The 72,089-nt window shown below is 31.2% G+C and overlaps 6 protein-coding genes and 1 pseudogene across 8 annotated transcripts in view; 3 read left to right on the forward strand and 4 right to left on the reverse strand.

The window, feature by feature from the left end:
• Positions 1-5,494, reverse strand: part of LOC125844995 (receptor protein kinase TMK1) — a 16,894-nt gene extending 11,400 nt beyond the window's left edge. The window contains exons 1-2 of one of the 2 annotated variants that reach the window (XR_007444210.1): positions 2,461-5,494; positions 927-1,780 (exon numbers count right to left, since the gene is read on the reverse strand). Coding sequence is in view for 1 of the 2 variants with exons in the window: in XM_049524365.1 (XP_049380322.1) it covers positions 1,251-1,780; positions 2,461-4,747 (2,817 nt within the window). In the remaining variant the exon portion in view is untranslated. Of the gene's footprint in view, positions 1-818; positions 1,781-2,460 lie in introns of those variants that run through there. The other variant, XM_049524365.1, reaches the window with a different exon arrangement.
• A 14,596-nt stretch (positions 5,495-20,090) lies between these two features.
• Positions 20,091-20,699, reverse strand: LOC125843811 (ethylene-response factor C3-like). Its single transcript, XM_049523014.1, has one exon. The coding sequence runs from the start codon at positions 20,697-20,699 to the stop codon at positions 20,091-20,093; it is 609 nt and encodes a 202-aa protein (XP_049378971.1).
• Positions 20,700-28,152: 7,453 nt separating this feature from the next.
• LOC125843810 (rubisco accumulation factor 1.1, chloroplastic-like) lies at positions 28,153-29,750 on the forward strand. The gene has a single exon (XM_049523012.1). The coding sequence runs from the start codon at positions 28,199-28,201 to the stop codon at positions 29,552-29,554; it is 1,356 nt and encodes a 451-aa protein (XP_049378969.1). The 5' UTR covers positions 28,153-28,198; the 3' UTR covers positions 29,555-29,750.
• A 203-nt stretch (positions 29,751-29,953) lies between these two features.
• Positions 29,954-31,496, reverse strand: LOC125843812 (peptidyl-prolyl cis-trans isomerase CYP19-3-like). The gene is made up of 2 exons (XM_049523015.1): positions 31,383-31,496; positions 29,954-30,604 (listed from the first exon to the last, which is right to left on the reverse strand). The coding sequence occupies exon 2, from the start codon at positions 30,588-30,590 to the stop codon at positions 30,063-30,065; it is 528 nt and encodes a 175-aa protein (XP_049378972.1). The 5' UTR covers positions 30,591-30,604; positions 31,383-31,496; the 3' UTR covers positions 29,954-30,062.
• Positions 31,497-34,498: 3,002 nt separating this feature from the next.
• On the reverse strand, positions 34,499-41,000 carry LOC125844791 (uncharacterized). 2 transcript variants are annotated; one of them, XM_049524124.1, is made up of 5 exons: positions 40,747-41,000; positions 39,383-39,672; positions 39,208-39,297; positions 35,148-35,488; positions 34,499-35,038 (listed from the first exon to the last, which is right to left on the reverse strand). In XM_049524124.1, exons 1-5 carry the CDS (start codon positions 40,931-40,933, stop codon positions 34,774-34,776), a joined length of 1,173 nt encoding a protein of 390 aa, XP_049380081.1. In that variant the 5' UTR covers positions 40,934-41,000; the 3' UTR covers positions 34,499-34,773. The 2 variants fall into 2 exon arrangements, with proteins under 2 accessions (XP_049380081.1, XP_049380082.1); XM_049524125.1 differs by having other exon boundaries at positions 35,143-35,488; positions 40,747-40,978.
• A 15,031-nt stretch (positions 41,001-56,031) lies between these two features.
• Positions 56,032-57,654, forward strand: LOC125845610 (AT-hook motif nuclear-localized protein 20-like). Its single transcript, XM_049525164.1, has 2 exons — positions 56,032-56,736; positions 57,152-57,654. The coding sequence occupies exons 1-2, from the start codon at positions 56,229-56,231 to the stop codon at positions 57,526-57,528; spliced, it is 885 nt and encodes a 294-aa protein (XP_049381121.1). The 5' UTR covers positions 56,032-56,228; the 3' UTR covers positions 57,529-57,654.
• A 13,294-nt stretch (positions 57,655-70,948) lies between these two features.
• The window catches only part of LOC125845310 (UDP-glycosyltransferase 86A1-like), a 1,839-nt pseudogene continuing 698 nt past the window's right edge, over positions 70,949-72,089 (forward strand).

Here is a 72,089-nt window from a genome sequence, read left to right on the forward strand (position 1 = left end):
TTTTCAAAATTAACAAAAAATCTTACATTATGGTGGGATGACAGTAGAACATGCTTTTTGTTTTTATCCTCTCCAAATTGGAGGAAAAAGTTTATAATATTCCACTTCTTTTTTTTTTTGGCCTTTTTTTGTTTTGTTTGTATCACTGATTTTGGTGATGAAAATGACTTTCTACTTATCTTATATACCAAACTAGCTGTTATATTGTGGTATGTGTTATTTTTGAAATAAATTATCAATTCTAGATATGAGAGAAGTATTGTCTTGAATTAGGTAAGACATCCATCCCCTACCACTCTTTGTTTCTTGATAAAAATAGTTTCTTCGTTAAACTTGCACATACCTCAATTATTTCATTTTGATACTTACTATACTTGTCATCTAACACCAGATAACTTTGTATGTTTTGTATGTTACCTCGATGAAGAAGAAAAAAATAGTGCTATTTAGTTTTAATGAAATTTAGACGCTAGTCTAACATGTTTTTCACTCACTTCATTAACACTTCTAGATCAAATCAAGGACCACATTCTCTTTTTTTTTTTTCTTTCAGAAAGACAATTGAGACTTGTCTTTCTAATATCATATGATTACAAAGAGTAAAGACAACTTCCTTTTGTGGATCTCAGACATTTGGTTACTTGTGAAAATTACTGTTTGACATGATTGAATATTACATGCACCCTAAATTATTTCTTAAGATTTTGCCACTAGGCTATTCCCTTTGAATCGAGGGTCTATCGAAAACAGTAGGTTATTGTTATACTAAATTTTATTGGCTATTTGCAATGATAAAGACTGCCAACAGTTGATCTGTAATCATAACAAAAAACTTAACATTTTGCTTGAAAAAGCATCATAAGCAAAAAGCTATCTTTATGATTTGCACACTTCAAAGCCACTTTACATTTCAATACAGCTTGCACCTACAAAGTTTTCTAACAAAAAAACAATTGAAGAATACATAAGTACAATGATCTACTGGTAATTGATGGCATCCCTTTCATTTCCCAAACCACAATGTATTCACATGGAAAAGAGAGAGTATCATCATACAATAAGAGTCAAAAGACAACAAAAATCTTAAAAAGAATCCCTATTCACCACAGTGCCAAAACTAACAATGAGTTAAGGTAAAAGCATCAGAGTTAAAAGCAAAAAAAAAGAAGAAAAAAATTATGTGTGACTCGCGATGAGGAAGAAAACGGAGAGAATGAACAACCAAACCTAGATCAAAGAGTGTCAACTTCTCACCTACCATCAGAAGATGTAAATGACTCGGCAAATCCGTAGGGGCGAGTAGGTATGCTTGTTTGAGTGTTATCCAAGCTTGGAAGGTAAGAAGAAGAGGATGAATCCATGTGACTTGTACCTTCATAAGCCTGCCACTTTTTGAGTGCTTGGGGCAATGACATATCGAGATCAATGCCGTATATGTCCTCTGAGCACTCGTCGGATGGTTTCCAGAGCTCCACAAGAGATGAAAGAACATTGACAGCATGGCCCATGTCAGGCCTTTGATATGGCTCCCTTGCAGAACAGTGGCCAGCTAGCTCAGCTACAGTGCTGACACTGGCGAGTGTTTCCTCACTAAGGTCAATTGCGGGGTCAATTGCCTTTCTGAATGTATCCTTATTCAGATGCATTCTTCGGAACCATGTTACTAGATGCATGCTCTCCTCAGGCTGGCTTTCATCAAGAGCCTTTCTTCCTGTGATGAGCTCCATCAAAATCACACCGAAACTGAACACGTCCACCTTGGTTGTCACTCTCCCTGTTACTGGCAGACGAAACAAGATAAAATACAAGTTAAGATAATGATGTATCTACATTCCAAAAACTCCTATGCACCTATCACGATCAGGAAAGTGAGCAAATAACGAATTTGGCTATCCTTGAATTCCAATTTCCACCAAGAGGAAAAGAAAAAAAGCGGATCTTCTGTCATAAGATTAATAACATGTTTAAAGTGTGCGATTAGGCCAAAGTAGACACCGGTGGCATTAAGCAAATGCATCAGGAAAAAGTGTTTCCAGTAGGATGGGTATATCCACTTTTAGAAACTAAGTAATCATAGCATTAAAGGGGATTACAGAATCAATAAGGATATTTGATATATGACAATATGTATGAATGACACGTTCTTAACCATGAGCACAAGTATAATTGACTTAGAAAAAAGACAAAACATTAATATTTACTGTTATAAACCTATTATAGGACAAAAGTTGATTAATGTAAAACAGGCTAAGTTTCTTGGAGTACAGTTAGTATCATCTGACTCTTATCAGTCAAATGAATGCTAATTCTATGGAAGCATCCTGAGATCAAACCCCCAAGGTTCACACAATTCATACTTTAGAGGTATTGGACTTAAGACCAAGTTTATCTAGGCACAAATTGCACACAAGTATTATATCAGCAAGTTAGCATACACATATAAGTAAGCAATGAGCATACCTGCATATTCCGGTGCTAAATATCCAAATGTCCCAGCAATCCTTGTCTCTATAGAACCTTTCCCTTCTGGGGCAAGTCTGACAAGGCCAAAATCTGCAACTTTAGCCCTCATATCATCCCCTAGAAGAATATTTGAAGGCTTCAGATCCCTGTGAATGAAACTCTGGTGGGCTAAACTATGGAGGTACTCTACACCCCTAGCAACATCTAATGCAATGGTCAATCGTTTTGTCCATTCCAGGGGTTTAAGCCCTTCTTCTGCCCAGTTGAAGAGATGACTGCTTAATGTTCCTTGAGGCATGTATTCATAGACTAGAAGTTTCTCATTTCCATCAAGACAGTACCCAAGTAGTCCAACAAGATGCCTATGTCTGACCTTAGTCAATACAGCAATCTCGGATTTGAATTCAGCTAGTCCCTTCCCAGTGATGATTCCATTTTCCATTCTTTTGACTGCAATTTTAGTCCCATCATGCAATTCACCTTTGTAGACAGTGCCAAAGCCTCCCCGGCCTAGTATGTTGTCTTCACTAAAATTGTTGGTCACATTCTTCAGTACTTGGATGGAAATCACCATATTTCCTGCTTCAACCATTTGAACATCACCGGCTTCACTAGCAGAAACAGTATGAGTTTCAGTAACTGCACCAACACTGACACTAGATCCTGCAACTGTGATTTTCACACTATCATTGTCAGAACCAGAATGACGTGGATGCAACACCATGGTATTTGGACTTTGCACTCGGCTAAAACGCTTTTGTTTGCTTTTGTACAGACAGAAAGCTGCCACTCCAATCAAACAAAGCATAAATACACCTCCAATTACAGAAAACACCACAATTCCAACCCGGCGATTGGACTTCTTACGAGCTGCTTGGGCATTTCCATCATCAGAGCCTGTTGAACCACCTGGAGAACTGCCTTGGGAAGGTGCATCACTCTTATCCTTTCCAATATCAGGGTTACCACTAAATTTCAGAATCAAATTTTTCCTAAAAGCTGGTACCTTTCCATAAATTTGATTGTTTGACACATCTAACTCTGTAAGGCCTGTCAATGTGGTTAGCTCTTCTGGAATTGTACCAGTCAGATTATTATCTGCAAGAACTATTTTTTGTAGCAACTTCAGTGAAGCAAATTCAGGAGAAATTGTTCCTGAAAGCCCCATTTTCTGGAAATTTATGACAGTAATGTTACCATTACTGCAAGTAAGACCAAACCAATCAGCACAGGGATCATTTCCCTTCCAGTTCTTCGCAAAATTTGTTGGATAATCCATTGCTTTTGCAATTGAAAGCAATGTATTTACTCTAGGATCACAATCACCTGGTTGTGACGAGCAAAAGCTATTTGTACCTTTTGCCGAATCAACAACAACAGAACCTTTGAACACCGGCATTGGTCCTTGAAAGAAATTATTCGTCAAATTAACGAACTTCAAAGACTCAAGATTCATCAAAGAACTTGGCACGGGACCAGTAAAGGCATTATCTCTAAGACTCAATGCCTCCAAAGCCTTTAATCCTGAAAAGTCCGGCAACGGCCCCGAAAAGTTATTGGAATGCAACCAAACCTCCTTCAGGAATGTCATGTTTGTTAGAACATCAATTCCTCCATTAAGCTTCTGTCCATTTAACCATAAAGACTCAAGCAGCAAGCCAGAAAAACTGGAGGGCAATTCACCTTCCAAGTTATTGCCAGCCAAATGTAAATTTACCAATCCAGGAAACTCATCAGGACTAAAAAAGTTAGGAATTCTCCCAATTACATTTGCTGAATTTGCTGAAAAGTTTTTAAGTGAAGAAGCATTCCTAAGGCTTTCAGGGATCTCCCAACCAACAAAAGGGTTCTTATCCATATCAACAGATAGTAATGAAGACATATCAGTAAAGAAATCAGCAGGAATTGAACTAAACTGATTTTCACCAAGCAGTAACACTTGCAATGAACTCAAACCACTCAAACTAGGCAAAGGGCCAGAAATATTGTTCCCTTGAAGCTCTAAACGTTCAAGTTCAGTAAGTTTAGAGATTTCTGGAGGGAGAGTACCTTGAATGTTCTGCCGCCCAATTTGGATCCGGGTCACCCGTTTATCTGAACAACCCACATGGTTCCATTTGCATGGATCCGGGTCTGACCATCCAACTTCTTGAGGTGGGTTTAAGCTCTTTTTCAAAGCTAACATCACTGAAACATCATCATCTTGAGACTCAACACCCAAAAAAAATGCAGAAATACCAAGAACAAGTAAAGATACAAGCTTTAAACCAAGAAGGGTGTTCATTTCTTTTGTAAAGATTGAAACTTTTTGACAAGACAATGAAAAAAACACAAGAACCCGAGTGTTCTTTATAGAACAAGTAAAGCTACAAGCTTTAAACCAAGAAGGGTGTTCATTTCTTTTGTAAAGATTGAAACTTTTTGATAAGACAATGAAAAACACACAAGAACCCAAGTGTTCTTTATAGAACAAGTAAAGCTGCAAGCTTTAAACCAAGATGGGTGTTTTCTTTTGTAAAGATTGAAACTTTTTGACAACACAATGAAATAAAAAACAAGAACCCAAGTGTTCTTTACAGAACAAGTAAAGATACAAGCTTTAACACAAGAAGGGTGTTCATTTCTTTTGTAAAGATTGAAACTTTTTGACAAAACAAGAACCCAAGTGTTCTTTATAGAACAAGTAAAGATACAAGCTTTAAACCAAGAAGGGTGTTCATTTCTTTTGCAAAGAGTGAAACTTTTTGACACACAATGAAGAAAAACAAGAAACCAACTGTTCTTTATAGCAAAAATTCAATCTTTTTTCAAGATTAGAAGAGAAACATTGTGCAATGTGGTAGGGTTTTTTGCAGAGTTGAGAGTAGGAAGAAGAAGGAAGCACATGAGGAAACGGGCCCACAGAAAACTGGAAAGCTAAGAATGAGGAGAGTTTGTATAGAGAAGCAAAATGACAGTAATAAAAAAGCTGGATGATTCTAGGGAACATGGCCTAAATAAAGGACAAGTTGGCAGTTTGTTTTGATTTTGTGTTTGTCAATTGTTTCTTTTTTTCTGGTTATATTTCAAAGTTAAATAACTACTCTACAAGTATTTCTCTAGTTGTCATGTCATAATTTTACTTCCATGTTTTAATTTACGTGATATTTTATGAATTATAATTCATACTAATATTTTTCTGTATAAGTTTTAAATATTTAAAATTTTATTTTTAATAAATTAAGTTAATTTTAAAAATTAGTTAGATCAATTCTCGAAAAATAAAGATATCACATAAATTAAGATGAATGAAGTAATGTAATTTTACTCCTTCTGTCTCAGAATAATAGTCATGTTTCATTTCTCGACAATTAATTTAGGTAAATAAGTTAAAATACACGTAACTTACCATATTTTTACTAATTTCATCTAAACTATCTAGTTTTCTCATTACATACCTAAGCTATTACACCATATATATTAAAAAACACATTCCGATGACTAATTGGCCAAATATTTCAAATTATTTGAAAATAGGCGCATAGGGACTTGAAAATCCATTAAAATGAATCCACCTACTATCTATTTGACTATTAAGGCTAATTGAGCTATCAATTTTAAAAAGATAAATCCTTTTTTCCAGTCCCTTATATTTCTTTTAAATCTTTGTTTTCTTTCCTTTTCTTCTTCTTCTTCTTCATTTTCCATTAAAAAGTGCTTGATAATAAAGGTGAACAAAACCAATAATAACAATTTAGTGCAATTCACCGAATAAAATTTGAGAGGATAGAATATACACGAACATTACTTCCTATATATATATATATATTGGAGAGATTCTTTTCAATAGACTTTCAATTCAAAATAAAAAAAAAAAAAGGTTGAAGTACAATTATAAAAAATAAGACAACAAAAAAGAGATACAAAACAAATGAAGAAAATATAGTAATAAATACTGAAGAACAAAAAAATTATGTGATTTCTAAAAAATATTAGTACTAATAAGGAGAAATTGTGAAGAGGCAAGGCACCTTAATCTACCACATGAAGCCACAAGAACAAGTAAAAATTGAAATGTATATTTTTAAAATATTAATCAAATTTCAGATAATTTGATTCTTAAAATAGACTAACAATATAAGTAGTTCAACCAATCATAAATCAATTATTTAGCTCAATCATTGGAGACAAAATAAGCACATTAATTTTGTTTTTTAATTCAGTGCATTTTAAGCTAACTAACAGGTCACATACTATGTTAGATGATATAATGTGGCTGAAAATAGCCCATAATCTTTATAATTATACTCCCTTTATTTATAGAAAAAGTATATAAAATGACCACACACAAAAAAAAAATCAATATACTTTTTATTTTCAATAGAATATAACAGTAAAACAAACTTAAATACTAAGAATACCATTACACATATTTCAATCTTTTTTATTTTGTTTTAGTAATGATGAAGTTGATAAACAAAACAAATAAGTATATAAGTTTTTGTTGTTAGTTTTATAGAAATTTGGTGTGGTTACTGTGATCAAACATATCAAGTCTTTTATTTTGCTATTCAAATGAGTTAATATCAAACTTTTGCCTTAAAAACAAACTTCTTTAAAGATGCGGGACATTATTTATGAGATATTATGATACAAAATATAAATTTATATCCCAATTCACATAGAACAATTATTCAAAAGACAAAAAATTAAAGATCAACTAAAAACTGAAAAAAAGAAGAAGGGGCAAAATAACCCTAGAATTAATGGAACGACTAACAATGCAATAATAATCCATTTAAATAGAATCATAAAAATCAGATACATTCTAAATACAGAGGCGAGCAAGAGAGGAGAGAAGCGAGCAAGAGAGTCAGTCTTGGATATAGTGTAAACTACACGTAATTCGATCCGTATGTATGTCTTCGAGATACATGTATCTATGAGACAAATATACAAGCAAGAGAGTCAGTCTTGGATACAGTGTAAACTACATCTAATTTGATCCGTATATATCTGAGATACATGTATCTGAATGGGCCAAATATATGTATCTGGCGAAAAAAAGCGAAACGAATGATAAGTTTCAAAATTAATATGAGGACACGCAACTAAAATCTAAATTAGTGAGGTTTGTGTTGTTTGCTCTTATCCGAATGGAGAGCTGTAAATGGGTCCATGTTATGGAGTTGTAAAGGGCCCAAGGCCCATAAGTGTTTGCTTATCTGCCCACTTTCCAGTTCAAAAGAAGAAGAGTGTGATGTTCCTAGGGCCCAATTCAAACTTTAATTGTTCTTTTGCCCATGTTTCTTTATATTTTTTTTATCTTGTCAAAAATACTCTTGAACTATAGGGAAAAGTTTAAAAAATATCATTCATCCAACTTGGTATAAAAATACCCCTTTACTTATCTTTTTGGTCTAAAATTGGATTTATACAAGTAACATATTATATACAATTATTTGTATTGTATACAATCTATTAATATAGGCAAATAAGCAATTCTATATAACTATTGAAATTATACAATTGATACGTTTACAAATACAAAAATATATACAAAGGGTTTATACAAATATTTGAGATTCTTCATAGCAAATTTCATTAAATTGTAGTCATGAATCATAATTTATGAAACTATAGTTCTATTATTAAATAATACACTAATAATGTTTGTAAATTTCCGTAAATCATAGCACCTTGTGGCCTCTCATGATCGAGACAAATTCGGAAGCGGATTCATGATTTATATTTAATATTAAATTTATTATATTATTAAAGTTATGATTTGAAATTTAATAATTGTTAAGCTTATAATAATTTCTTACTTATATAACTATACCAAATGTGGGAAATTATGAGTTTAAGTGAATATGTAGTCCAAAGGTTATATTTGCAATTGCGACAATTGGTTGTGAAAGATTGAACATTCAATCCAAAACTCACGATAAATAGCTCATAATTATTGTTGTGAGAAAAGCGTAATTTCAGTTTCTATTTAATTGTATATCATTTCTATTTTGATATTTGTGTTTATGGACTTAGCATATTAATCTAAAATTAAATAAGATTGGTGAATTAAAGCAATTAACATCCTAAAAAAAAATTGACTCTTGTTGTTGGACTGTATGTTTGCGACTTTTTATCGCTTTTGTCCAAGTCTCACATGTTGTGTTGGTTACTAGTTACTACTAATTTAATCTACTTGCTTTACATGTGTGTCTCGCGTCAATCAATAAATTATACAATTCTAGACACTAATATATGCAAAAATTTCACCTCTACTGACTCAAACTTCTATACGGTTGAAATTGATAAGAGCAAAACTTTTTGAAAAGTTTTGACGTTTGACATATATATCTTTTATTGTTAATTATATATAAAGATTTTGTCATATATTCGTAACTTGAATGTATTGAACTATTAAAAGAATTCACATAGCCTATTGGAAGAATTAAATTTATTATAACCTACTATGAATTTGTTGATTTTATAAAGATTTTGAAATATATTCTCGAAGATGCATCTAATGTGTACTTTGTATAAATAAGATTTTTTATAATGAATTGAGGTTCAATACCTCTTTTTTGGTCTCCTGGAACTTCATATTTGAATACTATGTTTGAAGAAAGACTTAAAATTTGAAGCCATAAAATTTATTTCAAGAGTCTTGTGAAGAAATTTAAATTACAATTGTAATATTGAATTTTGTTAGAATTAAGTAATTAGCAAAGACAATACACAATCAGTGATAGTCAGTTGAAGTTAGTTAAGAGTCATTTAGGTTTGCTGCAGTGCAGTAGTTAGTTATTTTCATAACTTTCATACTTGTATATATACACAGTAATGTAAAGCTTGTACAGTTAGTTTTGGTAAAATACAATTCATATGATTTTACTTTTCATCTTCTCTCTAGAATGTTCCTTTTCTCTTCACCAAACTCAAACTCCATTAAATGGAGGATTTTAGCTTTACTGCTCCAAGTTTCGACATGATATCAGAGCCCAGGACTGTGAGAATCTCATTCCGCATCTAATTCTGTTTTTGTGAGTGTTGTATTGATCTTCGTTTTCATTGCATTCACTTGTTTCTCGTTTATATTTTTTTTGTGAATTGCATTGAGATTTTTTCTTCGATTGATCTAGTTTTCATTGCATTCACTTGTCTCTGTTTCGATCTGCTTTCTTCTCTTCTTGCTGCAATGGACGTTGTTAGTCCATTTTACCTGCATCCATCAGAAAGTGCAGGATCTACATTGTTGCCTGCCATTCTTTATGGAACTGACTACGGATCCTGGAGACGAGCTGTGCTTAGGGCATTATCAGTAAAGAGCAAAACATGCTTCATTAATAGGAAACTTGTAAAGCCAACTTCTACAGATTTAACTTTTGCACAGTGAGAAAGATGTGATGATATGGTAACTTCTTGGATGCTTAATTCTCTTTCACCAGATTTAAGAGATGGACTCCAATATGTGAATAATGCTAAAGAGCTTTGGGAAGAACTAGAGGATCATTATGATCAAACAAATGGTTGTAAATTATACCAAATTCAGAAAGAGATCAATGACCAGGTACAAGGGAACCTGGACATCACTGGATACTATACAAATATGAAAAAATTGTGGGAAGAAATGAACACCATTGATGTCACCTCACAATGTTCTTGTGTGTGCACTTGTGGTGGAAAGACCAAGATGTACAAGGCTGAACAAGACAGAAGACTCATACATTTCTTAATGGGACTGAATGAGGTGTACACTGCTGTAAGGGGGAATATTTTAATGATGGTTGTTCTACCTACCATGGCACATGTTTTGCTATCTTGTACCAAGAGGAGAGTCAAAGAGAGATGAAGCCTCATAATTCCACTGTTCTAGATCCCACATCCCTTGTTGCGTCCACTTCAACACACAGTGGGAAAGGTTATAAGACCAACTACAATTCATCCAGATGAAGTGCAAGTAGTTCTGGTAATTCAAATAGTTTCAGAGCCAGCTCTAGCACTAGCAATGGCTACTCACAAACAAGGCCACAATTGTTTTGTGACTATTGTAAGAGGTCTGGTCACACCAAAGATAGGTGCTACAAACTTTATGGCTATCCAACAGGTTCCAAGATTTCAAAAGGAAAAGGAAAAGGTTCAGCAGCTAATGCATTCACATCTGAGGAAGGGAATAACCAAAGTGAGGAAAATGATGAGCTGAGAAGACAAGTGCCATTGAACTTGTCTAAGAATCAATATAAGCAGTTGTTGAATCTTTTGGATACTCTGCAAGTTGGAAACAATGATGCTGACAACTCAAGAAACATGTTGAGTAGAGCTGTGAACTTGATAGGTATACTTGCTTGTTATTCCTCAATGAATGAGATAGGTGACATATCATGTAGTTGTGACAAATTGACTGCTAGTTCCTGGATCATAGACTCAGGAACCTCACACCATATGACCTACAATAAACTTGCCTTAAAGAACATTAGACCAGTACCTTATCCCTTCCTAATCACCTTACCAAATGGATACAAGGTCAAAGTGAATGAGGTTGGAGATGTTTGTTTGAATCCTGTTTTAACTCTGCATAAAGTAATGTTTGTGCTTAGCTTCAAATTCAATTTAATATATGTCCACTGTTTAGCATTACAACTCAGAGGTACAGTTAGCTTTAGTAGTTCATCTTGTTCTTTGCAGGGCCCTTCTCTGAAGAGCCCTCTGGAGCTTGGTGGAGCCAAGAATGGTTTATATTTTCTGTGCAACAAGTGTCATAACTGTTCTGTTCAATCCAACGACAATAGTTCATCTCAAATTGCATGTCATTCTTCTACTTGTAAACCTGTTCCTTTTATGCCTGGTGATGACAGTCTCTCAGTTGAAAATAAATGTAAGGCCTCACCGTCATCCATTGTAAGAAATTCTTATTTGTCAAATAAAGAGTTTGATTCTACTGCTAGTCCTTGTTCTTTTACTGTTAATTCTAATTTCTTGCTGCATCTCATGATCATGCTGTTGAACTTCTATGGCATGCTAGACTAGGACACGTGCCTTTTGTAAAAATAAAGAGCATATCCACCATATCTGTAACTTTTTCTAGTAAATAACCTTTCACTTGTGCCATATGCTCTATGACAAGACAAACTAGAATTTCTTTCCCAGAAAGCACCAATACAACTAGTAAAATGTTTGAATTGTTACACATTGATTTGTGGGGACCATATCACATACCTACCCATGATGGTTATAATTATTTTCTATTTATGGTAGATGATCATAGTAGATCAACCTAGACTCATCTGCTCAAATGCAAGAGCAATGCACTGCAAGCTGTAAAAGCCTTCATATGCCTAATAGAGAATCAATTCCACACTACACTAAAAGCCATCAGGTCTGATAATGTCTTGGAATTCACAATTGGTGAGGCAGCAAAGTTTTTTCAAGAAAAAGGAATAATACACCAAAGGTCATGCCCCTACACACCCCAACAAAATGGGGTGGTAAAACGAAAACACAAACACTTTCTAGAGACAGCAAATACGCTCCTTTACCATTCAAAAATTCTCATTAGGTATTGGGGGGAATGCATACTAACTGCCACTTACCTCATTAACAGACTTCCAACCAAAATACTACAGAATAAATCTCCATATGAATAGTTATACCAAAGAAAACCCACATACTCTCATCTTAGAAGTTTTGGATGTCTATGTTTTCCCACCACTTTAAAAGCTCATAGAGATAAGTTTGAACCAAGGGCAACACCACATATTTTTGTTGGATATCCTTTCAATACTAAAGGTTACAAAGTCATAGATTTAGCAACCAAAAAGGTTCATGTATGCAGAGATGTTTCTTTTCATGAATCAGTGTTTCCATTTGTTATTGCTCTTGATGGTTCTAGTTTTACTTCTATCATAAAGTTGTTTGTTCACAACTCTGCTAAATTGCCTTGCATACCTGGTACAAATAATACTTTTATTGATGATAACTGGTTGAATTCAAACACTTTCCATAATTTCACTACTGATCAAGTGAGCAATAATGTCCCTACACACTCAGATTCACATAATACTATAACACCATTACCTAACTATGACCCCATCATTTCTAATGAGGCTCCACTAACACCAACACTCAGAAGAACAACTAGATCAATTCATCCCTCTAACTACCTTAAAGAATATAACTACACATTGCCTAAATTGCACTCACACACTCAAACACCTGATCTATAACATTCCCTCACCTCAGTGATAGCCAATCATGACCATGTATGTTTCACCACCCTATGCTCTAATAGCCAGCAGTTGATAAAAGCAATCTCACATGACTGTGAACCCTCTTGTTATGAGGAAGCAGTGGCAATAACATAAAAGTTTGAAGCACTCTATGCAAATGATACATGTGACCTAGTCCCCTTACCAGCATGGAAGAATGCATTTAGATGCAAATGGGTGTACAAAGTTAAACATAAAGCTGATGGAAGTGTAGAAAGGTTCAAATCTAGGCTGATAGTAAAAGGGTATACACAACAGGTTGGGATTGACTATATTGAGACCTTTTCACCTGTAGTAAAAATAACTACTGTGAGGACTTTAATCTACTTGGCTGTGAAAAAGGGATGAAATATGTATCAATTGGATGTGAACAATGCTTTCCTACATGGTGACCTACATGAAGAAATGTACATGAAACTGCCAAAAGGTCTTATGGTAGATGAAAACAATTTGGTGTGCAAACTCAAGAAATCTTTATATGGCTTGAAGCAGGCAAGTAGGCAATGGTATGACAAATTGGCTAGCAACCTTTGCTCAAAGGGATACACACACTCAAACAGTGATTACTCATTATTTTACAGAAGAAAAGATTGTTCTTTAGTGTTTGTTGTTGTCTATGTGGATGATGTTATCTTGACAGGAACTGACTTGGAAGAAATCAACTCTTTGAAGGCTTTCCTACATGATCAGTTTAAGATTAAAGACCTTGGGAGGCTACATTATTTCTTAGGGCTGGAAATACTGTACAGACAAGATGGTGTTCTCATTTTCCAGAGAAAGTTCACTACTGACCTTCTAAAGGAGTTTGATATTCTGGACTGCAAAATGACTAATTCACCACTTGATTCTACTGAGAAGTTTACCGCAGCTAATGGCAAACTACTGTCAAATCCTACTCACTATAAGAAACTAATTGGTAAGCTTAACTTCCTCACAAACACAAGAATGGACATAGCATTCAGTGTACAATATCTCAGCCAATTTATGCAATCACCTAGAGATACACACTTGAGGGCTGTCTATCATATACTTAGGTATCTCAAACAAGATTCCAATTTGGAAATTTTTATCTCAAATAAACCAGAATTCACTGTCAGTGCTTATTGTGATTCAGATTGGGCCTCTTGTTCTAATTCAAGGAGGTCTGTTAGTAGGTACTTGGTCCTTATGGGAGATTGCCCCATCAGTTGGAAGTCTAAGAAGCATGCCACTATGTCATTATCCTCAGGGTTGTGCGATAAGTCGTGGGGGAACTAGTGTGGCTTGAAAGACTACTTGATGAACTGATGGTACACAACACTTTGTCTATACATGTATTTTGCGACAGCCAGCAGCAGTTCACATTGCCAAAAATCCCGTTTTCCATGAAAGAACGAAACACATAGAAGTGGATTGTTATTTTGTTAGAGACAAATTTCAACAAGGGTTGATCACACTTCATCACATTTCCACAAACTCACAATTAGCAGATATATTTACCAAGGCATTGACTGGAGTTAAACACTCTACAATTCTGCACAAGTTGTCTGTGATTACCTCACCTCCAACTTGAGAGGGTGTTAGAATTAAGTAATTAGCAGAGACAATACACAGTCAGTGATAGTCAGTTGAAGTTAGTTAGAGTCGGTTAGGTTTGCTACAGTGCAGTAGTTAGTTATTTTCATAACTTTCATACTTGTATATATACACAGTAATGTAAAGCTTGTACAGTTAGTTTTGGTGAAATATAATTCATATGATTTTACTTTTCATCTTCTCTCTAGAATGTTCCTTTTTTCTTCACCAAACTCAAACTCCATTAATGGAGGATTTTAGCTTTACTGCTCCAAGTTTCAACAAATTTGATTACTACTAGGTGAGAAGAGAGCTAGAGAATCATTTTTTCGTGCAACATTTGCTTATGTTATTGAGTTTATAAATACAAATCTTTCTAAGAAGAATCAGTTGAAATTTCTTGACTACTACCTAAATAAAACTCTTAACATTTGTTTATATATAGGCCTATTTATGCAAACTAATAAAAACATTTGAGTCATTTGTAACATTTTAAGAACACTTTTTTACATTTATATTTGATTTCTCTCTTTGGATTAACTTTTATAAAATGATAGGTATTAATTTATTTGCATATGATATATTATGCATTTATGAAGTATATTTCCTAAATTATGAGTATTAATTTATTTTCATATGATATATTTTTTAGTTTTTATTCTATACATCTTCTTTAAATGAATTGATCTGGAATTGCATATTTGGATTCCATCTTAAATTACTTATTGCTTTCTTTTTTATTTTCCCCCCATATTATTGGGAATAAAAACACCCTCTAGAATTAATTTTATAGATCACTTATAATTTTTTTTTTTGAGTTTTATTGTCTTTTCTACGAGAAATTTTTATTTTAACATATAAGAGATCTTCATTTCTACATATATATATAAGATCTTTAGTTATTTGAAGAGCCTATTTTTTATTTTTTAAAAATTATTTTGTAAGTGACCAATAGATTTTAATTGTTACGGCAAACCCAACGACCGATCCTTTAGTCCCATTAGGTGCATTCAACAATATCATCAGAGGGGTTTTTAACTTTCAAAAATTATAGTTAGAGATGAAAGGGGAGGGGTAACTTTTAAAGGGGAGTATATAACAAAATCATCTAATAATTTAAGTATGAAACTCAAAAATAGCGATAGTTATTAATTTAGGAATATTTTAATTTTATTTCTCACTCAGTGTCTAGAGTTCGCATTGGAATCCTGACTAAATCTGATTATTAGAGAGTCGATTAAATTTGGATCACACACTATAAACCCGGACACCATAGAGCACAAAATTTATTCAAGGATGACGCTCTCAATAAATTTTTCTGCATGCCAAGACTAGAATTCAAGACTTCTAATTAAGGTAGAGCAATCACACCACTGCACCACGATGAAAACAGAGTTAGTTATTTTCATAACTTTCATACTTGTATATATACACAGTAATGTAAAGCTTGTACATTTAGTTTTGGTGAAATACAATTCATATGATTTTACTTTTCATCTTCTCTCTAGAATGTTCCTTTTCTCTTCACCAAACTCAAACTCCATTAATGGAGGATTTTAGCTTTACTGCTCCAAGTTTCGACAAATTGATTACTACTAGATGAGAAGAGAGCTAGAGAATCATTTTTTCGTGCAACATTTGCTTATGTTATTGAGTTTATAAATACAAATCTTTCTAAGAAGAATCAGTTGAAATTTCTTGACTACTACCTAAATAAAACTCTAACATTTGCTTATATATAGACCTATTTATGCAAACTAATAAAAACATTTTGAGTCATTTGTAACATTTTAAGCACACTTTTTTACATTTATATTTGATTTCTCTCTTTGAATTAACTTTTATAAAATGATAGGTACTAATTTATTTGCATATGATATATTATGTATTTATGAAGTATATTTCGTAAATTATGAGTATTAATTTATTTTCATATGATATATTTTTTAGTTTTTATTCTATACATCTTCTTTAAATGAATTGATCTGGAATTGCATATTTGGATTCCATCTTAAATTACTTTTCGCTTTCTTTTTTATTTTCCCCCCATATTATTGGGAATGAAAACACCCTCTGGAATTAATTTTATAGATCACTTATAAAATTTTTTTGAGTTTTACTGTCTTTTCTACGAGAAATTTTTATTTTAACATATAAGAGATCTTCATTTCTACATATATAAGATCTTTATTTGAAGAGCCTATTTTTTTTTATTATTATTATGTTGTAAGTGACCAATAGATTTTAATTGTTACGGCAAACCCAACGACCGATCCTTTAGTCCAATTAGGTGCATTCAACAATATCATCAGAGGGGTTTTTAACTTTCAAAAATTATAGTTAGGGATGAAAGGGGAGGGGTAACTTTTAAAGGGGAGTGTATAACAAAATCATCTAATAATTTAAGTATGAAACTCAAAAAAAGCGATAGTTATTAATTTAGGAATATTTTAATTTTATTTCTCACTCAGTGTCTAGAGTTCGCATTGGAATCCTGACTAAATCTGAATATTAGAGGGTCGGCTAATTTTGGATCACACAATATAAACCCGGACACCATAGGGCACAAAATTTATTCAAGGATAACGCTCTCAACAAATTTTTCTGCATGCCAAGACTAGAATTCAAGACTTCTAATTAAGGTAGAGCAATCACACCACTGCACCACAATGAAAACAAAGTTATATTTAGTATTTACCCTCTAAACCACTTAAGTGCTATGCCTATATCAATTGATTGCATTTTTTGTTTTTTTTTACAATAAACACAAAACTNCCCCCCCCCCCCCCCCCCAAGTATTTTCATGAATAAATTTTAAGTTCTACATTTTTTTTCTACTTAAAAAACACACCCTCCCTAATTCTTCAGTTTCCTTCTATGCTCTATCACATATTATTTTGATAAATTAAGTGAAAAATGGCTTTCCAATTTTAATAGTAGGTGAGTTTAGGCATATTGTTTTATTGGTTTAATTATATATGATTGTGATGAATTTTCCAGTTTTTAAAAGAAACTAATGATCAAAAGAAAAAGAAGTTTTAAGTTATTATACAGAGATATACTTGATAGGTTAACATACACATCTTTTTGAATGAAAATCTTGAAAAAAAAAGTTGATATAGTGAAAGCGTAAAAAACTTTGAAGAGTTTGAGTTATGTATATTATTAATGGTGTAAAAAATATTTAATAATTAGGCGATTTATAAGATAATACAAATAAATTTATGTAATTATAAGCATTAAGTGATAATCTGATAAAATTCACTATTAAAAACATTAATCTTCTGTTCGACTTTCCATTGGGAACCATTGGAAATATGCTTATCTCTCAAACCTTTCGGACAAAATATGTGACATATATATATCAAGTTGATAAATTAAGAATTCGAATGAACTCGTAGCTAAAAGACTATATATGCAAATGAGACAATTGTTTGTGAAAGATTGAGCAACCAATTCCAAATTTTGGGAATTAGGATAAATATCTCATAATTATTTTTATTTTTTTTGTTCAATTAATGAATAAGTATATTTCATAATACTCTTTCTCACGTGTATACCCAACTCTTTTTGCCTTTTTTTCTCTCTTTTTTTGTCTTTAATTTTCTTCAAAAAAAAAATAATCTAAAAGACAAAAGAATAGATTGAAGTAAAGAATGTTACAGATAAAAATGAGATTGAAGTAAAGAATGTTACAGATAAAAATGAGATAGGTTCAATTTAAGTAGATAAGAGAGTGTCTAGCTAAACAACTTAAATTAAAGTGAAATTGATAAGCTAAAGTAAGCATTTTACTATTTTAGGTTCAAATAAAATCAATTATCTCAAATAAGTATCTCGATGTATCAAGTTTAATGTAAGCACATGATCAGTAATTAGTATATATATATATAGTTATGTTCTTAAAATTGTGAAAAAACATCATTTGACTCATAATCTTAGTATTTGTTGTTGAAATATATCACAATCATAGTATGAAATATATTGAGATATCATTCACGATTATTGATATACTCTTCCCTCTCATTAGATTATAGAAAATTCACAATAATAGTAACGTAAAACATCGAGATAACACAAGCCAGTTGGAATACTTTGAATTGTTTTTATTTGGTATGGAATTATTGGTTTTGTAAAGATTTTGGGACCTTGTTACATGCTTCAAATTAAAAAAGATTGAAATTATATGTGGTCATATATTTTATGTCGTTACGAAGAACACGTTATTCCCAATTTGCTAGTGTGTTGCGATATCTATTTTGGATTATTCTAAAACTGAGAATATATACTATTAAAATGTCAAATGTATGAGAAAACACAAAAAATCTATGACTTTATTTTCAGCTATGTTTATCATATTATGCTTAGTTTTCAAAAGAATTTGGTCAATTATGACATTTGGCTCACACTTTATGTACAATGTTTGTATGGATTGAGTTCTTAATTCGAACAATTCGCTATCAACTCAAAAGTACTCTCTCAGTATATGAATTCTTTATATAGGTCACCCTTTCTTCTAGATAGAACTTGATGTTTGGATCCATCAACTAATTAATAAGTACTTTTTTTAGTCACTTTTTACATTTTAAACACAATCTTTACATTTATGTTTGATTTATTTTGTTAGATTAACTTTTATAAAATATTGAGTATTAATTTATTTTCATATGATATATTATGTATTTATGAATATATTTTATAAATTATAGCTATAAAAATGGATAGTTAATGGTTAAATCCTCCTAGACTATCACATTTTTGTAACTTGTAAGTTACATATTTAAATTATGTCTTGTTTTTGGAACTACCATGAATTATAACTTTCAAGGGTTAAATTATCGGACTTGAAAAATAACAAAGTGTTTTCTAACACTGACTTAGAGGCGCGTAGAGTAAATTAAGTTATCCACGTAATTTTTATAATAGTTGTAAACTCTCTTGAGCTATAATTATTTTGTAAGTTTAAGGGATAAGGGTCTGAAAAATACCCCAACTTTGGTCGAATTTGTTGTTGCGATACTAAACTTTCATGAGGACCTATTACCTCCTTAGACTATTTAATACCGTATTTTAAACATATATATTTGTCCACGTGGACATAAAAAATAATGCAAAATTATAAATAGTAATGTGTCCACGTGGACACATATATACCTTTAAAATACACTATTAAATAGTTCAGGTGGTAAAAAATATTGTATTAAATAGTCTAGGGAGGTAATAAGTCCTCATGAAAGTTTAGTATCGCAACAACAAATTTGACCAAAGTTGGGGTATTTTTCAAACCCTTATCCCTAAGTTTAATTCATACTTAAATTATAAGATGCTCTTATTACCGCCTTGAACTATTATTTTTCAAGATTAAAAGTCCTCCAACACATGGCAAGAAAACTTTGTAATTCCTAATTCCAACATAAAAAGAGAGAATATAATGAAAGAATCAGTTTTCTTCGACCTTAACAACAAGCTAGCCCAACACCAATCCTTTTTGTTTTTCTACTTAGGTTCTTTTTTTACTACTTTTAACTAGTTTATTTGATTTTTTCTATTAACTTTAATTTGACAGAATTTTAAAATGAGTAAAAACAGAATTATATTTACACTCTACACCACTTAATTAGTACAATGTGTAGACCAATTAATTGCAATTTTTTTAAACAATAAACACAAAAATACAAGTATGTACTACTGCCAACAAGGGTTGTGGTGGAGTGATAAGTACTCTTTCATCCTTGACTAGAGGTCTCGAGTTCGAGTCTTCCTAGGTACAAAGTCACCTTTATTACAGAGAGTTTTACCCCCAACGTGGAACTTCCCAACGCGAATCTACGTTGAAGGATCAGAACTTCCTTCAGACAACATCAAAATTTCCTCTAAATAATCAGCACCTAAATCCTCTAAAACCAACACATTTTCATAACTCATTTTTTTTTCTTCCTTCTTTTTACTATTACTCTTATTATTACCCTTTTTCATCATAGAATGCCATTTCTTCAAAGCCAAAACAGGTGAACATCCTTCTTCAAATCTACAATCCATCTCCATCAACGATCGATACACCATCTCCACTGGATAATTTAGCACCGCCATTGTCCCATGCAACGCGTATGCAGCTTGGTCATAAGCCAATGCAGCTTCTTCAGCAGTGTCAAATGTTCCTAACCAAACCCTAACACTATTTCTAGTTGAATCCCTTATTTCAGCCGCGTATTTCCCCCATGGCCTCCTTCTTACACCTCTATAACTAGTAGCCACCTCTTTTCGCGATCTTTCATTAGTTTCTTCATGATTCACATGAATATTATTAGATGATGAATCTTCTCTGGCTTCAGATAGAACATTAAGAAGAAGCATGTCCTCAGTGTCATTCTCATTGAAACCAAGATGATGATATTGTGAATATGAGTATGATGATGAGGAAGATGAAGAATCCATTAATCTCGTCACGTTGAGAATGAATTAAAATAATTATATTTCTCAATCTTTCTGATTTGCTCCTACGAATAAATTAAGGTAGATAATAAAAAATAGAATATATCAATCGTTCACAACTACTAATGAAGGATTCCTCGAAAAATTATATGGATTATTATTTGTTGGATGTGATATATTTGATAAAATTTGGTATTTGAACTTATAAGAGGAAGGTGTGATCTATATATAGAGAGAATGAATTGTCCAACTATTATATGATTTATTTATTTAAGAAAAGATGGATTGAAAGAGTCTACTAATTAATCATGTAGATATTTTATGGTTGAAAATTGATGGAGACTAGTGTGGAGTGTGGTCTTCTTAATTATATAGTAGTAAATAAATACTAGGGGCTGCATGAATTAATCCAAAATTAATAATTATGCACGTGTGGTCAAAATGTTGGTCAAATGGATTTGTGAGGTTATAAGTGGCGGCCAACTCATCATGAAACCTATATATTAATATAAGACTCATGATCTCAGCACTGAGGACTTTGGTCTTCATTTGGTCAATTTTTTTTTTGTGATTCTATGATACGTACTATGATCAAATTTCATTTATATGCTCGAATAATTAATAGATATTTATATTAATATATACTTAAAATATTTATATTAGATATTTTTAATTAAAATTTTAATTTTTTTATGTGTGTTCTCATATGTCCATTACGTAGATAATTAGTTGACCATTTAAAATATGTCATCTCCTTTAGTTATACGAATTAGTTTCAATAAGTCATAAAAATCACAAGCATGTTCGGCCACTTGAAGATGATGTGTATAATTAAAGAAGATCGATGATATATTTAGTACTTTAACTTATATATCTATGTAATAAGCATTTGAGAACAAACACAATTTTTAATTTGAACGAAAATTGTTTAATAGGAACATTTTATCATCATGATTCAGATACTCAATTGAAACTAATCGTAGTTAAAATCGCAATTTAAAACTACTAAATTGTTCGAAATTGGTCATTGTATGTCTCTAGAATATATATATCACACAATGTGACGCTCTATATCAATTCTAAATTAAACTCAATTAATACTTTCACCTCCAAAATGTGAACATAATTTTATTATTAATTTGACATTTTCACTTGAGCTTTAATTTGTCCTCGTCTTCCATTATCAAAAAATATCATGGCCTTCTAATTTTTTTTTAAGAACTCATAAACCTCAAATCTTGAATCTTGATATTATTATAATGTTTTTTTTAATCTAGTAATTGTAACATATATAATAACATGTCTTCTTGTAATAAATCCAACTTCTTATGGCCAAAATACGAGTAATTGGTGGAGTATCATTTATATATACATTATTAGTTATTTTGTATATAAAAGTTAAACTCCTTTTGTACTTGATTTTATCATGTCCATTTTAACATTCTCTCTCGTAAAACTTTGATGTTGGTGCGCGTAAGGGTGATAATTGTGTTATTTTATACTAATTTCTATTTAAAAGATTATATAACGAAAATAACATTTGTAATGGACTATAGAATAGTGCTGACTAGATATAGTCAATGTAAAGTAATCGTTCATAATATTTTGCTCCTCAAAAATAAGTGTGAAGTTACGTTTCTTTCATAATTATGGCCCTAATAACTCTAAATTAGTGGTGGTAAAACTATGATTAAGATGTCGTCAAAATAATTTTATTTAAATGCTTTAATGGATAATAAAGTGTGTAGGAGCTAGAGTCACCATTATTATTGCTAAGATAACTTATAATATGCTTATAATCTACCAAACCAATTCTTTGAGATGCAACATAAGGGAACCATAAAGTTAAAATAAAAATGTGTTCACATTACTCTCTTGGTCGTGTCCTTTTATTTTTTCACTCCATAATTATATTGAGACTCGATTAAATTTAAATACTCACATTGCAAAGCTCAATTCTTGAGATAGAGCTCCAAACATGATTTTTAAATCCTCTGAGGCTCAAATTCAAATTCTTGATTAAGGGTGAAGAAAACGTCTAAAGTTTGAACCATCCCATTATGATTCAATATTCAATATTTATATTGGAAATCGACATTGTTGAGCCCAATTCTCGAGACAAAGCTCCTATCATATTTTTTTTTTTAAGTGCTTGAATTCAAAACTCTTGATTAAGGGGAATGAATGTTCGAATCATGTTGTACAACTCATGTTAATCTCCCTTTGCTCGAGTTAATCCTTTCTAATTGAATATTCTTTTTCGTGCAATTTGTCTTGTCTTACTTTTTTTATTTATTTAATACGTTTCGGGATAAAAATTAGAATATTCTGCAAATCATTCTTCTAAGATAAAAGAAACAAATAAATAAACCTAAGCTTTTTTTTTATTGACCAATTCATATTGTTGGCCTAAATACTCAAGGAATTTTTGTGATTTTTCACGAGGATTATATTTGCATGGCTAGTGCTGCACGTGGTGAATTTTGGAATTAAAACCACAGCACGTGACACTAATTAAAAGGAAGAATTCATTGAAGATAGACATAATTTATATTCCTTAGTCACTTTAGTTTCCTAGTAGTAATATATTAATGTCTGGTCAATATAACTGTAGCCTCTTAGCTATTAAAATTGTCCATATGAAAGTTGGTGAACTTTTCGTAATGATACTCATATTAAGGTTCGATTAAATTTAAATTCAGAGTCTATTTCTAAAGACAATACTTCTAATATGGTTGTATTGTTCTTAAGGACATCTTGCCAGCACAGTGGATAAGATAACAAGACTTACTCTTCAAGATTCGACAAGTTCTTACAGTTATAAATTAAAAGTAGAGACAATAAAATTTTAAAGAGAGAACAAAGGTGTCATTAGAATCTTGTGGTCTTAAACGTTTCAAATTAGTGATTATTAGTGGTTTAGACATATTAAAATAGTTGTGTGACTATAAAAAAATAAATCATTGAAAGTATATACATATGAAGTTCTAGTTACATTATTTTCATATGTGACGAACATTCTTTTTTATAACAGATTAATAAGAAAATAATTCTATTCTTTTTGGAATAGAGAGAGTAAATAAATTTAAAAAATAATCCAACATTTTTATTTTAAAAAATTAGGGATATGCTATAAGTACCCCCTTAAACTACACCATAACTAAACTAAGGTTCTATTACCATCTGAATCCATTATTTTTTGTAATTTTGTCCACCTTTTCGGTTTACGTGACATTCAAATATCTACCACGCGACTCAACTGCATGGAGTCACGGAGTGTGATAAGCCAAAAGGTGTACAAAATTATCAAAAAAAATGAGTTTGGGGGGTGAGGGTGGATAATAGGGCATTAGTTTAATTAAGACGTATCTATGAAATTTCAGTTATAATCTAGAGGATACTTATGCCTTATCCAAAAAAAAATAGGATAATTTAGAGAATTTTTAGTGGTGGTTGGAGTGAAAATTTTTATTGATAGTGTTTTACCCATCACTATGAATAAAATTTCCTTTAAAAACTAAAATAAAAATCAAAGTGCTAATTCCTATAGACTCGTCCTTTCTTTTTATTCTTCCAGAAGTTTTTGAATGTCAAAAATAAGTTCGATAGAAGAAGTCTTTGATTTATGGTCAAAAAGTTACTTTATAAATTAAATAATGCATGAAATTCAAGTGGAATAATTTAGTATGACTCTTTTTTGGGTTCTGTGGATATAATTAAGTGGAAGATGAATCGAGCATCATGATTGGAACTTTGAATATTTTTCACAAAATAAAAAATTTAAAAAGGAAGTTTGAATATTTCTTGTTTGACTTGAATATGGAGAAGAAGAAATTTGTACAAGTTAACATCAACCAACCTAATTTTCAACAAATTAATATCCTAGTCTTGGATTTAAAATCTGTCTTAAAATAGTTAAATTGAATTTAATATTTTTTTTAAAAATGAATGTTAGAAAATTATATGAGAAATGTCATAAATTATAAATCTTCTGATCATATCAATATGAATATGATAAGAGAATAAAATAACAGATATCAGCAACATAAAAATTATACATCTATTTACTTATTTAACTTTACACTTCGTAATATAATGATAATTGATATATAACTAGACAAATATCTTATTTTTACATAAATTTAAAAAAAAAATTTAATTAAATTCTGTTACCAATCAAATATCAGGACATAAATTGAAACAAAATAAAAAAGGAATTTTGTCCTTTAGTTAAGCAGACGATGCATGCATTTGCACCAAATCCGTGCATGTTTAGGATATAAATAAAACTATGTACTTCTAAATTCTTAAGTGAAATAAACCACTTTTAAAAAATATGGGATTAGTTATGAAATTTATCGGTAATTTTAAGTTAATTTTCATAGCTACAAAATTCATAACTAATTAGATTTTCTTACCAGGCGTATCCAAGGGGAGTCACCGTGTTCACTTGAATCCATGCTCCCTTCCGAGATGATCATATATAGTAGTGCTATTTGAAATATAGATGTGTGAACCCACACTCGAAGTATCATATAATGTGATGATGACGGTGTGCACCTCTCAATGTGAGGTTAGAAATTTGAATTTTATATTTTGTTTTTATTTTTCTTCTAAAATTAGATAACACCTCTCTAAGTGGTTATTGATAGCACTATTAATTTTGGACCTATAATATTAAAATTTTAATAGTTTTCAGTAATAAAAACCTAAATGTCAAATCGATCAAAATTATATCTTAAATCAACCTTTTTGTGATAGTGCACCCATCATCTCAAAATCCTGAATATATGTCTGTTTTTTTATAAACACGAATCCACAACTAAATATGATTGACATAGAATTTTATTTGTTGTTTAGATACGAAATTTTGCCCCTCATTTATTCCTTTTTTTTTTTTTATAGTGAATGATCCACAACTTAATTAATAATGCACCTTCTGCTTCGATTAAAAACGAAATAGGAGATTTCTGAGGGGGGAAATACATTATACAATATATAGTTACATAACGTTAACCATCATTTACCAAAGTGAAATTATTTGTCAGAACCTATTTTAGATAATTATTTGTCATATTTATTTATTCATAATATACTTGTTTCCGTAGTTCTGGTATTATTAGTTCAACTTCTTATTCTTATTTGTTATCTTGTCCAATTATGAAAACAAAGACAAAAAATTTAGTAAGTAAGATTTTATTTACCAAGTGAGAAATACATTCCGAAAAAAAAAAGAGAGTGTAGTTTGGACAATTCCCAAACTTACACTAGCAACAATCAACTACTCAAAGCAAACTTCTTATGAGCTCTACTATGAACCTCTCATACTGCAAATTTTTATTAAAGGGGAAGAACACTTGATATTAGCCAAAAGGCCGAAAAAGGTATAAAAAGGGGAAGTACACAAATAGCCTTTCGAATAATCATTATTTAAAACATAGTTGAAAATTACAAAGTATTTAATATTCAATCGTTTCATATAAATTTTTAGATGTGATAGACACAAATTGAAAGTTCGAGTCTTGGTATTTCAAACTCAGGACATGGATAATAAGTTGCGGTTGCCCCGAACCTAATTTATACCCCCTTATACCTATAAAAAAAAATTGACATTTTGTTTAATTATGTGATTTGGACTTTAGACATTTACGTATAAATTAGGTTTGGTAGTTCCTCAACTCCAACAAGTTTAATTAGTTTAAACTATCAAATCTATATTGGGTGCAATTGCTACAAAGATATGAGCCTTAAGTTTTCGATATTACAATTTCTATCATATTTATGTTCTTGAGTACATGCTAAACAAATATATCTACTTATATGCATCTAAATACGAAATGTAACTAACACACATCAATTAAGAGTAAATCACGTGTCATTTCCTGAATTTATTCTAAAACATATTCAAAAATCAATTTTCTTCCCACTTTTCTCGAGCTTCAGAAATCTGTTTCAACCTGTACATATAATTAGGGGTGTCAAATGAGCGGACTGGGTTGAAATTGGAGATATTAAAATGGATTGAAATAGATGTTGGGATGGGTCTTAACCCGCCCAAGTTTACTTTGGGCTCAAATGGGTTTGGACTCATATGGGCTTAAAAGCGGGTTGGGTGGTGACCCGCTAACCTCAGTAATTATAATATATTATTATATATTTAAGTTTTATAACCACAATTTGAATTTCAATTCAAAAAAATCTATAAGAAAATAGTTACAAATGGATAGATAAATCCTAAAAGATACTCCCTCCATCCCTATTTAGTTGTCCATATTTCCTCTTTTAGTTGTCCACTTTGACAAATCAAGAAAGGACAACATTTTTATTCCTATACCCTTATTTAAACTTCTTGAAAATTTCTAGTAAGCTGTAATTCGTTCTTTTTGGAACCAGACAATACATTTATTATGCTTGGGAAGTTACACAGTCCTTTAAGTTACCCATAAAGCATTTTGTTAGTTTATGAGTAAAAATTTTGAACAATTTTTTTACTAAAAAAATGGACAAAAATAAGTTGAAGTTTCAACTAGTACTCCTATCAAAGTAGAAGGCTCACTTATATTGATTGAAGATCCACTTCAACAGAAATATTTAAATCTATTCCATTCATTGAACTTGATTTATTTTGTCTTGTATCCATTGATTGTTTGATTTCTCATTTCATTGAAGCATTTTTTTATAACAAAATATTTTGGTGGGAAATTTTTAAATGTTACAAAAAATTGTAAAAGTGTATGTTGTTTCCCTCCAATTTATTTCACTTGAATTCAAAGAAGTGGCTGTAATTTTGAAATGAAAAGTTGTCATAAATAAAGTAAATAAACTTATGAACTTTCCAACATTGATTTGTTATCTTGAGTGAATTTATTTTGAAATTGTAAATTGTACTATAAGGGTAAAATTGTAACTTCACTATGCTATTATTGTTGCCTTAATTTGTGTGCCATTTCTAAAGTGGACAACTAAATAGGGACGGAGGGAGTATAAAATAGATAGTAATTAATATTTTCAATATAGAAACATATATTACATCAATGCAAATAAAGAGTCATCAAACATGTCGAAATTAGAGATAAAATTTGGCTCAATTGAGAATTCTCTTAAAATGGGTTAAAACTTGAATGAGTTGAGACTAAATCCGATTCAAATTATCTTGAGTTCAACCCTTAATATTCTGGGTGGGTTAGCTGTAATTGGGCTCATTTTTAACACCTTTACATATAATCTTAATTCAATACATATACATTTTATCAGATACATAAATTCTTAATTAGATACATTTGTATATATTATCATATACATATTTTGACCACTGTCACTCCTACTAACTTTATTTCTGGACTCTAATAAACAAGCCTAGGCCCAACTAAAGTTATCAAAACTTGAAGGTCCATAAGAAAGCCCAACCCAAATATCAAAAATATCAAAGAAAAAAAGAAGATAAGGTGGTTCCTGTTCTTCTTCTTCCTCACTCTTCACACTTCTCCACAGAGTCTTCAGCCATGTTTTCTCTCACTGTAAACTCCCCTAAACCTTTGTCTCTCTCAACCCCATTTCTCCCTAGTCATCCCCACCCCCTACCCACCATAACCCACAAACCAAATCTCACTCCAAGACCCATATCAGCACTAATAATCCCTCCTTCAGGTCAAAGAAACCAACAATATTCAACAGAAGGACCACAACAACAACAGCTTTATCAGCCATTTAGACCACCCCCTTCTCCTCTCCCACCAAAATTCCGCAATCTTGACATCAATTCCAAGCTCGAAGTTCTCGCTAATCGTCTTGGACTTTGGTATGAATACGCCCCTTTGATACCTTCGCTAACCAGTGAAGGGTTTACGCCTTCTACACTCGAGGAAATTACTGGGATTACTGGGGTTGAACAGAATCGATTGGTGGTTGCTGCTCAAGTCCGTGACAATCTTGTTGAGTGTGGTTTGGATGAAGAAACGCTGTCGTGTTTTGAAACTGGGGGTGCTGAATTGCTGTATGAAATTCGGTTGCTTAGTGGTAAGCAACGAGTTGATGCTGCTAGATTTATGGTGAGGAATGGGTTTGATATGAAGCAAACGCAGGATTTGGCTAGGGCGATGAAGGATTTCCCGCGAAGACGAATCGATTATGGTTGGGATAAGTTTACTGGTGATTCTCCTGGTGATTGTTTGGCTTTCTGGTTCTTTAGGCTAGCTCAGGAACATGCTGCTGCAGCTGCTGAGGAATCGAGGGTTGAGGCAATGGAGAAGGCACTTGAAGTTGTGGAGACTGAAAGTGCTAGAAATGTGCTTGTAGAGGTGCTAGAAGGAAAAGGTGTTGATAAAGACAGTGTAATTGATGAGCAGGTGAAAGTGCCTTTGGTGAGGATGAAGTTAGGGGAGGTAGCAGAGTCTACGAAAGTAGTGGTTTTGCCTGTTTGCAAGGCGGAGAAGAGGGAGTTTGAGGTGGAGGCAGCGCCATGGGAATGTGATGGTGTGGGGGATTTTGGTATAGTGGAGGTGGAGAAGGATTGGAGGAGATGGGTGGTGTTGCCTGGATGGCAACCAATTGCAGGATTAGAGAGAGGCGGAGTTGCAGTATCGTTCAAGAGTGGGAAGCTTTTGCCATGGAAGGAGAAGAGGAAGTACAAGGAAGAGCCAGTTTTGGTAGTGGCTGATAGAGGAAGGAAGGAAGTGGTGGTGGATGATGGGTTTTACTTGGTGCTTAGTGGTGGCAATGGGAGCGGTGATGAGGGATTGATTGTGGAAAGAGGGTTGACGTTGAAGGAAATGGGAGTCGAAAAGAGCTTGGGAATGGTGCTATTAGTAGTTAGGCCACCAAGGTGGGAAGATGAAGAGCAACTAATCGATGAAGATTAGGATTCTGTAAAGAAGCCATTGCTGTATACTGTCAATGGCAAAATTTTTGGGTATTATGTTGTATTAGCATTTTTGCATTGCCTAGTACTGATATTTAGAAGAAACAAGAATGTACAAATTCAGAATTCACTTGTACTGCTGAAGTGAAACTGGATCATATTTGTTGAATAAGAACACCATATTTCTTTCTTGTGAATCTTGACTAGTGCATTTGTCTAAATAATTGTACAATCAATCTCGAACAAAGCAAGTAAACAGATGATATGGATGATCTCCCCATGCTCATGTATATAACATATCGAACAAATTCAATCGAGGTAAGAAGCATAGTATAATGTCATTGCGCCAGTTTATTCAATAGAACTACATAACATAGCAAAATCCTTTACAAGTACTAGCAGCTTGTTGAAAAAAAAGCATGCATATATGACTTTTGCACAGCCTAAAGAAGAAAGCTCAGTTACCCAATATGCCATGACGTGTTGCTAAACTACATTATCACCTTGGACTAGTTCTCGGTTATCTCACCACAATCTTCAATTAAAACAGGGCATGATGTTTTCCCACTATCTGAACCAACCTTTTCCATTGCCTCAACAACACTATAGCCATCTACAACCTTGCCAAATACGACATGTTTACCGTCAAGCCAAGGTGTTGCTACCGTGGTGATAAAGAATTGAGATCCATTGGTGTTTCGTCCAGAATTTGCCATTGAAAGAAGGCCGGGTATAGTATGCATCACATTGAAGTTCTCATCAGCAAATTTGGTACCATATATAGATTCTCCACCAGTTCCATTTCCTCTGGTGAAATCTCCACCCTGGCACATGAACTGTGGAATGATACGATGAAAACCCGAGCCCTTGTAATGTAATGGCTTCCCTAACTGCCCAATCCCTTTCTCCCCAGTACACAGAGCTCGAAAGTTTTCAGCAGTATTAGGAGTCTTATCTTTAAACAGTTCCATTACAACTCTCCCAGCTTTGGCCTTGCCAATCAATATGTCAAAGAAAACCTTTGGATTTTTTGCCATTGCTACTTCTAAACCTGGTTTATAACATGCACACACAAGGTAAAAGATAATTTAGTGCGACAGTTGGGGAACAAAATTTGCATAACAATTAGCAATTTTTCTGCTGCAGTCTTCATATTAAACACAGAACACAGAATTTGCATATCCCGTGAAGGTGGTGTGTACGCAGCCTTACCTCAACCTTACAAAGGTAGAGAGGTTGCTTCCGAAACACAGATACAATATTAAACACATTTCAACCAAGAAAAAACACAAAATGTACAAATTTTATCACTCTTTATAGCTGGATGATAAACAAAATAGCAACCATGCTCATTGTTTCAACAACAAAAACCACTAAATCAATCAAAAGATTACTCCCTAATGCCACTGATAACAACTAAAACATCCTACACTGGAAAAGATCCCACATTTACCACAAAAACATCATTGCTTTGTGACAAAAAAAAGAAGAAATAACACATCCACAAAGTCACTACTCGACTCACAATGGTCTAATGAGTGCATTGTTACTCAACATCCCTTGAATCAAAATCAAAAATTCAAAAAAGATAAAGACAAAATGTACATCACATAACAAATCCCTCCTGAGTAATTGCAAAAATGCAGATCAAGAGAACACCTTTATAAGGATTAATTGTTACATGAACATTTCAATATTGCACAAGTTTTGAGCTCCACAGTGGTTTCTCAAATTCTAACTGTGAAGCCTTCGATATGTGCTTATTTTTTAACTATAAAAAAGATGCTGAATGTAATGAATTTGGTGAAAAGAGAAGAACAATTACATACCTTTAGAAGCAAACGAAGAATTTTGCAGGCTTGAAGAGAAGTGGCGTAGGGTTTATCAGATTTATAGGGAAGGCGAGTGATTTGGGGGATTAGGGTTTAGGATTTAATTTTGGTCTTTTTGCTATGGCTACCCATACTAATTTAGAACTTTACACATTTTCCCCCAAATGTTGTTTTAAGTGACATTTTGCTCTATATGTTAGTACAAAACTTTTATTTTTTTCCGGAGTTGAATTCTTGAAAACAAATTCATCCATAAAATTATGATTTTTTTTAATTATGAATTTTTAGGAATTCAGAAAAATAATTTTGATTTATGTTCATGGTTAAATATACTTTTAATTTTAAGAAAATTATTTTTTTAAATACTCGCAATTTTTATGTTCAAATATGCTTTTTAAGTTTTATATTTACTTCATTTGTCCTAAAAGATTGACAGAAATTATAGTAGGATTAGGAGGTCGGTCAATCCATCTAAATTTTTTTCATTATAAACTCGAATCAATTTTCTTCATTTTATTAAATTATTTCACACTCTATTTTTTATATTTATACTAGTTCGATATCATTGTTTACACTTAGGGAAGGTTTGACTATTAAATATATTTATTTTTATTAAGATTTAACCACTTAATTAGTTTGAATATGTCTTAATGAAAAAAAATCTCAACCGTGATCCAAATAATACATTTTAAAATTAGATTTGTCGAAAAATTTGGTTGTTAGTCAAATTGGTTACTGGGGTTTGACAATGAAGTTGTAAAGTTGTAATTGAAATTTAACTTTGATTGGTACGAATTTGCTTAGTTTTTTATTGAAATTTGAGCTATTGAAAATGGGTGATAAAATGACAAATGTGGACGAAGAGCTGTGTTTGGACGAGAGCTCATGAAAATGAGTTTTGTGACTCGTTCCTATTTACCTATCGTTCTTATTTTTTATTTAATAAATATCGTTTTTACTAAATGTTCTTTTAATATTTGTTATTTTACAAAACCAATACATAAATAATACCATTCTTCCTATTTTATCCTTGAAAATTATTAGCCTTGAAATTATGAATTTGACCAACATAGGAAAATAATCTATCAGAGTAATACTCATGAACTAGAACTCATAAGGGATTAGTATTCATGCAGTATATGAAGAGGCATACACATTAATTATATTCATGCATTTTATAAAACCCCATTCCTCATAAGAAACACATATTTACAGCAAAAAACAGCAGTGGATTTTTATTTTTTTTTAAAAAAACAAGAGTTTTAATGGCGAAACAGAGAGTTTCGATTGATGTAGCTGAATTCATAACGACTATATGTGTAAATTAAGATTCTAGGAAACATAAATGCCTTTGAAATTCAAGTGAAAAGAAATGGTTCTATGTATGGTTACAAAGACAACAATAACAAAGTTGTTATACCAGTTGTTACTTGTAAGCTTTTACAGGCTTGTATTTCTATTCTGATATCGAGTTTTGAGATTCATCGAACATTACCTCCTGCAAAACTTGGTGCTAATGTGGTTAGAGCTTGTAATTTGAAAGAAGCTGGAATTGATGAACAAAATTGGGCAATTCATGCTCATTCTGGTATTGATTTTGTTGCAAGTTATCGTCATTCAATTCGAAATCTATGAGCAGTTTTCAAATGCGAAGTCAATAGCTCAAGCTACTCGAAGCAATGCAGTCCAAATTCAGTACAGAAGACTGAATTTATTGGAAATGCAGCGAGACCGGNAGATTTATAGGGAAGGCGAGTGATTTGGGGGATTAGGGTTTAGGGTTTAATTTTGGTCTTTTTGCAATGGCTACCCATACTAATTTAGAACTTTACACATTTTCCCCCAAATGTCTTTTTAGTGACATTTTGCTCTATATGTTCGTCCATAAAATTTATGAAATTTTTAGGAATTCAAAAAAGTAATTTGATTTATATTGATAGTTAAATATTATTTTAAGTTAATATGCATGTTTTAAGATACTCACAATTTTCATGTTCAGATACGCTTTTTAAGTTTTATATTTACTTCATTTGTCCTAAAAGATTGACAGAAATTATAGTAGGATTACTAGGTTGGTCAAATCCATCTAATTTTTTTCATTATAAACTCGGATCAATTTTCTTAATTCTATTAAATTATTTCACAAATAAAGAAATTAATATGAGTGAAGTTCTCACACGTTTTGTATATTAGTTAGACATCATTTGTTTGCACGTATAATCATTAAATATATTTATTTTCACTAACATTTAATTAGTTTAAATAAGTTTTAATGAACAAAGTCTCAATAGTACATATTAAAATTAGACTTGTCAAAAAAATTGGTTGTTAGTCAAATTGATTATTGGGGTTTGATAATGAAGTTGTAAGTTATAATTGAAATTTAACTTTGATTGGTACGTATTTGCTTAGTTTTTTATTGAAATTTGAGCTCTTGAAAATGGGTGATAAAATGACAAATGTGGACGAAGAAGTTGAAGCATGCAGTCCAAATTCAGTACAGAAGAATGGGGGACTGAATTTATTGGAAATGCAGCAAGACTAGCAAAAATGTTTGCTGCTGCTGCTATGTTGGAATTGGATATAGACTCTGATGGAAATTGAAGTTGGTGTACGGATTGAAATTTTATAGTTAAGGGTTTATCGGGGGTGGGGATGTGTTGCTCGATATTCTTATTGGGTAAACTATTAACCTGTTAAGAATTTTTTTGTGTACTGTATTTGGATATATATGTCAATCGGATAGTTGAATATGATTTGGTTCAAGTTCATCTAGCAAATGAACCGGCTCATGGATCATTGGATTGTGTAAATTTTATTGAATGAGTTTGGTTTAATTAGAAGTATCCTTTAGAGAAATATTATTCACCATTTGTTAGATGAATAAAGTATATATGCACCATTAGTTAAATGATGAATGTATGTATGCATTGCATCCTTTTGTTAATGCGAAATATGTCTGCTCTAAATCGCAAAATTAAGGGTTATATAATTTCCCATTTTCCTATGAAAAAATCAAAGTGGGAATAATGAGCAGCTTATTCACTTTGAATGATAGAGTTTTGCTATGTCAACGTGAAATATTCATCAGACATAAGTCATAGGAATATTTAAATAATTTCAACATTGTAATATTTCATTTAGACACAACGGGAACGAATAAAAGGTTGACAAGAAAGTTGCTCAGATGGTAAGCTCCCGCTACCTTTAAGGCTGTGTATTAGGAAAAGGTTTGGTGGGATTTCACTTTTACTCGCACTCTTGAATTCATGTACTTCTCAAATATTTAGTATTCGTTCTCAGAGTAAATACAATCATAACTAACAATGACTAATTCTGCAACCAGACGTACCTTGCTTACAAAGATTGTGTTACAAGAGTAATAAAATCAACCAAGCCATTGTTGACACTTTCGATCCCCACTGCCTCCAACAGCACGACGGATGCTGATCTTCTCATTTGCATATTTTTCCTGGAGATGCTCGAAAGCATTAACATCAAGTTTCCCAGAGACAGATTTCCCTTGCTTCCTCCGAACTTGCTGTTCACGGACAGAAGCCCAAAGTTTCTCGATAGCATCCCTCTGTCGGGAGGTGAACCTTGAAATGTTATCAAAGGCATGCTTGACTAAGATGTCAATAGAGGTTTGGCACCTGACAAATAGAAGTCACACCCTATGAGAAATTGCAAGATAATAGGGAATTCGACATTTTAATTAGCTGAAAGACATAACAAGGATTAGATTGTCAATAGATACTTGACCATGGGGTTTTGTAACGATTAGCTGCAATTTCTAAGCAGGAAATCAAGGCTTCTCGCTGTGATCTCAGGAATCTCTTGGTTTCTTCTTCTTCTTGTCCTTTTCTTGCTTTTGTCGATGTGACCCTCTTCCCCTTTGACCTGTCATCTTTCTTTGATGTGCTTGGAATCAAATCATCAAGTCCAAATGGATCACTCTCTTCCTTATTATCTGTCTGGGCGGCTTCTTCATTCACGGCTTCTGTCTTTTCTATCAAAGCAGCAGCCTCTTCTCCATCATCATCTTTAGTTGCAACGGGAAGATTTGAAATTGTTTCTTTAATTCTGCCTGTTGCTTTTGAAAACTGAAATGTATCCAAGCAGAGAAAAGAAGAAGATAAAAATTATTGTCATACTTCGAGATAAATGGAGGAAACAAATTTTAGGACAAATCACAGCATAGTAGCAAATTTTGACCCAACTCTGTGTTGCTTGGACGGTGTGGGCACCCGACACACGTGTGGATCTAGAAATTAGATTCATCAGGTGTTATGATAGGGCCAATAGATGTATATTTCAACAAGTAATTGAAATTTTAAAGTAAAGCTAGTTCAATTATATTTTTGTAAGCAATTATATTTAATTTAGAAAAATCAAGTATCCGATCAACCTATGCTTATTAAGATAGGTGTATTTAAAGCACACAAGTTAGATTGACCAAGTTCAGTGCGGCTCCCATACCCACACACACTCAAATCGTGTCGGATCGACACAAGTGCAGCAAGGATTCTGAATGATCTAAGCAACACAGACCAAAATGGTCTCTCAAATACATCATTTGATGCAATTTGGTCCATAACATCCCTCAGACTAAGCCAAAAGTGAGAACTCTTTCTCTCTAAACTAACAGACCATCAAAACTAACAGACCTTATATGAAGCCTGTCTTACTCAAGACAATCTTAACATCAGAAGAATTCAAATGGTGCATAGGTATTATATGTGTCAAATGGAATCTGAGGGTGTGAAGCATCTATTTCTGCATTGTACTGTAGCAACTAACATTTGGAGTTATGTTTTTCTCAGTTTTTGGACTTGCCTGGGTCATGCCAAACAGTATCAAGGAAGCTTATAAGAGCTGGTGTTCATGGAGAGTTGGGAAATCCATCAAAAGATAAGGTCAATGGTGCCTGGTGCTATTTTTTGGTGCATTCAGAATGACGTAGGTATTTTGATGTACTTCAACTCCTAACCATACTATTAAAGGATGCTGTTTAATTAACTTATTCAGTTGGTTCAAGCAGAGCCCTGTAACAAGTACTGATCTTTTTCTGGATTTTATTTGCTTCTTAGTTGTCTTGTAAATTTTTGTACGCAGACATCTCCCTTTTTATTGTAATGTTTTCTATGCATCTTCTTTGATGTCAATATAACGAAATTCCCTTCATCAAATTAAAAAAAAAAAACAAACCATCAAAACTAAAGGGAACTTGCACATGTGCTTGGTCATTTGACCAGATGAAGACAACCTGTCTCTATTTCCTTGCCTAAATTAGCAATGAGTATGGCACAGTCAAAAAGAAATCCCTAAATGAGTGATGGAAGACAATAAAATTGGGTTATCCGCAAAAGATCATGGACAATCTGCATTTCACATTCATTCAAATCAAGCTAACAATTCTCAGTGACGAAAATGAAAAGCAATGACAATTAAAGTGAATCACTCTGCATATAGCATTCATAGATAAAGGTTCAAATACATTAATGTCGTACTGAGTCAGAAAGTGTACTTAAATTCTCTAAGCTACTGGTCTACACAGAACAATATTATTTGCTCATGAAACAAGTCAAATTGCAAAAGTACAAAAATTGAGATAATCTGAAATCATTTCAGTTAGAAGTTTGAATATCCACTAAAATGACTGATGTGTCATGGAAATCAAAGTTATTGCAAGAAATAGGGATAGAGGACGTAGATATAAAATAGTAGAATAAAAGAAGTTAACCAGAAGATAACTCCTAAAATTGTATTTTCCTTACTTAAAAAACAACTTAAGTCAATCCACTTATAAGGATTGTCCAACATCAACCATTCTTAGCCTCATTTGGACCTGAGGGATATTATGGTGCTATTTCAACTCCTGGCAGCTCATAACTGCCCATGCTCTTTTTTGGCTTTTTTATTTTATAGATAAGTCAGTAGAAAACAAATTGCCAGAACACTCCCAAATTGCATCTGATACTGTTTCTTCCACAAAAACATGCCACATCTAAAAATATTCCTCTTCTTCAAGTCTTAACCTAGACCGTCATTAAATGTCCATTATTTGATCTTTTAACAGTTCACAAAAATCATTGGAGCATTAAGAGTTTTACATGCTAATCAAGGTTATCTGTGTTTTCCAGATCCCACGATGTCGTTTTTGTCATAAGAAAATAATACACAGTTTAACCACATAATCAGGAAGAGTAATAGTATCTGAGAGCCATGCCAACTATGAGAAGAGGGTGCAATTTTAAATTTCAAATAGGTTGTCATCTTCCCTGTATGGTTTTTTTTTTTGATGAAAAGTCATCTTCCCTGTAAGGTGCCAATCATAACTTGTGGATATCCACTTTTTTTGCATGTGGAGTAAACCAAAAGGGTAAGATGCAATTTATCAATTTTTGTTCTGGTAACAGTATATTATATGTTTCAGATCTAGTTACTGACTTTTGAAGGGAATTTAAACATTCATTTTCAAAATTATTGGTGTGAAACACAGAAACTTGCTAAGTATAGCCTTAATTCTTTCAGATGCCTGCATCCAAGCCCCTCCTGCTGTGATAAGTTAGGCTCATAACATTTCAACTCTTTCATCTTAATTTTTGTTAACTTGAATTGACAAAAATATACATCCCAACAAAGCCATTAACCATTATAATTAGTTGTACACTTTGCCAAAAATGTTATTCAATGGTGAGAAATGAGAAGTTCAGTTGATTATTTATATTTTAGCAAGGTCAATTAAAATGTCACTTGTACTGAGTTTGGTGTTCTTTCTTTCTTTTTACCACAAACACATGTGAAATTGTTCTGCGTTAAAAAATTGATTGAATATAAAAACCTTTAGATTAGCTATAGGGTCAAATCGCACCTCACAAATGCTTCCTGTGAACCTAGCATTGAGTTGTAAACAATTGCCCCTCATTCTGAGCTAAGACAGCTTGGAGGGCTAGCTTTCAGATAAACAGTGCACCCAAGCTGAGCTGGTTCACAAGCAACTTGAGCTTAACTAAACTGGGTGTCTGCTGTTTTAAAGTTCGAGCTCAAACTTGTAGAGCTCGCTTGGCAGTCAGCCTAGCCAAGTAAAAAGTTATAAGGTGAAATCACATGTTACTACACTTTATAAAAAAAAAATCACACTATCACTAGTCTCGTAGCAATCCATTCTACATTTTTTTCAGTTCCAAAATGTAGCAGTAATACTTCTATTTTCAATGTTTCAATATAAGCCAAGTTATCATGATGTTGTCACTCTCAAGGGGCAAGCCATCACCAAGCCTCAGTTGAATTGCATTGAGATTGACATAGGTCCACCTAAGATTGCATAGGCTCCCTTATTCAGACTGATTACCTAAAAGCTTTCCTTTCTTACCTAAATAGTGAGCAGGACCTTATTAGTTCTCAACTTCTCTTTGTAAACTAACTTCGTGAAACTACATGCTTAGGCAGTTGGAGAGATTAACATTCTCTTCCTTTTGAATCACGCATGCAACTTTGAACTCCTTAGTTCCAACAAGAGCAACTGTGTTACTGTGTCGAGAAATGCAGAAGCTTTATAAAACTCTTCGGTGAACTAAATACTAGGCACATTGATCATACTCTAACAGCAGATCATGTCGCAAAGAATCTTTGAGAAGAAAAGTTGCACGCAAAAGTGTTTTCATAATACTTTTAACAAAACGAGTTCCTTCAAAGTAGTAGATTGAATTCCAGAATAAAAATTAATGACACTTACTGCTGAACTGCATATCTGTCGGAATAGACTTGTCAAAATAAAAACGGAACTCTACACTGCAAATAAAATGAGTCAAAAGCATACCACGAAACTGTCGTCAGTGAAGAGGTCATTAGCCACCACAGCCCTCATGGTCCATGTAGTTATCATATTTTGCTGTTTCTTTGAAAGACACTGCAAGCGAAAAATCTATAATCAGATATGTTCCACCATAAGATGTCCAACAGAGACACTTGTAAACAAATGATGAACTGCTCACCTCAATTGTATCTTGCGCAGCTGTGAATAACTCGTGGTAATCTGCTCGTACAGAAGGCTCATGACAGGCGGTGAGTGATGACATTGCAGCTTCAAGAATGGCAAAGAAATGGTCACCAGTTGCAGGCTTCACACTGCCAGCCTGAATCAGCTGCATCGCAAGCTTTGACGCCTTGCTAAACTTTGAAGTGTTCTTTATATGTGATGCTATTTTTTGCATGGCTTCAATAACTTGTGTCTCCGAGGCATCGGTGGTTGTTTTAAACCTCAAACGTTTTTCAGGAGCAGAAGCTGCAAGTCAACAACAGCTACTCAATACCTTACCCAACTCAAATATTGACTATCCAACAACAAACAAATAGTAACAAATTAGAGGACAATGAAAGCGACAAATGCTCAAAAAGTGAATTGCTAGAATATGTGTAACAGAAAGAGGATACATAAATCCATGAATTATCCATCAATCCTAAAATAGTTGGGGTAGGCCATACGAATTTTATATGGCCCATTTCATACCAATACTAAATCACAAAAAGATGAAATTGTATAGATTCATTTGCTTCAGCTTTTATCACTAGAAGTTAGAACGCAACGAATGGTTTCAGGTTGAAGCCTTTCTAGCTCCCAATTTCAACTTTCTTGTCAGTACCCAAAGTTGACATGAAGAATTTATCAGAAAATCACTATATATACCTATCAAACTTGTGAACATCAATGAAAAATCTCACTAATGAGCACCCAATCGTGTCGCCAAGTGGTCAATAAAGTGCATTGAGCACCTTAAGGTCTCAGGTTCAGAGACGAAAACACTAGGTGATTTCTTCCGATATGTTCTAGCCTTAGTATTTTCTTCATTTTCATTATTTCTTCTCTATACTACTCAGGACTGTTTTTTCTTGAGCCGGAGGTCTATTGGAAACATCTTTACCTCTAAGGTAGTGGTAAGGTCTACGTACACAGTACACTCTACCCTCTCTATATGTTGTTGTTGTATGTTAAGTGGACAGAGTTACATGGTAAATGCTTGATGGGATATAGCAGGTATCCTGTAGAGTTAGTGCGAGTATCAGAAAAAAAAGTCTCACTAATGAAGGGATCATGAATCCTAAAAGGGAATCTCTAAGCAGATCAAAACATACTAAATTTTCAAAGCTCCAAAGAAGAATATAGCTCAGAGGCCACAACTCAAATGGTAGCATCACATCTCAAATTACACAAACCAGTTGTGTATTCCCTATTTCTTCTTAAGCATGTATATTAAAAGAAAAAAAAAAGGAACTCCAAACAACCAGAATCGAAGTATAAAAACTTAAATTCAAGTCATTTACACCCTATTTGATCATTAAGCAACGAAAATTGACCTACTTTCAGATTGTGATTCTGCAGATGGTTTAGTACGTTTAAGGGCACTCTTCAGAGCAGGAGCAGGAGGAGGAGGAAGAGATTGTCGTGGTGCCGGCGACGTCTCCGTAGTAGTGACGTCGGCGCTACCATTGGCGGAAGATGGCGGCGCAGCCGGAGGAGGCAAATCTTCGAACAGGTCTCCGGCCATTTTGTGGAGTACTGACTACTGAGCGTGCAAGGGAAAGAGGTGTTTGGATAGTTCACTTTTTAATCATGTCTCTTTAAAAAAGGGAATATTACTTGTTATATTCTTTACCTTTTTATTAATGTATATTTAAAATTACAAATTTTAAATTATTTGCCTGAATTAAATTATTTTTGAACTATGTTTAAAAAAACGAATTTATTTCACCTGAAAAATGGGTAAAGTAATAGAATTTTTACATGATATAACTAATTAAACAATTCATGTTGAATTGGGAGAACGATAAGCGATCATACTCTTATATAAAACATCAATTTAGTGTTGTTGAACACATCATCACATAAAGAGAGAAAAGCACAATTCTAGTTGTTCAATTAGATTTATTGAACTTTATTTATAAACTTTTCATACATTCGGAGTAGTTTGTATCAGGTTATTTTGAATTATAAGGACTTTTTCAACTGGGTACATTTGTTGAAAAATAAGCTACAATTAGGAAGAATTGTAAAGGGGGTTTGGTATATTGTGATTAGTTCTTTGATTGGATGTAATCTAAAATTGCAACTTTTTTTTCTCGAAGATTCCCTCCAAAGAGATTCAATAAACAAGTCAAAGGAGCATGGAGGGGGTGAAACCCGACCTCCGCATCACAAAATTAGGAGTGAGAGCACATTCTTACTCTCTAACTTATCAAAATAAAAGGAAAGAAAAAGGAGGAGGGTTGCTCCTCGTCACATAAGCTTACAAATAATTCTAGAATTCATAGAATTATAAGCAACAATTTTTTTTTTTGCCAGGGTCGAATATAAAGTTGCCCTTCTTCACTCAAACTCTAATGTTGGGCAGGCCAACTACATCATTCTTCAACGTGGATGCAATCTTAGAAGGAAGATTTATAGCCTCGGTGAATAAGGTAGTTGTGTTGGCAATGTTCAGTCATAGTCGCGAGCAAATAAACTATAGTGTTACCTTCTCTGAAGGTGTGAATGAAAGAGAAATGACCACGTGAACTCATGGATTGAATCTGTTTAATATCATCTTTGATTTGTCAAAAGGGATTGATCATACCTTTAACTATCTGAATAATCAAGAGGGAGTCAAACTCAACAGTAACTCTGTGAAAACCATGATCTAGACACCATCTTAGACTAGTCTTTAGAGCTAGAGCCTCAGCTGAATTATTTGAGCAAAAACCAAAATATATAGTCACTGAAAGCCATAATCATTTGTCCAGCATGGTTCCTAAGAACTCCTCCACCTCCAGCTCTTTCAAGATTTCCTTTACTACAACCATCTACATTCAATTTTAGCTCATTATAGTTTGGTCTCTTCGCTTTCACCACTCTAATTTCTAGCTTTGGTGTAATGTGATTTGTATGTGAGATGAGAGATACTGATAATAGAAGGTGAAAGTGGAAGCTATGGAAATTGTGAATTAATAATCAAATAGAGGAGGTTGGAGATATGATCAATGATTCTAGGAATAGAAATTCTAAAACCTTCATGTTTGAAATTACACCTTGGAGAAGGGATTTATGAACTTTGTTGACAGGTTTGATCAACCATCATCTAATAATCTTATAGCCCTGACATTCTTTTTAGAGCTGTGAAGGATTCCACAAGCATTAGAGAAATATTTCCAAAGAATACATGCAATGTCTTCGACTCCAAACAAATGATTTATAGTTTCATTGGCTTCCTCTGTACAACAATAGCATTTTGAGGGTCCATGAACCTTGATTGTAACTCAAATTTTGAATAGTTTAAGAGGAAAATTGTACAAGGTAGATCCTGATTTTTTTTCTCCTAAATAATGAGTTTTTCTACGTGAAAGATCATATATTGATTTACTTTATTCCGCTCTCACTTTTTGCATAGTTGTTAAAGAACTCAGTACATAGATGACAACATAAATTAACACATTCTATAATAACAAGTTCTTCAATGCCTTTAATAACACATTGGCCACAAAATCATTACTCCAAAATAATCAGATCCTGTTGCTAATATTGTATAGCAACCTTGCAAATTCAAATTTCTCATGTAATTGTTTATCTTTCCTACCTTCACTTTGGGTTCTTGAAGGCAAAGGAAATTGAGTTTGCATAGTTTCTCTTGTTGAAATAAGGAAATCGAGTTTTATTAATAGCATTTTATATTAATTGTCTCCTTCATATCCCCACGCTCCACTCTTACTCTACCCACGTCTCCACCTTTACATCTATAATATTTGTTAAATTATATATATGTATTTTTAAAATAATATATTTTTTACGTACTTGTTAAATATTAAAAAAAAAAACAAATTATAAAATTTAGCTATTTTATTTCAAGTTCAAATGAATAAATAAAAATAAAGTGAGGAAACATAATGGCAAAGTACATCAATTGTTCATGAGATTTATTCTTCAATTCATCATCATAAATAGGGAACATATATCGTGTATATAGGACAAAACTTGATGCCCAATTTTGAACAAGCACTTAGCTATGTGTGTGTGTGTGAATTTCATGTTTGCATTGTGCTACACTACATTGTAAGTACCAAGGTCTTGATTCTTGAATATGTTGCCTTTCACATGTAATTTGATCAAGTACTTGTTAAATTTCAGACAAGGTCTTGGTTTTATACTCCTTTTGTTCATGTTTATTTATTCAATTTGAATTTTGTATGTTTTTTAAATAATGATTGTGGTTTTGTACCTTCCATTCTTGATTGCTTATTCAGTTTGGATTTTGCACGTCTTCTGAATAATGATTGATATGAGAATTTTATCATAATACTTATATTAATTGATATTTTAGATTTTCAAAAATAATTAATTTAATGTTAATAATGAAATATGAAAAGAATATATGTTTTTCTCTTGATATGTTAATGTCACACCCCAAACCCGGATGTGATGGCACGTGTCCATTTCTCACCGGACACGTTAGCCTAACCCAACCACAACGATAGAGAAGTAGAAATACGAGAATAAAAGATAATAAATAAGCGGAAGACTTTAATTAAGACTCAACACTACCCAGAATTTGGTTGTCACATGTACAAACCTCTAAATACAGAATTCGAATAAAAATATACAAGTCTCAGAGTATAGTTCTCGAATAGAACAAAACTGAAAGTAAAGATAACTCAAGGGCACGTCTGGAATGAACCGCTACCTCTCGAGTATGTCCCGAAGCTCAATCTGCTAAAGAAAATACTAAGCCGAATCTGAGAGAGAGCTGTCAACCTACACAATTGTGTAGAAGCAAGGGTGAGTACCGAAAACCACAGGTACTCGCAAGTAACTCTAAACTAAGCAAAACTAGCAGCTACAAACAACTCCTTTCAATCCCAACCGAACCACCGAAACTTCAATCTAGCAGCAAACCAACCAACCTATACTAAACAGATCATATTCAACAGCCAGAACCAACAGTATATCCTCATCAACCTCAGATCAACAAATAAGAGCAAGTAGATCAAATTCCACATAAGAAGGGTAAACCGATACAATCCACACATCACAGACAAAGATAAGGCAAATGCGATGCAAAATGCAATAATGATGTCATGTAGTCGTGATGCATGTCTGTCCTACGATACACATCTGTTGACGTAATCAGTCCGCGCTGAATACTCAAATCAGAACCCATGGGGGCCACACATGGACCATGTATCACCGCCGGAACCAGATCCCATCGGCATCCAAATCGCTAGCCGGAGCTAGTCCATCTCATATATCTCTAGCCGGAGCTAGTCTCAACTGTGTCTCATATCCATCCATCCTCATATCAGTGTCTCAGAACTCATGCAACAGATAGTTCACACATGGGATGAATAATGAATATGCACATGTCATCAATCACAATCATATCACGATCACATCATAGTATTACACATCATCTGTCTCAATCACAACCATATCACGACCACATCATAGTATTACACATCACCTGTCTCAATCACAACCATATCACGACCACATCATAGTATTACACATCACCTGTCTCAATCACAACCATATCACGACCACATCATAGTATTACACATCACCTGTCTCAATCACAACCATATCACGACCACATCATAGTATTACACATCACCTGTCTCAATCACAACCATATCACGACCACATCATAGTATTACACATCACCTGTCTCAATCACAACCATATCACGACCACATCATAGTATTACACATCATCTGTCTCAATCACAACCATATCACGACCACATCATAGTATTACACATCACCTGTCTCAATCACAACCATATCACGACCACATCATAGTATTACACATCACCTGTCTCAATCACAACCATATCACGACCACATCATAGTATTACACATCACCTGTCTCAATCACAACCATATCACGACCACATCATAGTATTACACATCATCTGTCTCAACATCAATGTCTGTATCAATCATAGCCTACTCATGCTCTTCTATCCCCTCAATATCAGTTATCACATGACTTATTCAACAAATTCAAGTCACATATAACACATTTAGCTCGTTTTATTCCCCATCTTTCATTTACAACAATTTCAATCAACAAATAAAACCCATCCTCAATCCCCATTACTCCCCAACACAATTAGGAAAGTAGTCATGCGTAGTCTAAGAGTTTTACAAAGTTTGGAAGCCACTTGCCTTAAAACGAACTCCAAAAGTTACTTGACTTGAGCCTTTCCTTTCCGAGTATAATCCGGATCACGATAATCTATTCAAACAATTATTCACAATCACAATTCGAGTCCAATGACACCAAAATCAAGAAATTTAGGGAAAAAGGGCAAAACGGTCCAAAAGTCTCATACCGGAAAACGATACCCAAATCTGGAAATTTTTTATGTAAAATGATCCTTAAAGTATTTGGAAGCTAATGGTGAAAACCAATTTGAAAACGGAGTTGAAATCAATTCACAAACTCAATTTGAAGGAAAATCCACGTTCTTGAAGAAGCCTAAAATATTCGGATCCGAAACCCCGACTCGAAAATGAAATATCTCTTGAAAAACATCTTACCCATGCTTAGATAAGTTCAAATATGAAATTTCATCAAAAACGGAGTTAAGATCGACCTTGAAATTCTCAATTTATCAAACTTTAACTTTACCGGGAAAGTCCAAATTGTACGCGGTTAATATGATGAAAATAATCGATGAATCAATAATTTTATGTTAAAATCAGTTTACCCATAACATAAGGATCGTAAATATACCTTTTTCATCAAAAAGGGAGTCCAAATCGATAAAACCCCAATTTTTCCCAAGAGATTTACGGATAGGAAAAAAAACCAGATAAAGAAATTATGAGAAAATGTCGAATTGAAGATTGAATACTAACCCTCATATTAATTCAAGAAGAAACCCGTAAGAATCACTCCATTCCGATCTCTAGAACTCCCGATATGCTCAAAATACCAAATGAACACAGTCTGAGATTTTTATAACAGTACATGGCTGTTATGCACCAGAAAAACAGCAGTTAATCTTTCACTAAAAAGGCCGTAATTTCCTCATACGATAGTGAAATGACCCGATTCTTTTTTGTAAATGTCTTAAATAATGATACGGACCTGCTCGTTCAATCGGAGCTCAATTTCATGCTCGTTTGCCCAGTCAAATACCATTTCTACTCGGTAAACAATTATTTCTTATTTGCGATAAAAGTCCAATCTCGGGTTAGCGAAAATACACCAAAATTTGCAGATAAGTCCTATAATTCATGCTCAAAATTTCAAAACCTTTGGAATAATTTTTCGACCTTTAAAACTAATAATGAACCCTTTAGTTGCCACAATTTGCTGAAATAGTGTCAAAGCATCCAAGAAGCTTAAAAGCTCACTCAAAACACATTTGGCACTTCCCGAACACAAACCAAATATGCTACTAGCTTGAAAATGACATTTTGGACTCAATGAAATCGTTGAAATTTGAATTTGAGGTCTCCTTGACCCGGTATCCGATAAGGCGTCAAGAAACTAACTTTAGACTCAAAAACTCGAAACACACTCGGGGCCTCTAAAAATTCAACCAAGATTCATTCTAAACTTAGAATCACCCCCTGAATCCAACGGTGCCCTCGGAATTCCATTTCGAGCACCGGAACCTCGTTTGTTGACCAAAGTCAATTCTTGATCAAAATTTCACAATTTTTGCAACTTAGGACCTCAAATCTTCGTTTTAACTCCAAATTCGACTTCGTAAGTTCTCATAGACCCATTTCGACATTCTAAAACTGCTGGAATCGACGGAAATCCTATTCGAGTCTTGAAACTCCAAATGACTCGAAATAGCACTTTTAACCAAACTTTAACTCTTAAAAACTCAACTTCTCATCAATTTTCCTTCAAACCAACTTCGAAAATACAACAATTAGGACTCGGGGCAACTATCGGGAGGGGTAAAACGGTCATTTTATGAAAATTTCCAAAAATGACCTTTAGGGTCATTACAGTTAAAGTTACGCGACAAGCTAAGTAAAAGTAAAAACATATTTTTAGTATAATGGACAAGTACAAGTGAACGAAAGGTATACTACAAACCAATTTTTTTTCTTTTCTCTTTTTTTTGATCGAGCTCACTGTTGAAATTCTATTGACATCCAAATAGATAAACAATTTAGGGGTATCAAATGGCGCGGATTGGACTGAAGTGGGATAAAATAGATTGATTGAATAAATGAGTGAAAAGTTATTTGGGCTAAAATGAACTAAAAATCATATTATAACCCCTCCACTTAAGAGTGCTTCTCACCCGCCATCAACTCTCTGGTCTCCCCATGAGAGGCATGCAGCCTTATTTGACACTACTAACTCAGTCGAACCCAACATGCCCAATTCTTACTAAGTTTTAAATTTTTTATTTGGTTTCTCATAATTTGTTTAAGTAAACCTAAGAAATTTTTTTCCTTAATTATAGTTATATATAACATATCAAACAAAAAAAACTCTTTTTTAAAATTATTTAGACAAAGTTTTTTATGGATGAATTTGAATTATATATATCAACTCGTTTTTTCAATGAGTTAAATCAATCGAATTAACACAAATCGAGTTAATAATAAAACAAGTCATTAGCTCATCTAAATCTAAATATATTGAATAAATCATAATTTTATGAACTGATTTCGCTCCCTCGTAAAAATCTATTGAACTTGCTTCATGACATACTAGTCAGGGCCGACTCAACAAGATTGGGGGCCTAAAGACCTTAAAGAGAGGCCGTAATATTTTGAGAAGTCTTTTGTTTCTTTAATCTCTTTAATAATTTTATTATTGACTTCACTTGCCAATAAGTATAATAATTCACTTTGTATATTATGTCCAAGGTAATGATTATGAATTTCGTCATGCTTATTCTTCAAATATGTTCTTGCATAGTTGGATCAAATTTATTAATCATTTCAATTAGGCTTTAAAAATTACCTTTACTTTCTTGATAGATCTTTCCATTTGTTCCCCTAAATGCTAAATTATTTTTTCAAAGAGTTTTGATCATGTCAATAATTCTTGACAATACATTTTTCCATTGCACTTCATCTCTATCAATTTGTTCCTGCACAACTTTATCAATTGTTTTTTAATGCAATCTCATTTCTAAATCAATACACGAGCTCATATTATTAATAACATGTTCATTGTTACTTCATGGACTTTGAACATAACACTAATATTTCTCCACTCATTCCTACCTTCACTAATTAGTTTACTTTTACAAATAATAAAAGTTGTGCTAAATAATTTACAACAAAAACAAATTTTTTTTAATCCAAATCCTTAGAGTAGATTAATCATTTTCTTTCATGCTTTTCTTCGTTTGGTAAAAATGTTGTACGTATTTATCTTGTGAAAAAATTATTTCAGTCATTCTAAATGGTCCTTTTTCTACTAATAGATCTCTCAATTTTGTATCTACATTATTCCATTGACTTGGATCATATATATTTTTAGGGATGCAACTATTAAAATTATTTAGGAGTTCTTGATATCAGGAACAATGTCACATTTTCACCAACTTCTTCTAGATTTTATTCGATCTTGGATATTATTGTCATCTAACTCAATTCTATTGGTGACTTGTTCATTTGAAGAACATCTTTCAATATCTTTTGATTCGAAATATTTATTATTTGTTAAAAATCTATCAAGGGCTTTTTTTAAGATTTATTTAATTCTTCAAGTTTTCTCTCTTTTTGCAAAATCGGAATCATGTTTTCTAGTTGACATATTAAAATTGAATAAATTTTAATAATAATTAAAACAATTTACATATACTTAAGAATATCAACAATAACAATTTTTCAAGAAAAACTATAAAACATCTTACACATTTTTTTCTTCAAAAAATTAATATAATTTTTTTAATAATTAATATGCATAAGTACTTTTTAAAAAAATGGAGGGCCCAAAAAATATGAAATTTAAGCGATGACTTTATTGACCTAGTGATTAAAATTGCCCTAATACTAGCTATATAGGTATATATCTCATCTTGCTATACCAATGTAGCATCCTCAAAATAATTGTACTATTAAATTAATTTAATCCCAAAATAATGATGTACTATTAAAAGACTGGTTTAATTCTATCAACCAAAAGATGCTCTTCCCCATATACATCCATCCACAATAAACCTTTTAATAAGGATGAAAAGACATCTTTGATTTATTTAATAAAATAATTGAACAGTAATAATTTCTTAATGTGGAACCAATAGAAATTTTATAACATAGGACTTGCATCATAATATAAATATAATAATTAAAGTGTTTTTTCTCTTGTCGTTTGTGTTCAAAAGATTAATAAATTATACAATATAGGAACTATTTTGGAAGGCTATATATATATTATAGTAGTAATTAATTAGATTTAAGTGTAAATTTGAAACATATAAAAACTAGTATTTAATTTTACACATACACTTAAAAAACGTTTTTTTTTATTTTATAATTAACCTTTTACGTAATATATAAAAATATCATACTATACAATGAGCTTAATAAAGAAAATTGATCTCTATATTATATATTGCATCAACTTAATCATCCTTACGTTACCAAAATTCTTAGGCCAGCCGTTACTTTTTAACATCTCAAGTGCTTCAACTAAAGTGTGTCATTAATGCCAAAATTAAAGTAAGGAATATAATTGACTATTATTATTATATAAACCAAGTGTTGTAGAACAAACATAGTGCATCGTCCACTTTATTAGGAATATTAGCTAAATAAACAATCTTTATCTTTACTAATTCAAGGCTCATATAATTGATCCCAATATACTCTTTTCATTATTTTTGCTAGTCACATAATTTTACTTCTCTCAAAAATTAAATTATATGAATTTTTAATTAATATTTTTAAGTTGTATTTTTTAATATTATGAAAAAGATTGTAATTTATTTCATATGACTTTAAATAATAAATTAATCTTATTCTATTTAGCTTTAAGTTACTTCTCGTAAAGTGAAATATGATAAATAAAATAAACGGATAGAATAGTAACACTCAAATTAAATAACCCTCTAATTATCATATTGTAATTGCAATAATATTGCTGGAAATTAAGTTTTAATTGTCATAGTTGATTTTCTCATCTCTATCGTTTGATTAGTATTTATTTCACTACTTTCGTCCTCTCAAGCACTCCCACATGGATGGGAGTAAATTATCTTTCCAAGTGTGGATTTATTAAAAATAGAATGAATATAAATAAAATAATTTTTAAACTGGATTATTGAAATAACAAATAATTTGTGACACAAGAAGTAATTTCCAAATAAATTATGGAAATCCCAATCATTAATTTCCTTGTCGGATTTTCTCTATTTAAGCATAGACATTTAATTAAGGACAAATTACTTAACTACACTCCTTTACTTACCTTAATATCCATTTATCCCTACTTATTTCAAAAATTTCAAAAATCCCTTATTTACTTATGTATCCCGTGCACAACGCTATGTATCCCGCATGTATCATGTGCACAACGCTATGTATCCCACTATGTGAAATGTATCAAACCTGATGTATCCCGTGCACAACGCTATGTATCCCACTATGTGGAATGTATCAAACCTAATGTATCCCGTGCACAACGCTATGTATCCCGCAAACATCATTTTTACGGGATTTTTGGTAAATAGAAAACTAGAAGGGATAGGATGTTATTTAGTACTTATAATAAGTGATACCTATAATTTATACTTTAATTAATTACTAGATAATTTAAGGCCCGTAATACGGGCCCAATATAATTTCACATATTTTATTAGAAAATTACAAAAATTACAACTTAAGATATCATAATCCCCTATCGGATACATCCTTATTCCCTATCGGATACATTTATCCCCTCTCAGATACATACCTATCTCCTCTCGGATACATCCCTCCCATAGAGTAATATATCATATCGAAAAATCAAGGAATGTATTCGAAAACAATGAAAAATTTGAGATTTTTGTAATTGAGAAATCTTCCGGAATAGGATGTAATTAGCCTCCAAAGATATGAGATTTTTGTACTTTATACTATTTTTTTTCTTCAGTAAACAACTTCAATATATCACTTAATAGTCTATTTCAAATGTTCATACGACATAAATGCGTCGTTTACAACCCAAATTGAGAAAGTTGAATTCTGAAAAATTCTACGCAGCAAGGAAATAGAGAATTGTGTTAGATTATGAGTTAAAACATATCGTGTTCGAGGAATATATAAACTGTTGATTTCTTTGAAAAAGTTCATCGATCTACATATATTTCACAAGTGGTATCTATTTTTCACTATGTTATTATCTTTTTTTTTGTAACATTTGCACCATAAGCTTTGCATCTGATAAAATACTAATCATTGATCAACCAATTCGTAAAAATCGATTCAAAGTCTTTCAAATCTCTATTGGTTCAACTTTAGTATACTGTGTTTGTAGTTTGCTTTGTTGATGAATTTTGTGATACATTTTATTATTGTCTTCGATAAATAGAAATACTTCTATTTATTTTGATTTTAATATTGAAAATACTAATCAAAATTGATTTCTAACTCCACAACAATAAAAACAAGAAGGAAAGCAACTTTATTTCTATATACAATAACAATTATCGTAATGTTATATTCTAAATATTGAAATTATTTATTAAAAAATTATTTCTAACTCCACACCAATAAAAATAATCATGAAAGCAATTTTTTTCTATATGCAATAACAATTATCGTAATGTTATATTCTAAATTACATTAATAAATTTTTTTGATACTACAGTCTTCATGTCATGCTGTAAAAGAAAACTTTAAATCTCACCCCCACAAAATAACCAATATACTTGTTTTTCTTTTTCAGGTTGTTTTCCCTAATTTATTTATTTATTTCGTTTTTTTGTTCCTCTATATTTCTCAACAAAGTCCTTTTCTATTGACTTTGTATTTTGTCGTTCTTCTTTATTTTTTAACTACTCATTTTTCTTTAGTTTGTATTTTAATATTCCTTAGAATTTGAATGTTAAACTTTCTCCTTGTCCAATTTTTTCTGTTAAATAGTTTATTATATTATAAAAGAAAATATCCTTTATGAAAATTAAAAAAATTATATTTTTTAATCTTTCGATGAATACATTATCAAATCATTAATTTCTTGATAGTCAAACATTGCTCATTCTTTTAGTCACGAAATTTGATATTTTCTTCAAATTAATTAAAAAATATTGATACGTCATTTTAAAGACTATTTCAATGATCAAGATACGAATTTAGTGGTCATATTATGTAACATAATATTAAAAATATGTTTACACAATATCCTTTAAAGTATTTTTAGGATCAAAATATTAACTATTCAAACACATTTTATTTTAAATTAGTTCAAAATTTTCTTTCTAAGATATGTCAAAACAAGCATAGCATTTATTATTGTTTGTAAGAAGTTAACTAATAGAAATTCTTCATTTTAACAAAATTACAAAAATATTTTTATGGGCCCATAACAAAACTAAAGACAGACAATATATGAATTCTTTTAGATTTTTATTTTGACCACTAATTACACAATTATTATTTTACCCTTAAATGATGTTAAACTTATTAAAATGCCATTAATCGTCCTTCTCATGGCTCTTTTATATAATAGAAATGTTAATTGTAAAAATTATAAGATATAATTTACTTATAGTTGAAAATTACTTATGAAAAAATGGAGTACAAACTAAACATTTAAATAAGTTATGTCATATACATATTAGTGTAAAGAAATTTCACTCTATAAATTTATTTACTTATTATAATATGTAATTTATTTTATTATGAAAATTTACAAATTTGATGTTTTATGAAAAATTGGTATGAATATTTTTATGTGACCTCATAGTATGAAGTTTTTTACTTTATGATATAGAAGATTATTACTTAAAATAAATTATAATATCTTAATATAAAAATGTGATTGAAAATATGGGTCCATATTAAATGTCATATCATTAGGATACACATGGCATTTAGAAAAATATATTTGGTTGTACTATCATTATAAATCTATTACCACTTTTTTGATGCCATAACATAGAAACAAACATTCTAGAATTTTTATGAAATGACAAATATGTCCTTGATTTTCCTCAACTTGGCTCTTCTATATAATAATAATAGATAGAAATATATAATGCACAGTTGCTGCTGGAAATTTAAATATATGCTCCTGATATTTATTTATAAATTTTACGAAGTGTAATTTTTTATTACCGAAAATTTGTTTATGAATTAAGAGAAAAAAAATGGTATATACAAGTAAAATGTAACACAAAATTGTAGCTTTGTGGTTAATCTCACTAGAAACGATTTATTTTGTTGTGTAGTTTTTAGATATTTTTTGTGAAATTTCTAGCTCCGCCATTGATTGAGTCTAAAAATATATTCAAGATAGTATAAACTTTCCCTAAAAAATATTTAACATTTTCGTTAGTGTTTTCTAATTTGTTGGAAATATGTGCATAGTTTGATGACCATGTTATTTTTAAAAATTCAAAAATTACTTTTGCCAGATATTTTTACAAGTTCATTGATCATCTTGAGTAGTTGACTCTATCAAGCTTGGCCTAAAAAATAAACAAGTTTGAAACAAATTTTGAAATTTGAAGATTTAATTTATGCTCAAATAGATATTTGTAAAAATAATTTCTCAAAAATCATTTTTAAAATCTATGACCAGATACGTTCTAAGTGTTCGAAGCTCAATCACACAAAGAATTGATATTTAAACACGTACTTTTAATTAAGAATGAAGATATACAGATCATCCTATTACACGAATTAATTAACTACGCTTCCGTAGTTATATATATATGTAATATGGAGTTCTAAATTATATTTACCTTGACAGTGTGGGGGACTTTTAGATGTGGAGTGCTCGTTTAACCTATGTATAATTTTTCTTACATTATCAATAGCTTAATGTAATTTTATTTAATTATAGCAGTTTATTTACTTTATCTCATAAGTTAATGTTTTAGATTTTAAATGAAAAAAAAAATCAGTTATAGTAAATTTAACTTACCATCAATGTAAAATGACGTAGATATATACACTAAGGAATCTTTTGATAGGACGCATTAAAAAAATAATGCATAAATTAACTTTGTATATTATTAATATTTTGTTTTGTTACGATATGTTTTCAACCTTATACGTACAACTAATACCTGAAAAATTTTGATATTAGAAAGGCAAGTGGTTTGACTTTATATACATATATATTTAGAAATGATGTCATGTATGTTATTTTTAATATATTAAATTAAACATTGCATAAAAAGTTATAATTTCGAAATAACTTGTACAAATATAAGTAAAATCTCATTAAATTAATACTATGTAAATTAATAATCTATCTAAGATAATATTTTTTTCTGGTCCCAACTTGGGCCAATGGAAAAATCACCCATCTCGATAAGATAATAAGATACATATTTTCAAAAGACCCCTATATAAATATATGGTCCTATTATAAATTAATAATTCTTTAAAATTACAAATATATCTAAGATAATTTAGTGAAATATGATTCTATTGTTATGTTTTTTGTTAAAATTTAAGTGCTCATATCTCTAGTTTTTCTTATTGCATCCAAAAGTTTCGGTGTTGTCTTTTTGAACTGCACCATAAAATTGTAAATAGTTCGAGCTTCGAGCTGTGATAAGTGTTTCCTTTCGCGTAACTGGTTCCAAGATATTATATTATCTTTAACTTCATCATAGATCTACAATTTCTTCTAAACTCTGGATTTCTAAACATGAATCTCAAAACACTTTTTTAATTAATAAATATTAATTTATTAATTAAATGATATCTCTACAAAATAATATTTCAAGATACTACCTTATTAATTTATTGAAGTTTTTACTTATAATCAATAATATTAATATATCATATTCAATATTATTTTTATATACTCTATCAAACGATCCGACCCATTTTAGTATCTTGGGAGGAAGAGAGAACGTGCAACCCACTACCTCACGAGCACAAGACCCCACGCCACAAAACCCTAATTTCCAAGAGACCCTTTTGCTCTCTTTCCCATTTCTCATTTCTCATTTCTCATTTCTCAAAGAAGACTATATACACTCTAATACCTTAACACAAAACCATTTGACACACTTTTGTGTCTTCGTGTGTTTCTTATAGTCCCATCAACCGAACTGCGAATTCAGAATTTGAAATTTATAAATTTCAACTTCTAAATTAGTATAATCGAAATTTATTGAGTTCAGTTGATCCGTAAATAACATTTTATGTCCGCCTTTAGTCTCCACAATCCCAACCCCTTTTTGTGTGATCTTCATGTGTTTCCTAGAGTCCCCAATACCCAAACTGCAAATTCAAAATTCGAAACTGATAAATCGATCATGTTTGAACGAAATTTATCGAGTTTAATTAGTTGAATTCATAAATAACATTTCACGTCCGCCTTTGGTCCCCACCCCCCAAAATAAAAACGAATATTTTTATAAAACAAAGCTTACAATAAACAAATATAAACCCACAAAGCTTATAAGTTATAACACTTAGCTTTCTCTCCTTGTTTCTTAATTATCATCATCACTCTCTCTCCCCCCCCCCCTCTCTCTCCTCTTATGATCATCTCTCTCGCTCCTTGCTTAGATCCTTGTTGAATTATTCAAACAAACAAAAAACCCTAGTCCCAAATTCTCAATAATCTTTGTAAAATTAGCTATAGACTTCAAGAATTTTTTTTCTTTTTTTTTTCACTAGAAATTAAAACCCTATCTTTGAGTTATTTTTAACATGTCAAACCCATGGTGGACAGGCCAAGTAGGTTTACAAGGAGTTGAAACATCATCATCCGCGGGCTCGCCTTCTCTCAAGAAGCCAGATCTAGGCGTATCAATGAACGATAATAGTGGTGGTAGTGGTAGTCATGATGAAGATAGGGACCATAGCGACGACCCTAAAGAGGGTGCAGTCGAAGTAGCCACTCGTCGACCTAGAGGTCGACCAGCTGGCTCAAAGAACAAACCTAAACCACCAATATTTGTTACAAGGGATAGCCCTAACGCACTTAGAAGCCACGTAATGGAAGTTGCTAATGGAGCTGATGTGGCAGAAAGTATAGCTCAATTTGCTAGGAAAAGACAAAGAGGTGTTTGTGTTTTGAGTGCTACTGGAACTGTTACTAATGTAACCCTAAGACAACCATCTGCTCCTGGAGCTGTCATGGCATTACATGGCCGGTTCGAGATCTTATCGTTGACCGGAGCTTTCTTACCTGGACCCGCCCCTCCTGGATCAACAGGTTGTTCTTGTTGAACTGTGTGAACATCTTATCTGACTATTTCAGTCAAACTTTTATAGAGATAACCACACTTTTAGTTATGTTATGTTGTCAACATGTTATTTGTCTGCTCTAATTTAAGGTTGAATTGTGTGATGATATATCAGCTTATCTACAGGTTTAAGCTGTTAAAAATAACGTATTTTTAATTGCATATATAATTTAGTTATGTTGTGTTTGCTCTAATTTCATGTTGAATTGTATGACCATTATTTCAGGGTACAAACATTGAGAGATCACACATCTAACTACAAAATACTTAATTAGTTGTGTTATGTATTAACACGTCTTTTGTCTGCTCTGTTACTATGTTGATGAATTGTTTGGGGGGAGTGCGATTTTATTAATTACTTAATTATATTATGTGTCGATGCAGGGTTGACTATATACCTAGCAGGAGGACAAGGACAAGTTGTGGGAGGAAGTGTAGTAGGGTCTTTAGTGGCTTCCGGACCAGTTATGGTAATTGCATCAACTTTTTCTAATGCAACATATGAGAGGCTACCTTTGGAGGAGGAGGAAGAAGGCGGTGGAACGGCGGCACAAGGACAACTTGGTGGTGGTGGATCGCCACCGGGAATGGGAGGAAGTGGTGGTGGTGGTGGAGGACAACAACAACAAGGTGGTGGTGGTATGGGTGATATTCCATCATCAAATATGCCAGTATATAATTTGCCACCAAATTTGCTACCAAATGGTGGACAAATGAACCATGAAGCATTTGGTTGGGCACATGGACGCCCTCCTTTTTAATTTAGAGGTAATTTGATTATGACAAAAATAATAATAATAATTCAAGAAATGAAAAAAAAAAAAGTTTGAGAGGATTTAGAGGTTAGCTTCTTCCTTTTGATTATGTTGTATGGTAAAAAAAAATATTTAAAGAAGTTATTTGAGGTCTAATTTATGTATATTAATTTTCTCTTTGAATTTTATTCAAATCATGATGGGGTTTTTCCCCTTACTTCAATCTTCTTCTTCTTCTTCTAGTTCTCCTCCTCATCATATTCTTGTTTTTTTTTTAAATTGATAAGGAAAATATTTTTGAGTAATTTTGTTAGTGGTTTTATCACGGCTAAAAAATCACTATTTTTCCACTAAATCTCTCATTGAAAATTGTTGAGAGGCTATTTCATAAATATTTTGATTGAATTGAGGAAAAAATAGTATAATATTTTTATATGAGAAAATTAGGAAGTTTTTCCACTATTTCAGTGAGAGCTTACTTCTCACCTTACATTTTCTTGGTGAGCTGTTGGTTCGGTGAAAAATAAATAGAAAAATCATGTTCTGTAACATGCTTTTCACTGATTTACGGTGAAAAAACTCTATATTTCTACTATATTATTTTAGGTTTCTCTCTTTTTTATTAATTTCCTTTTCCCTATGTTATTTTCTTTGGATGGTTCGTATACTTTGTGCTCCTCCTAGCTAGCTACTCATACCGCTTCTATAATATTTTACTAAATTAAATATAAATATTTTCTTACTTACACATACACCAAAAAAAAAAAAAAAATAGTAAGAAATCACCACACATATACGTATTAGGTTTTCTCCCTTCTTATTTTCCACAAGAAAAAATATTTTAAAGGATAAATGTTCTTATAAAGATATTTTATTTCAAAAGTCTCCTTCATGCCAGCAGAGTTAACTGCCAATAAAAAAGTCATAAGACATTAGGTATCAAAACTTAACTAATCTAATTAATGGGATTTATTAATTTATTTATTCATATTAATAAATTAAAAAATGAAAAGAAAAAAGATACATGCCTTCTCATTTTATTTCTGAAAAAATTGTACAACAAGCCATTTTTCCTGCAAGTAACAACATATTAAATTATTCATTCTGCATTTAGAATGTTATATAAAAAATATTTAACTTTAAAGTTTTTCATTTTATGCTTACTAAAATGATCTATACATAAGTAAATGTTCACAATTTGTTTTATACCACAAAATTTCACAGGTTTTGCATTTTTTTCTCTCCTAAAATTTATGTTTAATATCAAATAGTACCACATATATTGAGACGAAAGAATATTATATTGAATTAAAAGAAGTTCTAGTATTTGATATAAACAATTTTTAGAACAGTGAACAGAGAATCTTAGGAAATAGAGTTTGCTGAATTCATGGAGAAATGGTGCTTTTGATGTAACTAGCAATGACCAGCTTAGAAGAATGTGAAGATAAACTTTCTACGTCACAAATAATCTATCGTGTTTCTTTTTTATATATTTATTAAAAGAGTATTTTTAACTATTTTACCTTGATTTTGTTATGTAACATATAATTTATCTTTACTAAATATTTTTTTTCTATTGAGGTATTTGTAATTTTCAAAATTATTTACTAATGTCTCCATTTCAAAATACTCATCACAATTTTCTTTTTGAAATTAAACGATATAAACTTTGACCAGCATTTAAGATGTATTTTTTTTATCATATTGATATCAGAAAAATTATAACTTAATGTATTTTTCTTAATTATAATTTTAAATATTCAAATTTTATTTATAAGACATTAAATTAATCTAATCAAATTTAAAAATTAGTTAAACTAACTCTCAAGAAACAAAATGCAACAATTATTTCAAAACAAAAGGAACTAAGTATAAAATAAAGTAAAAAGTAAAATTAATTTTGTCTAAATCTTTTATAAATATCTATTTTTAAAAATTAGACACATAATTTAAAACATATATATAGTCCATCTAGCACTGTCTATTCTAGATCTGATTACTAGATATTATGATAAAACCTGTCTTCTCTGTCAGTTACACAATAAATGGTTCCCATGTAGCTATCTATATATAATAGTAGTAATACTCATATTATTCATTTCCTTTTTTATTATATATTTTCATTCATAGGATTGACATATTATCATGTTTTTAAGGATTGGAAAACAAAGGATGCAGGCCAAGTTAAAGACATAATAGGCCACAGTTTTTTTTCTGTAAAATCCCATGGTACATGCATGTACACACACTTGTACATTCATGTATCTCTCTCTATATATAGTAGTATTTTTTAATGTTTTATCGTAACGATAAATAGGGTTGATGAGAAATAGTCTCTTTATCTCTAAAGTAGAAGAGATGAAATCTCTGTGCAATTTACTATCTTCAGATTCTACTTTATAAGACTACACTGAATATATTTATTATTGTTATTGTTTACTATTACAAACAGAGATCTTCGCTACTGCGAATCAATTAAAAAATTGTGTTATAAACTATGATTTTTCACTCATTTCCTACTGAACCAGCTCACTGAGAAAATATATAGTGGAAAACGTACGTATTCTCACTTAAATAATGAAAGCTTCCTAATTTTTTCATTTGAAAATAATACTACTATATTTTTTTACTATTTCTACCGATTCAATCATAATGTTTGTGGTAATAGCTATTGAATATTTTTTAATGAAAAAAATTTATTATTTAGTAAAGATTATTGTGTTGTAATATCAAGAATATTTAATAATCTGTTCCCATTTCCCAAAGTTCGAAATCAAATTTTCTGACTAATTAATTAACAAATGAAAGGTTTTAAATTTTTAATTAATCTATCCAATTACACACCTCAAATTGAGTTTTGATTATTCAAATGTAAAAGAAGTCAGATACTCTTATCATTTGAGCTTAATTTTAATTTACAATTTAATTTCACTAGCTCACATGGTGGAGTTTTTGGCTAAAAACATCTCTCAAATATATTCTAAATTTAAATGACATCCCTCTACTACCATAATAAGCAAAAAACATCCCTTAACTCTCCTAAAAATGGTTAGATTCACCCTTTCATTTTTTTTCTTGATAGAAACTAATTATTAAACTCATTTTTTTTCATGTAAATGAAGCTAGAATTAACTATGGATAAACATGTGGGGTTTTTCACATATTAAAGTTGTAATTCTAATATGATGAAAAATACATAGTAAAATATTTCTAAAAAGTTCACATAATTTGAATCTTAAGAAGCGAAAAGCGTCACATAAATTGGAACTAAAAGAGAATTTTTTTATGTAATACCTAAATATGTTACTTTTATATTTTTAAAAATACAGCCACTAGTGTTTATCAAATTTACACAAAAAATAAAATAAAAATAGACTACCTATACACTTCAAATTTCCTCATTTGTTTAAGAAATACAGAGAAAATTATACATTTTTTTCTTATAATATTTTGTTGCTTATCTGATCTGTAATTATATAGGGCGAAAAATAGTTTACTTGAAATATTTTACTCACTTTTTACGGGAACATCCTGATTGCTACTGTGAAGTTGAGGATGAAAACCTCTCTTCCTAGCTCATTCAGTTTAGTTAGGATTATCTATTACTACTATAAGCTAACAGAAGAATGGGAGCAAACAAAATGGGGGATTTGTGGGTTGATCAACCGTTAGTTTTTTAACAAAAACTATTTGAAGGATAAATCTTGCCATTTTAAAGATAATTGAGGGATGTTTTTCGTTCATTGTGATAATGCAAGGATGTGATTTAAATTTAGAGTATCGTTAAGGAATATTTTTGACCGAAAACTCTCACATGGTGTGTGCCAAATGGTCTATATTGCAAGTGATTTGGAATTGGAGTTTAATGATATACAATATAGTGAGAGTGTAAATGAACTAATATAATATCATATCACTTTTTTTTTAAAAAAAATACTCCCATAATTAAGTATTCGTTTATAATAAGTGAAATTAGTAACTTAAAAAAGAAAACAAATTAATGGTCCAATAACTAAGCAACTACAAACAAGTTAAATACACCAATCACGTAAAAAAATTATATTATTTGTGTATATAAATTAAATTTTTAGAATTAAAAATAGAATGATCAATTCGACGGTACAGACTCTCCTTTGGTCTATTGTGTAAACAAGTTGGATTTTAGACAGAATTATATATTGAATGTTACATTAGCGTGTATTCTACAAAAAAATGATGAATATTATTTGAAAGAAATTGAAAACTTTATAAATTCACTCAAAATGACAAAAAAAAACAATAATATGGCTGAAGAAATTCAAAGGAAAATGACAGATGATCTTTCAAAGGGAAAGATAAAAATGTTATAATCAGTCAAGACTTTTTGACTAGGTCAGAAAAAACATACTAATAAATTAACTTTATTAAAACAAACAACAATGCCCATAATTGCTCAAACAAATTAAAAATCATTTAATTCTTCTACTAAAGGGAAAAAAAATGCAAGAGACATGCACCTACAATATTCAACTACTATCTTGTCGTTTATAAAAAAAACTCTACAATATAATATGAAAACGAATATAATATAATAAACACTATATAATGGTGCATCAAAGTGTGGCCGGATATAATATTTCCTCCGTTTCAATTTAATTGTCTTATTTTAATTTGATACATAATTTAAAAATGTAAAAAAGATTATCGAATTTTATGATCTTAAATTAAAAATATGTATAATGCACCAAAATATCATTTAAACTTACGATCTTAAACATGTCATATGAAAAGTTAAACTAAAGAATTGTTAACCAAACTAAAAATAAATAGGACAAACAAACAGAAACAAAAAGAGAATATTTAATATGCGAGTTTCATAATTTTTGTTTAAACTTTTGCTATATGTATTAAGTGAGTTATTCATACCTATAATTAAATATTTATTTATAAACTTAATTATTATTATTTAATAATTTGAGATTGCGATAATTTATAAACTTCAAATTTTAAATTCACTTCAAATTCGACCAAAATATTTGAAAACATTAATTACTTAGAGGACTTTTCATCAATCAAAGAATAGTTTTCTTGTTGTTGCTTTGGGCCACTTTTCTCATTAGCATACGATGTATAACTTTTTATACAACTATACACAAACATTTTTGTGACATAATTTTTAAATTTGTATAAACAATAATAATATTTATTTAATTTATATTTTTTATTTTAAAAAATATAATAATTTATTGTTATATAAATATGTAATTCTAATTTTAGATAATCAATATTAATGATTTTTTTTTTCTAAATTTCATGATTAGTAATAAATGTCATCACAAAATTTGTGATAGAGAATATACCATAGAATAGTAGGAAAAGAAAATGATATAAATATATTGAGAAATATAAAAAGGCAAAGATGAGTGTTTTGTTTGAGTGGTGCTACAGTTGGCACAATAATGGAATGTTTATTATACAATAAACTGAGGGGTTTCTATCACTTTACTGGTGCTTAGAGGATTAATTAATTAATTAATTAAATGATTAAATTAATTAGGTCAGTGTTTGTTGTGGTCAGTGATTCCTCATTAAACAATTAAGTATTAAATGAGCTGGTGAACAGATGACTTTTAGTACTAATCTAATTTAATTGATTAAAATTAATTTAATCAAGCTTCAATTATCGTATTATTTGTTGTTGTTATTCTTCTCATCTACTTTATTTTTAGAACCTGTTTGACATTGCTGCTAAAAATAACTTATTTTTAGAAGCACTTTTTTTTCTTTCTAAAATGACTTTTTAGAAAAGTGTTTTTGAAAAAAATAATTTGTGTTTGATTAATTCATTTGAAAAGTGTCTTTGATAAGTAGATTGTGTTTGGCTAATCATTTTTAAAAGTGCGTTTGAGAGTCAAATTACGAAAAATGACAAGTATCAATGCACTTTTAATAGTAAGATTATTTTATAAAGAGAGAATTATTTTAAAAATCTATTATAAAGTATTGATTTAATATTTTACTTTTATTAAATTAATATCTACATATTTAAATTATGAATCAATATTATATATAGATAAATAAAAAAAATTAAATATTAATATGATATTAACATAATAATTTAAATAAAAATTTAAAATATCAAGCAAAATAAATTTAAAAATCATTCCACAATTAAAATCACTACATATGAAAATTCACCACAATGAAAAAAATAATTTTGTGTTTTTTCTTTTTTTAAGAAGCAAATATTTTTAGCTTTTTTCCCAACAACAGAAAACTCCTCCTGCTTCCAATTAAAAACAGTTTTATATGTTAGCCAAACACCTTAGTTTCTCTAAAATAATGTTTTTTCTCAAAATAAGTGTTTTTGACCTCCCAACAACAATGTCAAACATGCTCTTAACATAACTTCTTCATTACTATATTTCCTTTCAATTCTCGATATTGATATATTTTACTTGAACTGAGGATCTATCATAAATAACTTGTATGCCTTCGTAAGGACAAAATTGTGTACACGTCATCCTCGAGAAATTTTACTTTTAAAAATAATTTAACCATAACACTGTAAGACTAGTGTTCTAATACAATTGGAGTAATTTTCGTAATGACATATTAGCTTGCACGTCACTATTGTAAATTACTTGTTTAGCATTAGCTAAGGCTGCAGATAACCTGCTCATTAAAATAAGAATTTTATAATTTGTTTGATCGAACTTTCAAAATTTATTTATTTTAAAAATTATGGAAAAATATTTTTTTGTATTTAATAATTAATATCATTTTATCAATATTATTATATCAATAATATATGTTTGATCAATATTCTAGAATATTTTTGGAGGAAAAACATGGAGTAATACTTTTTTTTAGCTTATGGAATTAACTTTGGTTGATACGCGTACTTATTTCTTTCTTATTCTTAAATATTTGGTCAAATAGTCAACTCTCTACAATAAATATTTTTGAAATTAGGAAAAGAAGAAAACATTTTTGGCTTCTAAAAAATTTGGCTAAAAAAGGTGTTCATGGGTCGATTTAAATTGGTTATTGGTTAAAATCAAAATCAAACCAACTTAATTGAATTTTAAATTATCAAAATCAAATGAAACCAAATATAATATACATTTATTGGTTTGGTTGTTATGATATTCAGTTCGGTTTGGTTATTAGGTTATTAACCATATACAAAAATAAAAGAAATGATTAATTCAAAACATAGGGAAAATATAACAATTCATTCAAAACAAAAAATAGTTAGAACGACTGACATTATAGCATTCCGATCACTGAGTTTATTGTAAATAAAGCTTCAAAATTTACCATTTTGACTTAGAAGGAAGAGACAATGAAATTCTCAGTCCCACCAAGAATTGCATAGACACTCATATACATGAAATCAATAGGATAAATGTTCTCGTCTTGAACATTTTTACTTTCATAAATAAATTTAAGGGGATTAAATTGTTCTAGTTGGAAATGACGATTTTGTTTGATTATAAGATAAGACTACCTTTTATTAAGTAGATTAGGGATGACAATGGGGTGGGATAGGTTGAGCTTAACCAACAAAATTTTCATTCCGTCCCGCTCCACTCTGCCTAACAATTTTTTTCATTTTCAACCCGCCTTACCCTGTCCCGCATACACCTGCCCTGCATAATTTTCTTAATATTTTCTTTTTTGGAAATGGCTGAAAATACCCTTAGTCTATTTGAAAAGGTTTAAATATACCCCTCATTCACCCATTGGGCTAAAAATACTCCTCAATCCACCTTTTTGGTTCATTTCTACCCTTTAAACTAACAAACCCTCTTTAGAAAAAATATTATTATTGTTTATTACATGCCATTTTCTTATTGGATAAATTAAATCCTAACCCATTTACTTTTCTTCTACTCACCCATTTCACTATTTCAGTGCTCATGACCCAAACTCAATTAGATGACTCATTAACCCTAAGCCTCTTTCTTCTTCCCACTTCTCTTATTCAAAAATTTCATAACTATTTTCAATCAAATGATACATTTAATTTCTAATTAGGTTAGAAAATAGTCTTGAAATTTTTTAATAAAAAAAGAGAGAAGAAGAAAGAGGCTTGGGGTTAAGGGAGAAAGAATCCATCATGCTATTTTTTCATGGTCTTCTAATTGGGTTTGGAGTCATGGGGCACTGAAATGGATGGGTAGAAGAAAATTAAATGAGTTAGGATTTAATTTATCCAATAAGAAAATGACATGTAATAAATAATAATAATAATAATAATAATAATAATTTTTCTTAAAAAAGGTTGTAAGATTTAGGGTAGAAATGGACCAAAAATGTGGATTGATGGATATTTTTAGCCCAATAAATGAATGAAGGATATATTTAAACATTTTCAAATAGTTCAAGAGTATTTTTGTCCCTTTTCCGTTTCTTATTTTAGTTAAGTTTGATACTAAAAATAAAATTCAAAAAATAAGTTCATTTTTCATTGAGTTGTATTAATTTAATAGATAATGACTTAAAATTTTATTTTTTAGAGGTCAATTGGGAAACATGTAAGAAATTGTATTATTTTTATTGAACAATTTTCATTTATTATCTTGAATATTTTAGTAGTTTTAAAGAAATTATATTAATAACTAATGTTCTATTAATTTTACAACATGTAAAAAATTAAAATTAAGTTTGAACCTGCATAAAATCACATATTCGCAACCCGTTCTACCCCACATAGCCTTAAACCCACCCCATCAGTATCTGCCCCGCCCCATTGTCATTAAAGTAAATATAAAGTTTCGTGGGTTCTATTATGGAATAATTGTACAAAATGACAAACTTATAATCTAAAATAAATGGAGTAGCTACTGTTTGATTTAATTGCACCCCGTAGCAAACGTTTGCCAGTCGCCTCTCTCCCTCCAAATTCTCGCTCGCCACTCTCCCTTTCTCGCTCGCTCCCTCTGTGCTCGCCTCTCTCGCTTTATACAACAAAATTGTATAAATTACGTTTATGTTTGTATAAAGCGAGAGAAAATTGTATATACACATGCAAATACATATATATTCGTCCTATACACTTATAATTATACAATAAAAATATTCCCCTGCCCAGTTCTTTTTTGCCTTTCTCTCTTTCTCATTTCATACAAACACACATTATTCAATATAATGTAAAATTTATGTTTGTACAATGTATAATTTATGTTTGTATAAAGCGAGAAAATTGTATATACACATGCAAATACATATATATTCATCTTATATACTTATAATTATACAATACAAATATTCCCCTGCCCATTTTTCTTTTGCCTTTCTCTCTTTCTCGTTTTATACAAACACAGATTATACAAATATAATGTATAATTTATGTTTATATAAAGCGAAAGAGAGAGCAATTTTTGATATACAAATATTTTTGTCAACAATTTATACAAACGAGAGGCTAACAACAATTTATACAAATGGCCTGCCAGCGAAATTATACAAATCTGATGAGGAGCCAACAAATTATACAATTGCTTCTTTTTGTATATATGTATGGCAAAATAGATATAGCTTTCAATTGTATATGTATAACAAATTATACATATATATGTTTGCTATAAAGCGTAATTATGCAAACTTTGCTATAACATACAAATATGATTTTTTTGTTTGCTATATGTGAAAGTTGCTCTTCTATTATCCCCACAAAATCGTTTTAATAAAGTAGCATATATATTTCTTTTTCGATCATTTTCAGTTGTAAAAACCTAGGACAAATTACTTAACTACACTCTTTTACTTACCTTAATATCCATTTATCCCTACTTATTTCAAAAATTTCAAAAATCCTTTATTTACCTATGTATCCCGCATGTATCCCGTGCACAACGCTATGTATCCCGCTATGTGGAATGTATCAAACGCTATGTATCCCGTGCATAATGCTATGTATCCCGCTATGTGGAATGTATCAAACCTAATGTATCCCGTGCACAACGCTATGTATCCCGCTATGTGAAACGTATCAAACCTAATGTATCCTGTGCACAACGCTATGTATCTCGCAAACATCATTTTTAAGGGATTTTTGGTAAATAAAAAACTAGAAGGGATAGGATGTTATTTAGTACTTATAATATGTGGTTCCTATAATTTATTCAAAAAAACTACCTGTAAACTATACATTAATAGTCATTTACCTTTGATTCTTAATTGACATAATATATAAACATGGCCCTTAACTTGGTTTCAGCGGACAATGCTTTGAGTGTGCACAAGTAGACACTTAAACTTGTATAAAATTAAACAAGTAGACACATGCATCCTACATGGCATAATACATGTAGGACGTCATGTAGGACACAAAATTGCCATTAGGGTGCCATGTAGGATGAATGTGTCTATTTGTTCAATTTTATAGAAATTTAAGTACCTACTTGTGCACACCCAAGTTAAATGTCATAGTTGTCACTTAACACCAAGTTAAGAGTCATGTTTATGTATTATGTCTTCTTAATTTCTTGTTGACTAGTCTTCATTTCTGCAAATAAACAATTAATTATATTGATAAATTGAAAGTAGGCAACATCAAGTCTTGTGGCAAAATTATGAACTATACATATTGGTCTAACTCTAGCAAAAATTTCAATGAGAAGCATGTTACCAATGAAAATACTTACTTCACTATTCCTACAAACTTAATAGGCATGACGAAGTTAAGCTATATTGAGAGAATCATTTTATCTCAATTAATTTGAATAAGAAAAATACAATTAAAGGGCATTATATTTTAGTGCAACATGCCATTCCTTTTTTTTTTGTTAATGAGGAAATAGGGATGATGAATTAGAAATGATGATTTTGTTTGATTATAAAGTTCCCTCTAACTTATATTTTTTATTAGGGGTGTCAATGGTACGGTTCAATCTATTATTTTTTAAAAATTATATCATTTCAGTTTTTTGAGTATTTTGTAATACTATAACCAAAATTAGATTTTTTAAAATTATCCCAATCATATCAGTTTCTCTTTGGTATCGGTATGGTTCGGTTAATTTTCATTTTTTTTACTTTTAAAATATCACCTCAAATATACTACTACTAAAATATTTCTTTCGCAAAATATATATGTTCTTGAAGAAGCACTTTAAATCTTCACCAAGAAGACAAGAATGTAAAACATTGTTGCCGTATTGTTTGGTCTTAAACATTTAATATGAGTGTTGCATAGATTTCGCTATATTGTTTGATAGACTATATCCATTACAATATCTTTTAATTTTAAACCTAAATAAGTAAAGGCTAATTAAATAGCAAAGATCCAAAGTTGTCTAGTCACTAGCGGCCTAGGACCTAGGTTATACTACCTCCGTCCACTTTTAATTGTCATAATTTCCCTTTTTAGAGTCTAACTCTAAAATCTTTGACTATCATTTTACGATGTATATTTTCATCATATTGATATGCAAGAAATTGTATTTTATAGTACTTTTCGTATAGTTTTTGAATATCTAAATTTTTTATTTAAAATATCGAATTAATGTAATCCAATTTAACTTTGAAAATTAGTCAAATTGACTTTCGAAAAGCACAACATGACAAATAAAAGTGGATAGGAGAAGTATTTATATTTGAAAAATGTTATAAAATATATTTATTTATTAAACTTAACATATTGTTAATATATAAAATATATTTACATACATGTAAGGTTATTCCATTCAATTCAGGATTTTTTTTCAGTTTTTTCATATATTAAAAAGACCATCTCAATTGTTCGAGACAGTTTTACACTTGCATAAAAGTCCAAGATTTTATTGAAAAAATAACATAAATCAATTCGATTTTGTTAGATTAGATTCGATCAATTTTTCATATTCTTTTAACACCCCTATCTTTTATTAAGTAGATATCCAAAGTTTCTGGGGTCCTATTATCCCACAAAATCATTTTAATTAAAGTAACACATGTATTGCTTTTTCGATCATTTTCATTTTCAGTTGTAAGAAATCATGTGCAAACTACACATCAATTGTCATTTGCCATGTTATATTAAAAAAATAATCTTTTTTAATTTTTTGAGTTGATTTCTACTCTTTTTTCTTTTGGCAAACCCTACAATAACCATCAACTTTCTTTTTATAAAGTTTTTACTATTTTCATCATAAATTTTCAAAGTTAAAACATGGGTCGATAGTCGGACCTCCTCTCTCAAAAGCTAAATAATAATTACTCATAAAAAGATATTATTGATTTTGTAGTGTGTTATGTTTCACGTTAGGTAAAATATTGTGTAAAATATGAATTATTAACTAACACATGTGTGTACCTCTATACAAGTCTACTCGTGCATACTTAAAATTGAAGGACATATGTATTTAGATGAGGCCGAGTTAAATAACACATTTATGTATTATGTCATTCATATTATAATGATTGAAGCTCTAATTGATTACTTAAACCTCAAAAAACAGTCCAAGAAATCTTGATCTTGATTCTTAATTTCTTGTTGACTAGTCTTCCTTTGTACAAATAAATGAATAATTATATCATAAGAATTTTATAATTGTCCAAATCATCATGTGTTTTTTGTGTTTTCTTTTCTTTAAAATATTTGAAGTCCATTTTTGAAGGTGGCATCCCTTGTTAGTGTTGTATTTTGTAAAATCATTCACATTGCATGGTTTTTTTTCTAGAAACAAATCAGACATTATTTACTTCGTTTCAATTTGTTTGTCTGATTTTAAGAAAGCAATGAAGACTTTTAAGTCTTGTAATTTTAAACTAAAGATATATAAAATGTACCAAAATATCCTTTAATCTAGTGATCTTAAACATGTCACGCGAAAAGTTAGAATTAAGGGATCTTTTAGTGTGAGAGATAAAAATAAATAGTCTTGGGATAAAAAAAATAGTCCAGAAATAAAATTTTGATGTCTTGTTTGGTTGTCAAGTTTGAGATGACTTATCCCACAATTTATACCATAGTGATGGGATAAGTTATTCCATATACATGGTGGGATAACTTATCACACGATATATAATTAATCTGAGGATAACTTATTCCCAACCAAACGACCTTAAGGAGTTGCCAAGAAAAGGAAGAGACATCCTTTCCTTATAGCCTAATCTATATCCCGACATTCTTTTTGAAACGAACTAAAAAGGAAAGTAAGACAAACAAATTGAAATGGAGGAAATATTTACTAAACGAATCCAGAACACAAATCGGTGTTTACATCAAACAAACGAATGCAAAACACAAGTCAGTGTTTACACGAAAAAAACAAATACGACACACAAGCTTGGTGTTAACATAAACAAAAACGAATGCAGAACACAAGACGGTTTTTACACACAGACAAAAACGACTGCAAGACACAAGCCGGTGTTTTACATCAGACAAATAAATGCAAGACACGTGCCCTGCATGACATAATGACCCATAAATTCCAAAGAGGTAGCCTAGGAGAGGCTCCAAAATTCACACAAGTGCAGCTATACAGCAGAACACCAACTTAGACACACTTGTGCATCAAAGAACTAATATAAATAATCAATCATCTCCTATATACTTCTTGCATGTAGTCCAAACTCCAAAGTGCTACATTAATACTACAAAAAAAGTAACTACATTCTGCTATATTTTAGGACTAAAATGGAGCTAAAAGAACACATACAGCCACATGCAGTACTGATACCAGTTCCTCTTCAAGGCCATATAAATCCCTTCACACATCTTGCCATGAAACTTGCGTCAAAAGGTTTTACCATCACCTTTGTCAACACAGAATCAACTCACCAGCAGATAGCTAAAGCTCAATCACTTAAAGATGACGACAACCCTTTCTCCCATGCAGAGGAATCTGGTCTTGACATTCGTTATGCTAGAATCAGCGATGGTTTTCCACTGAGTTTTGATAGGAGAGCCAACGCGAGCCTTTTCATGATAGGTCTCACTCATGTTTTCCAAGCTCATATTGATGATTTCATTGAAAATCTAGTCCTCTCGAAACCAAATCCACCAGTTTCTTGTATAATAACTGACAGTTTCCACGTATGGGGATCAACGATTGCAAGGAAATATAATCTCGTCAATGTTTCATTTTGGACTGAGCCAGCAACAGTGCTTACAGTCTTCTATAACACTGACCTGCTCAAGAGAAATGGCCACTTTGGACGACATGGTATGAACCTTTTATCTTGAAACTATTACAGTCTAATTTCTGACTACATTATACATGACCAATTAGCTAATGAGTTATCATTTTTGTCCAGATAAGTACGATGACACCATTAGCTACATACCAGGAATTCAAGCGATTAAACCAGAGGATTTACCTTCATATTGTCAAGATGCTGATCCAAACGAGACTAAATACGTGTTCAAGTGTATTGAAGATGCACAGAAAGCGGACATTGTCATTGGTAATACAGTGCAAGAGCTAGAGTCTTCAACCATCTTGGCCTTACAAGAGCAGCAACCATTCTATGCAATTGGGCCAATCTGTCCCACAAACTTTACCAAGAAAACAATTTCAACGAACCTGCTACCGGCAACAGATTACACCAACTGGCTCAATAACAAACAAGATGGTACAGTGTTATAC

This window comes from Solanum stenotomum, chromosome 11 (genome assembly GCF_019186545.1).
Source record: "Solanum stenotomum isolate F172 chromosome 11, ASM1918654v1, whole genome shotgun sequence".
In the NCBI taxonomy this organism is placed as follows: Eukaryota; Viridiplantae; Streptophyta; class Magnoliopsida; order Solanales; family Solanaceae; genus Solanum; species Solanum stenotomum.

Bases quoted from the DNA above. Each gene is read 5' to 3' on its own strand.
- LOC125843811 (XM_049523014.1), bottom strand. From the start codon at position 20,699: ATGGATTCTTCATCTTCCTCATCATCATACTCATATTCACAATATCAT.
- LOC125843810 (XM_049523012.1), top strand. From the start codon at position 28,199: ATGTTTTCTCTCACTGTAAACTCCCCTAAACCTTTGTCTCTCTCAACC.
- LOC125843812 (XM_049523015.1), bottom strand. From the start codon at position 30,590: ATGGCAAAAAATCCAAAGGTTTTCTTTGACATATTGATTGGCAAGGCC.
- LOC125844791 (XM_049524124.1), bottom strand. From the start codon at position 40,933: ATGGCCGGAGACCTGTTCGAAGATTTGCCTCCTCCGGCTGCGCCGCCA. The intron at 39,673-40,746 runs GTAGGTCAATTT...GTTGACTTGCAG, and splicing joins TGCAGAATCACAATCTGAAA to CTTCTGCTCCTGAAAAACGT. The intron at 39,298-39,382 runs GTGAGCAGTTCA...TTTCGCTTGCAG, and splicing joins CTGCGCAAGATACAATTGAG to TGTCTTTCAAAGAAACAGCA.
- LOC125845610 (XM_049525164.1), top strand. From the start codon at position 56,229: ATGTCAAACCCATGGTGGACAGGCCAAGTAGGTTTACAAGGAGTTGAA. The intron at 56,737-57,151 runs GTTGTTCTTGTT...GTGTCGATGCAG, and splicing joins CGCCCCTCCTGGATCAACAG to GGTTGACTATATACCTAGCA.